This window comes from Manacus candei, unplaced genomic scaffold (genome assembly GCF_025592945.1).
Source record: "Manacus candei isolate 608988 ecotype Guabito, Panama unplaced genomic scaffold, ASM2559294v1 h1tg000028l, whole genome shotgun sequence".
Lineage (NCBI taxonomy): Eukaryota > Metazoa > Chordata > Aves > Passeriformes > Pipridae > Manacus > Manacus candei.
The window spans coordinates 9,880,439-9,945,253 of NW_026138076.1; the positions used below are offsets into that span (position 1 = coordinate 9,880,439).

Consider the following 64,815-nt stretch of genomic DNA (forward strand, 5'->3'; position numbering starts at 1 on the left):
CAAGGGATTGGGTTGCACTGGAACAATGTGCGACAAGATCTGCACTTTGAACTGCATCCAAGAGTGAATAGGTCATCAAGGTAGCTGCTGAGGAGTTGGTGAAAATGTTCCTACCAATTCAATTAGCTGAGGGGAGGCCAGATTCAGCTCAAGTTGAAGTTAGTTACAGGGATTTTGGTACACATTACCCAATTTCTACCATTTTCACCAAATTAAGAGTTGGAAAGCTATTACATTATCTAGTAAACTACCTTGAGGATGAAAAATGCTTCATAAATGACAGTGAGAATTATATGATTAATTACTAAATAAAATTTAATATTTTATTTGTGCTTCCAAACCTTGTTTTCAAAGAGCACAGATAATCACACTTGTTGTTCTTCTCCAGGGCTCACACATAACCATGTCTTACATCTCTGCACACCAGAATTTTTATGAGGATGCTGTAAGAACCTTTGTTCCAGATTCTGTTATTACTAATGCCACTGTAAAGCTGAAAACCTGCCTGGAGCTTCTTTACAGCTACACTGAAATGACTGATGGTAAAATTTGCTCCCTAAGCATTTGTGATGTCTAGTTTGCAACATTGGGTGATATCTGTATCTTCTGTATCTTTGCTGTTCTGGAACATGACTAGAATATTTTTTCTCATGTGTGTGTCAAATGAAATCCAAAGGATATTTCACTCTGTCTTATTCCAAATTTCATTCAGCACTGACCTCTTTATTTTACTCTTGCAGTGATTTGGCAAAAAGTGTCAATCAGTCTCTATTTCTTGAATTCTGCTTGATCCTGATTGGTCTCTCCATGCATCCTGGGACAAACTGCAAACTTCATGTTGTTGTCTCCTCTGCTGTTTCTCTATTCATAGTGAGATTAAATGCACTGTTAGCATTTAAGTAACATGAACTGCAGTTCAGATGAAACATTTGTGACTGGTTTAACTGAATTGATATTGTTCACTTTGATAATGACCAGTCTTCACAGTGGTGAATGCCACCAGCGGGCTCCTTCCCTTGCAAGCCCATCCATCACACCCAAACTCTAACCATAACTCAGTAATAGACACCTACTGTGACATAGAGGATTGAGAGTGCCTCCCACCCAACCATGTAAGAATATGGGGAAGGCAGCCATAGGGGAGAAAAAGGGAAGAGTTTTTAGTTATTGGATTAATTACTTAAAGGAATCTTCCTACGTTTACCACATGAAAAAATTGAAGCAGACTACATATGATTGTTTATCTTTTTTTCCTAGATCTGCTAATGTATCTTCCTATGTATGGCAAAGTTATTCTGTACTGGAAATGATACAAAACTCATACACCATGTGTTCTTGGAAAGATGAGCTTGGGGAAAATACATATTGAAGCTGCTATGGTGAGAAGTGAAGAGAGCTCTCACTGGCCTGGTATGCACTCAGAGATAGGATCCAGGAAGATCCAGATCTTCAGAGGGCTGCTGGTCCCACAGACTGTGCCACAAGCATCTCCCAGAGAGAACAAGGACACATAGCTACAATCTCATTAGACTGAGGAATGCTTGAAGCTCTTATGTCACAGTGGAGCAACCAAATGCGTCATGCAGTGAGGGTGAGTGAACTTAAGGTGATGGAGTAATCTTCTGTTTGTTAAAAAATCAATAGTAGGAACATTTTATCAGAACAGATAATTAAAATGTTGTTGTCATATATATATATATATATGTATTGAAAATGGTTGTCTTATTTGTCCTCTTTCAAAATTTTTACTTGATTTTTACATTACACACAAATATTCAAGGAAATTAACATCTCCAGCTACATGGTCTTCCATGTCACATGTTTAATCATGTCTAATAAATGTTGTTTGAAGTCTGATGAGTGTATTTAAATGCGGAATTTTACAATTTTCTCCTCTCATATCTGAATTTTCAATTGAGATTAAATTATATTTTTAGCATTTCTGTTTATCTGGCACACAGAACATAACCTGTAAATGTAAAATGACTAATCTAACTCATAAAAAAGATTAAAGAACAGACACATAGGTAAACATCATACATCTTCTCAGAAAATGCATTTCTGAAGTGAGAAAAATTCTAGTGGAGCCCATGTATAGTGACTGTGAACCCTGATCTTGGAAACCTTTTCTTAGTTTCTTTATATGTACACTATAAATTCTATTTCTTTAAAATGTTTTAAAAGAACAGTTTAGTGGTTTATTTATTTCAGTCATCTCCATGTTTTAAATTTCTGTCTCCATCCTGCAGTTAAAATCTAATGTTCTAATAACCCAGGAATAGATTTGAAGATGCTTTGAATGTTTTTAATTTGAGAGGAAATACAGACTATAACATGTGAAGTGTTTTTCAACCTAGTCCTCTGATAGTCTGATGTGCCATAAATCTTACATTATGTTAGCTACAAAAATGCAGTTTGACAGCCACGTTTGATTTTGGTTCCCTGAATGATTCTGAAGGAATAACAAAAATCCATTTAGACAGGAGCAAGAACATCCATTCTCACTTTTGAGAATGTAAATTGTGTTTGCTAATGAATAACTTCAGGAAAATCAGCAGACAATGGGATCCATTCAACTCTCTGACAGAAATTTAGATCTCACTAGCAAAATCCTTTCCCACTCCAGTAGTCATATGTAAAATCCCAGGGTAAAGAGTTCATTGTTTTCTGATGCAAAAGGTAGTTCAATTCTGACTGATTTTTATTCTGTTCAGTTTCAGCTGTTCTCAAAAACATTGACGAGGTCAGTGGTGTGCTTTAACTAGGTATAGCTCAGTCACACAATTGTATGTGTATTCCACCAAGACAACTCACCATCTGTATGCAAAATTTGTTCTCTTAAGACACTTCAGAAGCAGTCAGTCCAGGTGGTGAAACATTCTCTGAAGTCACTTAAAATGCAGTGACTCCATTAAATGAAATAAAAAGCAAGCATCAGCAGTCTTGTCATCTGTAAGAATACAGGTACCTGACATTCAGAAGCATGTTCTGTAACAACCAACATCAATGCTCAGCCTTAGTCTGGCTCCAGCTGAAGTCAAAGCAAGTTGAATGGAAGCAAGATCAGCTAGGGAGTTTTATTTTTTGTAAAATATAAACATATTAACAGGAGAAAATACTGTTTTCTTATGTTACAACCTTAATAACCAACATGAGTTTTTTCTCACAGTTCTGCAGGTAGCACAGGGTTTAATTACATGTACATCATGATTAAAAAGAGCAGATATTCAACTGTACACATACACTGTGTATTGTATGCTTTACTAGAAATTCAGTATTTTTATATGTCCCCAATTGTATGCCTAGTAATTTTACTATCTTATTTCATTTAAAAAACTAGCACAAAATATTTAAGTAGATTTATTATGACTGCATCATTTTGACAAGATAGAGAGGGACTATACATTTACAAACAGATACACACATTCAAAGCCTCTGACAAAACAGCCCTTTCCATATTTCTTCCTCTTCATATAGTATGTGGTGACTTTACTCCTAAAGCATCATGATAAGTTATGGAGCTAGTGTTAAGTCTTCTTTAACAAAAGCCACTGAAGCTAGAAAATTGTGTCCAGGAAATTCACTGGAACCTGTAACATGGCTACCCTGATATTGCTCTTGCTGTTAGAATGATAACTGAGAGAGGACCAGGAAACAATTAAGTACATGAACACAATCTGTCTTGGGACATTTGCAAACATGAACATGATTGCAAATACAAAGCTGATGTTTAAGCTCAGACTCTTTAAGGAATGTATATCTGTTAAAGAGGTTTTGAGGAGTGGGAACAGCAGGGTTGCAAATATTCATTAATTATCCGCTGCAGCAGGCAAGATGTTTTGGTGAACTGCAAGGTGTCTTCACAATGGTTTTGCTCCTGCCGCCTTTGAACCCCTGGGAGAAGGGTTAGGATTATCTAGAGAATGGAGCACCAACTTCAGCTGACTACAAGCTGAGAATTAGGAAGCTGCATGCTACTCTAGCTTCTCATACAGACCTACTGTGCTACAACAGAAAAGTCACTTACTCTTTCATATTCATACATCCAGTAAAGTTGCAATCTGCAACAGCCTTCATCAGAAGCATTAGGCTGTTAAATTGACTGCTGTGAATGGCACACGCAAGTTAATTTATTTTACATTGTACAGTAGTCCCAGTCTTGATAATCAAATGAAGCAGAAATTATTAAAGAACTATAGCAACTCTGAGATCATGAATAAAGGGAATTATTTGCAGTTTCATATTAAATCATTCAGGTAAAGCCAGCAAGCAAACCTCCAAGGGGGAGTAAAGAATCATTAGTATGTAAAATGGTGTGGGTTTAGCCCAGATGGTCCCGCCAGGTGGGCACATACTGGCTGATAGGTGTTATTTGACTCTGTATGCAAAAGGAGTGTGTTATTGAAATAAATCTTATAGAAAGGTTCAAGCAATCTCTTTGAAGTAATGCGTGTTAACTGAAAAGAAATTAAAAGGGTGTCTGTTGAGGCTTGCCAAAGGCTATTTACATAGTAAGTGCCATTGTAGATTGAGAAGAAACACCTCAGTATCAGAACTGATGCAACAGCAAAAAGCCCTGGTCTTTTCATTGAACAAAGCGAATACAAAGCCTAAAGCACTAGAAATTACCGTTGTATTAACAACACAGAAAATCAGTGACTTTCTCATATGGACACTACAGAAGTTTTCCTCTAAAAAACATTATTTTACCATAATGAGCACTTATCTTACTTCCATATCTCTTTGCTTTATATGGGCCCAAGTGAAGAGAAGAAAGACGCAGAAAGATTGCTCTCCTTGTCAGAACTCACACAAGGGCCAGGAATAAATGTGGCCTTTAAGATTATTCCTACTTGAGATTGTACAGACCATTGACAAAATGGCAGAGAGCAATACCTGTATCATCAGTGGACCGACAGCTAACTCTGTGTTTGGTAAATGACAATTCTCCTGTGAGAATTTGAGCTTTTCTAAATTCTAGTCATTGATAACTGCATCACAGATTAAAGTACTACAGTCATTATCAGATGGGTTAGCAGGTAGAATGCAAAAAAGGTTGTAAAAAGTGCACTGTGAGTGCAACTCATCAGGTACATACTGCTCTGTGTAGCACACACATAGTAAATACTGCATCCTTGTTAAGTATGAATAAATATATATGAAAATACTTAGGCTTCTCAAATTTACAATGCAACTCACACTACAAGCCTAAAAATGGAAATTGGGTTGTAACTAGAGAATTGGATTACAAACAAACAGCTGCAAAAACAATAACACGAAAGCAAAATATTAAGCTGATTGGAATTTCACAAGATTGACAGTGTTGCTTAAAGTGCTTGGGTTGATTACATTTTAAAAAACTAAAGTACATAAAAATTTAAACAGAACAGATAATATTAACCACAGAAGTTATTATACAAATACAATAACAGACCAAAAAAAAGAAAAATAAATTAAAACAAACACTGGTAAAAGGTACTAGCAAGGAATAGGTACACAGCCAAAACTTGTTAAAATTTCTAATATTCATTCAGCTGTAAGACACTGCTCAGACCTGTCAGCCACATGCAGCAAAAAAGAGACAAAACAAGAAGGGATCTGCTGCTAAGAGGCATCAAACTTTTCAAACCTGTCAGCTGCAAGTCGTCAGCTCAGATGCCAAGTACATGATGCTGTAATAGATGAGTGAATGAAATGTAATGTCTGAAGATAAAAGACAACTTGTGGTAGCAGTTTAGGACCCATCATATTATGTGAATTTCAGTTTCATTTTGTTAGGTCTTTAATAGCTTTATTAAATCTGATATGAAGGAAACTCCTACTGCTTTATTTTCTCTTCTCCAACTGCTAGAGGGACAAGAATTTCAATACATAATCTAGTACTCTGAGATAAGTAAATTATTAAAATAAATTAAGAGGAGTAATTTTGGGACTTAATTTCAAAAAGATGTTCTGTTTCATTGGTATATCTTTTCCATCACTACCTTCTTCTGCCTCCTTCTGCTATGTCCCCAAAGCAGAAATTACATAAAATCCTGGTAGCCTGTTCTGGGAAACATAAAAGTTGAGTTCTGAGCTCATCCTCTAAGATAACTGATCAGCACCGCAGTGGTTCACTGGGTTCAGTGGAAAAACTGCACAAGACAAAAATGTTCTTTTTTCTAAGTAAGAACATACTAATAAGATTTATAAATGGACAATGCATCTTAGCAACAGCATGTGAAACAAGTGGAAAACTTCAATTGTTGTTAGGCCTAAAATACTTAGAATCTGACACCATAAAATATAGTAATTTTAGGGAAGCACAGAGTACTATTAGACATCTGTGCTAGCATTTTGTTTCCTGGCTGCTAGCTGCTAGCTGAAAAGCTTTTATTGTCTTAGGTATTTTTCCATTCCTTCATAAGGGACTGGAAATCTATGCATAATCATAAGAGAAAAAGCGTTATAATTTATTTAATCAACTAAAGTACTTTACATCATATGATTATTCCTGTGGGGATCCCAATCCTGCAAAACTTGTGTGAATGTACTTAATTTGACAGAGAAGTGTTCCTCTGCCTAGACTGGCACTATTCATACAGCTGTGATGGACAGCTTTTGCTGGACTGAAATCAAAACATTCAGCACACTGTAGATTGGAACCAATTTAGAGAATTGTGACTGCAATTTTTTAAAAATCCAAGTAAAATGCTCCTTTGTTTAGCTAGTGTTAGCATAAAGCATGTATTCCATAATTTTTCAGAGCTAATGTCAGACTGATGTGATAGCATTGCTGCAATCTTCTGAAGAGCTAGCAGGAATTTAAAATGCTCATTCTAGTAATTTTACTCTCAATAATGTACTGCAATGATCTGTATGTTTTACAGTCTAAAGCTGTCTTGCAGCTGAAGAAACTCAAAGATTATTATTCTGTACTTTAGCATTTAAATATTAATTCATACTATTAACAGTTAAAAAATCAATTTTCACTTAAGTCAATTGAAATATGGAAAATGTTTCCTAAAATTGAACTGCTTTAAAAATTATTTTTAAGAAAAATTACTTTTCATATAAACATGAGCCCTGAAGATTCAAATGATACCCTAAGAATATCTGTTTTGTTGCTTGTTTTAAAACTAAAGAATGCCTTAAGAAAGTTCAGCAGTAAACTGCGAAGTACAGATCTTTGGACCAGCACTGGCTAGTGCTGATCTAGAAAGTGACTTCATTTACAGTGAGGAAACCTTACCCATTTTAAAAGGCAAGTGATAATTATATTTTTATATGGAAATTTGAAATGCTTATAAATAAATCCATGAAAGAGGGACTTGCAGGTTTAGTTTTTCAGTGGAAAAGCTCCTGGGCCTCAGTTGAAGTCTCCTGTAAGAGGTCTGTCTTCTGTGTTAGAGACAGAACATTTCATTCTAACATCAATAAAAGAACAAGAGCTGCATCCCAACTATGCTTGTCTTGAGCCTGCATGCAAGCCTTCATTCATGTGAGTGATCTCTGTAGACCACTACTGTTATTCACCAAAGTACTCCAAAGTTACGTTCTATGTCTGTTTTCTTACATCAATATAATAACATGATAAACCACAAATAATGTTAGCTGAAAAGTCCACTTCTCTTTCTCACTGTGTAAAGTGCTACATTGCCTTAGTTTACAAAATGTCCATTGGTAAATCCAACTGAACTTCCAATGATGTTACTGTAGAAACTATTACTTCATTTTCACCATTATTTAACAAAAGATATTTCACATTCACAGTAGAGTACAATGAAAGCAGTTATTCTCTTTCCTGCAGAACACTAAAATATGAGATGTAGCTGCACTTCAAAAGCCATTTCTTGAAATGGAGTGTCAGCCATAAAGTGGCAGGCAGGTTTCTTAAAGAAAAGGACCAAAAGCAAAATTGTCTAATAAATACATAATGACTGAATGAAATATAACAGGTAGAAATAAGTTTTGTGAGATGAGAATATTTTCCTATAAATATTAGAACCAACTGTCATTCCCCATGAAGACGAGTGTTTTTGCTGTTGACATCATTGGAATAGGACTTTGGCTACTGAAGTTCAAGAATTGTATAATGGAATGAAAGTGCCAGAGTGAGCAAGGTAGTTACCCAGTGTTACCACTGACTAAAGCCATTATTGATCCCTTCTCATACCCTACTGATACTTTCTTCTACATTCATTCTTTGCCAAATTCCAGTATACGAGTTCTGAAATTTTATTAGCCAGTGCATGACTAGTGCCAGCCAAATTCACCCAGTAAAATCACAAACCAAGCCTTTTGTACTAAGCCTTCTGATGTTTTTGAAATCAACACGCCAGAGCCCTATCTGTTTCTGTGGTGATAAAATGTTGTCAAACATGACCAAAATGTTAGAGATGATATATACATGATAGTATGTAAACTAGCAGCTGTTATGTATTATGTTTCTAAGAAATGGACTCTGTCTTGAGATATGAAAATGGGACCTACAGATGTTCAGAAAATTGCAGGATAAAGCTGTGTCTTATGTACAAACAAGTGCTTCTTTAAATGGACTGTGTGATTTCAATCCTGATGGATATTTTACAGCGTGAGCAGTGTTGCAATCTTTGCAAACTCAATTAAGTAAACAATCTATGGTATAATTTTAACAAAAAAGGTAAGCTCAATCTCTATAAATGTAATTTATCTCTGTATCATGTATGTCATCTCACTCCCTTTATTCCAATACTCTGTAAGTTCTGAATGTCACCTCTTCTGTACTATCTCACAATAAACAAAGTGACTGAACATAGAGAATTACTTAGTTCCAGTGTAATTTAAATCCCTCTACGTGAATTTTAGGCCTGAGGTTACACACTGAAAGTTTAAATAACCCAAAGTTTAAATGATTTTGGAAGAATAGCTTTTCTGCAGCAGAGTAACATGTAAAAAAATCCCCTTACAATTACAACTCCAATCATCGTGAAATAGATATTTTTCCTTACACTTAAAATGGATAAGTATATGTCAGGAAGTACTTCAAGGAATGTTTTGTAAATCAACACACCCCAAAACCATTTAGAAAGTTTTAAATAATTTTGCTCTAAATGTAATGAACACTTCCATATAAAATACTACTCTAGCTGGATTGGGTTTAACAGTTGACATCCAAATCTTATTATCTGTAAATGTTAGTCCATATAAATTCCACTAAAATCTGACTGCAATTAGCTCTTCAATCAGACTTAAAAACTACAAACAGCCCCCCCCTTTAAACAAAGTTCTGCATGTCAAAAATGGATGGTTATAGTCAATATCACATAGACCATTTAGTAGGAGACAGAGTGTATCATTGTTCAACCATTCCAGATGTGGTCTGTGTAAAAGTCAGTTCAGGGGAACCATCATCTTCTTTTGTGTGCAGCATCATTGTGCGCAATTATCACAGTTTGCCAAGTCACTCTCTTGACTGATAGAATAAAATATAGCCAGACTCCGAATTTTTTGATATATCAGATGTCAGACCATAGAATTCTTCAATAGCTTGAGCATCTATTTTCTGCAAAATAAATAACTTTTTTTATATGCTATTAGATAAAAGAAATACCAAACACAGATTAAATGACTGTATGAACAGAAAACACAAATTCAGTTACTTGTTTTGGGGTAGCAATTAGCAAATTCTGATTGCAATTTAAGTAGTGAAAGGTTAATGTTCAGAGTCTGAGCCCTGCCGATACCACTCATGGAAGTCCATGGGCTTGTTTGTCTCACTGCACCTAACTAAATTAGGCTTTTTCCAATAGCAGAGAGACTCCTTGGAAGGCCACAGCGAACACTGTTAAAACACGTAAATGTGACCATGTGATCCCATCTTTCTGAAACATAAAGAAAACCTCCTCAAGATATGCCCCATCCAATATCCCAGTGCTTACTTTCCTTACCTCCTGGGAAATCAGACTAAAGACCCTGGTTTTGCCAAGGTGCCACAACGACATGAAGGGTTTGAAGACTGAAATGCAGAATGCTTAGGCTAAATCTATAAAGCTGTGGGACAGATACTGCTCTAATTTACATTCAGGCAATCCTAGATCAACTACAGAGCTCAGACTTTCTTATAAACTCCCAATTGTTCAAAATTTAAAATTCTAGAGCAATGCTAGCTTTACTTAGCCCAATTTTGCTAAGTGATAGGTTTTTTTAATGACTTAAATTGATTTTATTAGATGTAGAAAACATTCCAAATTAAACCCTTGAAGTCTGATATTAGAAGCATTTGATGGTGCTCTGAAACAAAATGACCCCCTCCGACATTGACAGAGCACAAACTACGGGATTAATAATTTTGTTTACAATCTTGTTTCCTAACAGAGTTGAGCAAAATATCACATTATATAATCAAATTGTGGGTTTGCAGACTATTAATCTCTACCCAGACCTGGATCAGAATTTTAACCCCAGATAGAGAAGAAAACATAAGTACAAAAGTTGTGCTCATGACCTTCAGCATACTGACCTCTACAATGTCATCATCAAACAAGAGCCAAAATCCATGACTTTTCACAATAGTAATATAATGTCCCCGATTCGGTCCACTAGAAAGCAAAACAAGAACCCAAACCACAAAATATTAGAAAATACTATTGAGTCCATTTGGATAAGTCACATTTCTTTATGCAAGGAGAATTATAACTGTTACGAAAAACATAGTAAACCCACCCCTTGTGGTACAGTAGACACTTCATCTCTACAACTTTTTATTGGCTTGTTGCAATTTCATCAGCTGAAAGTTAAGGGTGTTGTTTTCATCTGTGCCAGGACCATTTGCAAAATAATCTATAGAACACTTAACAAGTTGCTCATGGCAGGCATCAACTATTGCAAATATTTTAAAAACATTATGAACCAAATATAAGTAGGAAAATTGTTTGGTGTCAACCGTGAATCTTGAGTTATATGTAATCTTTGAGAAGAGAAAGAAGGTCATATTTCTAGAGTCCCAAGGATTCTTCTGTTTGTTTCATATTTGACAATACCCCATATATGAGAAGTTTTATTAAAGCTATCATTTTCATTGCCTTGACAGGAGATCAAGGTAATCTGTTGTGGGGTCTACGTGCTAGCAGAGTCCTGGCTCACAAGTTATCTAAGTGCACTCATGAGGAAGGAGATAGTTTCGTTAATTTAAGCCAAACTTGTGACTTGTGGAGACCTGAGACATTATTTCTTAAACAAGTACAGATTTACTATGAGGGAAGGTGGCTGAAAGTTTCAGCCCGAGACACATGCAAGTCAGCGCAGCCGCTAGGTTTAAGGTCTCCCTTCCCCTCCCTCCACATTTTGTCAGGCTTGCCTCTGCCCTTGGCAAATGTCTGGCAATAGTTTGTGATAAACATGAAAGTCTATTACCTTCCACAGTGAACAACAACAGCTACCAAGTCGTACATCCGATCTAAGTTGACAGCATCGCCAGATGTGTTGAAGAGACGTAACTCCAGAGGAAATACTACACGATAAGACAGCTTAGTATACCTGTGCAATTGCTCCATATACTTGAATCTCTTGAGGTGTAAGGCAAGAATCATTGGCAGTTTTTTTACTCTCATCCTGTGAAAACATTGAAGTGCATATGATAAACACCTGACCAGTTCAAAGCCGTTCTCTCTTTCCTTAATAAGTTCTTAATAAGCAAATGCGTTATAAAACCACTCTGTAAGTAACAATAGTCAACTAGCAGTAGCTTCTAGACTAAGACACATGCCTTTAAGTCTGTCTGCAGGTTCTCTGGCCCACACAGAGAATACAGTTGGGATGTAAGGCTTTTAGGTATCTAAATAAAATAAATATCGAGGAGAAGGTTTGTCAGAACCCAGGAGGGGCATGGTGAAACAGCCACCTTTTTGCTTACCTCTTCTGTGCCTCTTGTTTACTGCAGCAAGTTTCACAGTAGTATTTCTGTTCACTACATAATGTCTCTGTGTTACTGAAGTCTCTGTAAATAAATACAATTATCAGTTCTTAAAGGACCTGAATACATTTGCCCCACTTGGGCTGATGAACTGGAACCCTAAAAAGACACACAGGATGAAATCTTCTCTCCACTGAGTTCAGTTTTCTAAAACATCTAATGCAACTGTACTGGAGTTTCCAAAGGGATTTAAGGTATCTGGCTGCTATGAAGGGGCTATTTTAGGAGCAGAGACCTTCCATATGATACAAGTGGAGGGTCAGGTATCTCAAAATGGGACTTATATCTGGTCTCTTACACATAAAGGGGCTACCTAGACTTGGGTGCAGTAACTCAACTCATCCAGTTCCTTTTTAAATTATTTGCAGAATGGAGAAGCTTCAAGTGCACTTCCATCATCCCCAAATAGCTCACATTTCATGGTGTTCTTCCATAAGATAAGTTTGAATCCTCATACACAGAAGATATACATTTAACTCAGTTTCCTGCATCCTCTAGCCTCTTGAACAGTCAGCCAGAAATTTTTATATTATACCTTATCATTTTCTAAAAAGGAAAGTAACAGTTAGTATAGAAAATTTTATAAATCCTGATCAAGTAAATACACTTGGAGACATTTTTGGATTGAGCTTTTGAAGCGACAGAGGCAGAGGAAGGTTGGTTTGATAGTATCTCTCAGTTCACAGAAAAGATTTATTGGAAGTCACAGTGCTGTTTTTCTTTGGAACAGAATTTTAGGTAGCTAAAAACACTCAACTGAAAAAAAAAAGTAATTTTTTTGTCACCTCTGGTATTATGTTGCAGCTAAGGTGTTACATTGCAGGTGTTTTGAGAACTGTAAATGCAGACATAAACACCTATCTTCCATTCTAAGCACATGGGTTTTCTTGTGACTTTGAGCCTTAAATAGATATATCAGTAGAAGTACAGAACTGTTCTACTGATTGCAACTACATTGTACCTAACAGACTTCTGAACTCCAGGCAATTTCAGACCCATTCAGACCCCAGTAAACTCCATTCTACCATTGCAGTTCACATGCATGGAGGCTGAAGCCACACTGTCCACAAGTTCAGTCTGCTTTTACAGTGGGCAGAACCAGAATCATCCTACAAAGGCAAAGGGAGGATTCTGGATGATTATTTCTTCCTGGCATCATCACTACAGGGGTAGGTGGAAGAGCTGAAGACTATACAGTTTGCCAGGGATAGATATCAGAAGTTATTTATGTAACTTCAAAAAGGTGGGGACTTTCCATTTTCAAGTTTTAAGTTATTTAAGGTTGACAGAGCATGACAAAGAGGCACTTAATATGACTGCATAATATTTTTAATAACTGAGAATACTTCTAGAAGTTTTTTTCTTTATATGGTCTTAGCACTTTGGTCAGAAAGTGCTGAAGTTTAGGACAAAATACATCTCTTGAAAGACAAGTTAAGCTAAAAAAGATAAGCTTTGATCATAAGTTTACTTTTTTATCTAAAAGAAAAATAAAACATTATCACTGGAAAATATTTGCTTCAGTGGTAAACCCTGATCTCGAATATGTGATTTCACATTCGAATTTAAAGACAAAATTAACTGAATTCAGTCAATTCCTCTGAAAAACATGGTAACCTTTCAGGGAATCATAAATAAAGAGCTGAAATTCTAGAAAATTAGAGGTGGGTTATTTGTGTAGGGAACATAAAGCTGCAAGATTCAGTAGAATGTGCTTGTGAAAGTTTCAGGTCTGCTGTTAGAGTATGATGTTTATTTCCAAAGCCTAAAGTTGCAATTTAAAAAAAAACCCAAGCCACCAAATTTGTGGAATTTATTAGTTTTCTTCCCACCTCAAAGTGAAACAATGGAAATAATGCTCTTCTAACATAAAGAAACATGAGGGGATGGTAGAAATTTGATAGTATTTTGATAGATATAAGCCTCCCATGAAAATTAATTAACTCAAAGTGTTTCTGAATTCCTTCTAAAATGTACTATTTGTTCTGATGCTATTATCTATTATTTTTAGAAGTAGTAGTAGTATTTATTAGTAGTATTACAATATCTATTATTAGTATCATTAGAAAAAAAATGTTTCATTGAATGAGTGGTTAGGCATGGAAGTAAGTTGCTTAGGGAGGTGGTGGAGTCGCCACCTCTGGAAATGTTCAAGATGTGTCTGGATGTGGCACTTGGGGATATGGTTTGGGGCAATTATACTAGATCAATAGTTGGACTAGATGACCTTGAAGGTCTTTTCTAACCTTGATGATTCTGAGCTAACATTTTAAATGGTAAATTGACTGCTATGGCAATTATGTCTGTGAAAGCTGGAAAAATATACAAATATTTGATAAGCCAAGGGACATTCTCCTATATGTACCACATTCATTTTGCTCTTTTGTTTCCTTGTCTTCTAATTTCACCTATGACCCTATTCTACCAAAGCAGGTGAGGCACAGTCATGGAATTTAAAGGCACTAATAACTCACTTATACAGCACGTATTAATTTATTTTTTTATACTAGGAACAGAACTGGTGGCATATTTATAAGCAGTAACTCTTTCCTTGGAGGAAGGGAGGTATGCAGGTGAGAATTAGATGCTTTTGTTGCCCACTGCAACTTCTTCGGTAGGTCTTTCATCAGTGGTGAATTTTCAGCATGTCACTTCTAACAGATGTTGAACGGTTAAAAACAACAGGTCATTGACTGGAGTTCATGCAAAGTGCATGTGCAAGAGCCACAGGTTTGCCAAACTCTTCTCTAGACCTGCACAGTTTCAAGGTATGTCTGACTTCCTCCTATTCCGTTAACAGTCCAATCTGCATTCTGTTTATATATTATTTTAACAAGAGAAGGAAATTTTTAAATACACCTGCTCAAGATATACTAACTTATTCATTGACCATGGGGTTAGGTTTAGGATTGACCTTATGCTTCCACAGTACATGGAAGCCTCGTTGTAGCCTTCCTCTACGGCCTCTATGCTGCAGCGTGAAACATGCTTTCTAATGTTTATATGCATAAATAATATGAATTTTCTGTTTAAAGAGATGAGAGAATTCTTGGTGTAATATAAATGCACAGTTAAAAGTCAGGATCAAATTGACTGGTAAACTTTGCAACTCCTAGTGAAAATAAAAATAATGGATGTGTGCTATATCTGTAATGGACTTCTGTTGCTTTAGGTCCAGCTGTCTACCCTGTGATTTAGACTACACCAGAGGCTTGTATTCTTCAGACATCTTGAGCACACAAGGGCCTTTCACATTTTGAAAAACTACAGAGATAAAAGAACATTCTGTAGTGGCAAAGAAATTCCTTCTACTTAACTGTTACCTTGCACAGTTTTTCTATATTTTATCTTTTCAATGCAGTAGCACTTAAAGCTGTTAAGACACAGCAAAGCAGTTGTTAAAACAAAACAGGAAGCAGCAGTTTCCAAAAAGTGTAATAACTTGGATGTTCCTATTGAAAGGAGTCACAAAAGCACTTATATTTTGTTTAATAATGCATAGTACCAGACAACAATGAGAGGAAATCCATATTCTAACTGAATATATGCTTTCTAAGCAGAGGTAGAAATGCTGCCAGTGTAAAACACAATCAGAATACATCATAGGTGATGACTCTCCTCCCGTTCAATCTGTAAATAGCAGCTTGTATCTCCCACCAGAAGAAAAGAAAAACCAAGATTTTGCTTTGCTTTATTTCCAAAGGGAACAATGGGTAAACTTCAAAATGCGTCATGCTGTTGGAGCAAAGGCAGATACTATACTGGGATGCATAAATAAACTTTTAGGGCATCCATTCTTCTCAGGATTGTGCAGATTTATGCTGGAATACTATGCCTAGTTTTAGGCAGCTGCACTTCAAGAAAGATGGAGCTCAAGAGAGAGGTTCAGCTAAAGAGAATGCCAAAGAGTAATGAACATGAGCAGAGATCTAGAGAAGATAGCCTGAGAAGGAAAAGTTAAACGACCTTAGATAGTTTAAATTTAAAAGAAAGTAATTGCATTCTTCCTGCATGTAAAAGGCTACTGCTAAGAGGAAGGGGGGCAAGTCCTGGTTTATTTCCAGATTACAGAGAACAAGTGAAAATAGAATTGAACTAAAACAGGGAAGATTCATTTTACACAGCAGAAAAAACTTCTTAGTAGTAAGGTCAGGAAGGACTCGGGTAGGCAATCACGTTACTACTGCTAAAAAGATCTTCTAGAACAGGTTGGCTAAGCATCCTGTCTGATATGGAGATAGGGGCTAACCTCTTGGGGTCACTTTCAACTCCACCCTTCACCTGTGGGTTGCAGTAGTGCAGATGCAGTTCTTCCTCATCTTAAGCTACAGCCACTGTCTGTTCAGTACTAGAAATGCTATTGGTACTTTACTGAAGTATTCTGCCTTTACATAAAATGGTCTATCCAAACAAAACATTTCCAAGAAGCTTAACAACCAAGAAATAAAATAAAAAACTGGAGAAAGCTGAAGGATAGATGATAACTTATGTACAGCAGCAGTTTCTAACAAGTTCAACAGACTCAACTGTAAGAAAAAGTCAGAGCTCAGTCTCCAGTAACTGTATAACATAGAACCAAATAACAACTCAGGATAGAAAGGACTTTAGAGGATGCACACTTCAGCCTCCTTGCATCAGTGTAATTTCAAATTGACTTGGAACACCATAGGGAAAGGTAAGTAATGCCGACAAGTTCAAAGCAGGGACTACAATGAGGAACCAAAGTGTTCAACCAAAAGCCGGTAGTACAATACTAATTCTACTGTTGGTGACTATGAACAGACAAAGAGACTACAGGAGGAAAAGAGAAAATAATGCACTGCTTTCCAAAGTCACTCTTCAGTTTTCTCACTTTTTACAATGCGGCTAGTTAGTGCAGTTTGCATTACTTGAGGGTTGTTGTCTTGAGGGCTACAGAGACCAAACGAGACAGAACAGAAACTGAGAATGCAAAAACTGACTGGACTTAGCATTTTAAAATGTAACAGAAGTTACTTACTACAGTTGTGATATCCACAGAGAAATCACTGCTCTCTGACTCAGCAAATGGTTAGTACCTCACGATTTCTCTTTCTGTAACTCTCAGCTTGGGATGAGATGCCCAGCAATCCTTCCTAGGCATTCCAGAATAACTGATAAATGCAATTTCAACCTTGGTTGCTACTTTGGAGTTTGAAAGAGGTAGATCAACTGATAATCATTAACTTAGAGCAGCAACATATTGTCTTAAATATAGGTGATGGTTTATTCTGTCAATGCCAAAATCCTGAATATTTTAAATCCCTCAGAATAATCATCCATGCATGTCTGAAAATTATTTTGATCTCTAAAGTACTTTTTAGTAGACTGTACTAGGAGCAGAACTGAAATTTTAGAATAAAATATTTCTTCACATAATTTTAGGATGAGACGCAGAATAATAAATTTATAATAGAAAACTAGAGTTTTGAAATATTTTGCCCTCTATGTACTCTAACACTCATTCTGCAAAGCACGCATTTAACTTTTAATATACACATAAATTCTAATCAACAAAGCACTTGAGTAGAACCTTAAAGATAAGCACACTTAAAACTCTTTCTAGACAATATTATTCTGCAGCAATTCTTCTAGATGACAAGGAAATCATCTATTTTTCCCAAGAGATGATTTTTTTTTTCTTTCAAACACACATATTGAAAGTGAGTAAAACAAAGTATATTAATGTATATTTTGTCATTAGAGGAAACATCCAGTTTAAAGTCTTTTTCTTCTGTTTAAGAAAAGTTTGAACCCAAATGTTATTCTAATTTTCTTTACCAATTACACTCGGAAATTTTAGCAGCTAGACAGAACTACTTGCCAAAAAGATCCATTCATTTACCTTAGACAGTGTGTAATCGATGTGTTCTGCTCCACATCAACAGAAAGGTCAAGAAAATCTTCATCTTTGCTACTAACCTGTTGCAAAAAATATACATGTAAAACAGAGATGCCATACATTTAAATGCTGTTTATATCTATGAAAATGCTAAAGGATAGAGAAATTTCTATGAAAATAAACTATGCAAAAATTATTAATTTCAATGCTTTTATTTTTTTTCCAGTTCCTTGTGACTATATTCATTAGTAATTCTACCAATCCTGTTTTCATATAATTTAACTTCTATCTGTTCCACTTATCCAATCCCACTAACCATGGACCAGTGATGACAGCCTATTGTTCACTAAATGATGGTTGATCATCATCCCCTGTGTTAGCTGTGATTGGTGCATTACATATGTTCCTTTGTTATGTAACACAGTCTACTTTCTTATTTTATTGGAATTTTGTTGACCCTTTGTATATTATATTACACTGTATAATCACAGTTTATTCCTATCTAATTTTTTCCACTATAAAGGATGTAGTGAAGATATTTTCCAAATATGCATCGGTCAAAAAATGTCATATTTAACTGAGTTATTTTTTCTCTCCAGTGAGCATTCAAAAGGCTGGGTTTATATTTCTGGTTGACACAGCTGCATTTCCCCATTGAACATTGTTTCTGGACAATACTTTTGACTAAAAATATTGAAGATCAAAGGTAAAAATGATGAAGTGATAATAATTTGCGAAATCATTTTGATATTGCCAATCTTTTTTTTTAGACGGAACAAGAGAAGAAAAAGTATAATGAATTTTTATTTAAAAAAATAGGCCCAAATATTTTCAGAATGACATACTGATTTTTGCTTTGAAAATTATTTTTTACTAAGAGTGTTTAATCTTGAAGGTGAAGTAACATTAACAAAAAAGTCATGCAAATGGATAATCCTTGTAATACTTATCTGAGTCAAAAGGCTGCAGTTACTTACTGCACATGAATTCACTCATATTCACAACAACCAATTTTGTTTATAAAATGTTGCATGAACACTCCATATTTTGCCTCCTATGGCTGCATTTCCTTAGAATAACTAAATCAGATGGTGTGACAGTGAAGTTCAAATCAAGAACTTCCGTGAGGGGTTGAATTCATCATTCTGGCAGAAGTCCCTCATGCTCAGATTTTTGCAATTCTATGGATGTCAAAGTTTTTGCAATTCTATGGATGTACTACTTTCAGTTCATATTTGTGTTATATCAGAGATCCTCTAAGCTTGGTGAATGCAGCCCATATCAGACCTGAATCCAGAGGAACACCTTTAGCAGGATGAATTTTGTTGTTATCAAACATGTATAGAGGCAGAACCCACACCCAATTGAAGTGAACAGCAAATCCTCCTTGAGACATGACTTGACCCACAGGGGACAGGAAGCCACAAAATTGGCAGCAATCAACTGCAGTATAAATATACAGCTAAAATTTTTAAAATTGAAATAGATTAAATAATTAATTTTCAATATATCTCTCATGTTTTTACTTGAACAGGCTTGTTCCAAACTTCTTTCAGCACCTTTTTTCACATTGACTATCACTGCCTCTCTTCTCCCCACTCCCCCCCTCTGACCCAAGCCCCTGGAAAAGTCAAATTTTTTGGAATACAGAGCTACCCTTTATGATTAGAAATATCAGGATATGTTCTTTTACACATCTGGTAGGACCTGGATAGAGTTTATCTCACCTAACTTCAGCTGTCTAAAGATATTTAACTTCAGCTTGCTGTCTGAAGATACCTTTTTTGAGCCCCCATCTTAACACAGCTAATCTAAAGCTGTGTTTTCTTTAGAGTACTTCCACAGAAGCAGTACTGATCTGAGTAAAACCACAGAGTTCTTAGGCCAGAACAGTTTGCTGGCCCAGTTCACAGCATTGTTGTACCAATATTTGGTACCAACAGCAGCTTGGTAACGCCATGGTGCCGGGATGACCTGTATGCAGCAAAAGCCTGATGCTGCTAAAAACTTCCTGTTTCATGAAACAGCCTAGACATAGATGGAGAGAATTTCCTGAAGAAGCTCCTTTATAACCTCCACCATCTACAGAAGGTGTTGAGAAAACTGGTTCATCCTTGATGCCTATCAACTTTGCTTTACCAGGCACAGGCTAGGTGAGGTTAATTCCAACCTTTTCAGAAGGTCAGTGTTGCTGTTCTCCCCAAACCAGATTTTTTTCCTGTCTGTGTTACTCTTTCATATAGCAACACCAAAGGGATAATTTTTAAAAAATATTTCTCTTCTCTTTCAGTAGGAGTATGTGATTGAAAACCACAGAAATCAATAACAGACTTGCAATCAGGTCCCCTAACTAAAACTAATTTTTAGTTATACTTCAAACATAAGAGATTCCAAACTGGCATCAACTTCTAGAAAATATTAGGGAGATAAAAGAAAACATATAGTTTGTTAATAATGAACTGTCTGTATACTAGTCGCATTTTAAGATTGAATTCACACAAATTCTTCTTGACGTTTCACTTATTCATTGAATATGATGTTAGTATCTTCCCTCAAAGTTACAGTAATAAGGAAGGGTATTGATTCACTAGCAAGAATTTTAACTGTAGAGATATGTATTACGACAGCAAAACCTGACATATGTTAGCCAAGTAATGCTTAGAAAAATAAATTTTTAGAAAAGAATATACTCACTTCAAGAAGTAAATTCTACAGGAATATCCACAACTCTCAGATGTCTGAAAAGATTCATATATTTATATGTATATAAAATGTATCTATCTATTAATGAACAACAACAACAACAAAAAAAATCTATCCCAATGCTTACGGTTTCACAGTTCAAACATCTAGTTTCGTTAGTCAGTGTTCCCTGAAAAATCTCATGCACCCAGGTGAGTTCTTGTTTATTGTTTTCTTCAGCTTCATTCATGTTGCCATTTTTCAGTTTCCCATTTTGTTTTTCCTGCTTCTTCTCCTCCTGCAAAATGTCTGCAATGGTGTTGAGCAGGTAGTTTAAAAACTCATGTGCATCCTGCTGCATGTAGTTGTCAAAGAGATCTGTGAAGAAGAGAGTCAAGATTTGTACAACATAATATATCTTTTTCTTCAAGAAAGAAAATTTGCTTCCTCCCATGGAGGGGCTGGGAATTGTCTGCTGAGGGGAGGTACAGAACAAATCTCCTTTGGCTTTGTTTTCCTTCCACATGCAATTTTTGCTTTGCTGCTTTTTTTTTTAATTAAACTGCCTTTATCTCAATTCACAGGTTTTTTTAATATTATTTTCTCCCCCTGCCCTGCTTCGTGGTGAGTGAGAGAGAGGCTTGGTGGGCACCTGGCAGTCAGTCAAGGTTAACGCACTTTAAGTAGTAATAATAATAACACCATCTAACAAAGCTCATTTTTTACACACAAGTCTGATGAGCAGAGACTTGTCCTCTTCAATAAATGCTCACAGGAGAAGAAGGAAATATCCCACTGGTGACTTAGTACAGACTCCTCCAGTGAAGGCTTAACTTGGCCACCATGTCGAAGAAAAAAAGAGTCTGTGTTCCCAGAAACGTGTATTTTTATTCCCCTGCTCCTGAAAAAGCTCACATGGATTTCCTCAGAAAATATTGTACAGGACCTTCAGCTTTGTAGTGTCTAGCCTGGACACATAAACAGGTTAATACACACTGAGTCTGGCCCTAATTTAAAAAAGCTGAAAACATAAGATCCAGTCTCTAAAAGTGATCCCGAAGGGTGTGGGGGCATTTATCACTAGATGACTGAGAGTTAACTTTGTCACAATTTCAAAAATCTGCTTTGAAATGAACAGTCTGCCCATTTATATGCTGTCACCAGGAAGCAATTTCTTCCAGGTGTTTGACTCGTACTTTGACTCTTCATTCAAAGCTCCTCTGTTTCTAAGCATACCACCCACATTGATATGAATCTAGGCCAAAATGGAGCTGTGTGGCAGGCTTCTCTGTCTTAAGATGCTCCTCATATCCCATAGAAAGAACTACTACAAGATTAGGCATATGCTGTTGCCAGCCTAATGCTCAAAAGGCGTCTGATGCTTCACAGAGTAAGACTGTGTCCACCACTCCTAAGAACAAGAGCAGCAGTTGATGTGCACTTGATGGAACACTCCCCACACATCCAGTTACTTATCCTCCAAAGTGTTCTGGAGTAGCGGTGCTTGTAGCACTCCTAGGCCACACAGTTTCTATACTGCCAACTGCCCTCAATGTTTCTATCTGCCACAAAAAGAAGAATTTAAAAATTAGAGCAGAGTGTCACCCTGTTCCCAATCCCGGCTCACTGTACAGTACAGTCTGTCCCGCCATGCTGTGAAAACATTATTAATTCATACACTTCTGGGAACATATGAAACCTGGTATGGTTATTTCAAGCATAATATTGTGTACACAGATACTAAAATATTAATATCGAAACCCCACAAAGTACTAAAAGCAATTTACAAATCTAACTTGCACATCTGATTACTATGATCCCATTGCCCAATATTTATTTATACATTTCTGATCAATGCCTGAATGTCTTAGAGGATTCCAGTTTTACACTTACCGTTCTCTTTTCGTAACCTTGATATGAACTTTTTTGGTGGAATAACTCCAACTTTTTTCTTCTGAGTAGCAATACTGTGGAAAAGATCTGCCAGACAAGTCAAGAGATTTTCTTTCTTTTTCTGTTGGGCCTTGTACGATAATACATTTTCCCGAAATGGCCGGCAAAAATACAATGCCTGCAGCACGGAGTTACAGTAGCAGGTGTTCCCAAACTGCCAAGTAAAATTAAAAACAAGCTTAATCCCTGTGTGTCACAATAAAATTATTTGCTTCATTTAACTTCTGTGTCCCTGTCACAAACCAGCCACTTTTCCATGCAGTTGCTGCAGAAATATATTTCCACACCCACCCCTGACACTTCACAGAAAAAACTAGGGTGTTCTAAATTAACTAGGATGCAAAGTAAAGGTTTCCACCTGCAAGAGATATATTTATTGTAGTGGATCTTGTTAAGTTTGTTTTAATATAATAACATACTCTTCCTAGGCTCTATCTTACTGCTCAGTAGTAGAATGACTAATGTTTCAATGGAAAGAATTACTATATCTATATTATTTATGTGGGAATAAACAAGTGATTAAACACCCTTCTCACTCATTCTCTCCTTGGTCACATAAAAAAGCTCCTCCTAAGAGTCCCCAATGCAGAACGCTGTACCTAAGCTTGTACATACTTCCATCACTTCCTCCCTGCCATTTCACAGCTAAAATAGACTTTTAACTGTATTGAAGTGTAAGTTCTAATCTCTGGAAACATTCACAGAACAGTAAATTGTTCTCTCCGGGAGCGTATGAATCTGTCTTCAAACATCTGATACAGTTCTGCAACCTAATTTGCCTGAAATTGGAACCTGGGCAGCTTTTTTTTTTTTTTTTTTTCAAAAAAAAGACAATCCTACCTTAGAATAAGATTGGTAAGAGTCAGGGAGAGAGGAAAACAAACCAAACCAAACCAAACAAAGCAAAGTTCAAGTAACATCAGAGCCATAGTTCTGTATATGGTTTACCTACTGAAAACAGTACTTACATTAACCAGTCCGAAGTAGTGTTCATTGATTGGAAACTGCTCTGGGCCAATGTCTTTTTCCAGAGCAGAGGCATTGGTGCCCTATACAAATAAAAATTAAAAAAAAAAAAAAAAAAGAAAAAAAAGAAAAGGAAATTATTTAGAATAATAAAATTCTAAAATAAAATTATTTTAGTATCAAGATAGAAAATCATTTTTTCTTTTAGCTATGATTAGCCAAGCTAACTCTGTCTTACCAATAGGCAAGCACAACAGCCTCATGAGACAATAAAAATATTTGCAAATCTAGGTAGCAGAGCTGGCCTGGCATGGACCCTCTAGTAATGGCTGATTAGAAGTGAACAGGTCACAACAACAGCTGTTCTTCCCATACCCAATTCCTTCTTAATTTTACTGTGTACATGAACATCTGGACCCCATTACTCACTTGCCTTATAAAGATACCTGTTGATCTTAAGCACAAGCCTAAAAGTTATCTTGGCTAACCAGTTCCTAGATGTAAGGCACGTTTTCTAAGCATTACTGAAACTCCTCTGAATCCCTTTTAATTCATCATCAGCCTGTAACAATATTTGGGCTTCATATTGGTACACAGTTACAGTAACAACATCACAAATGTTAAAAGCAAGTAATATACCTCTCATTTTTTCCTATCTAACATCAAAGGGCAATAAACTCAAGTACTGTTACATCTCCTAGCCTTGGTGTGGCAAGTTATATTCAGCTTATCTTCAATAGCAAAGTTGTTTAGGTAACTGCTGCTCTGTGAAGTACAACCATTAATTTTGTATGTTACCTGTAGTTTTGCTATATTAAAATGACCATTTTTAAACAAGTTGAAAGTACTAAGCAAGCAAAGTAGGTTGCTGCCAAATGTGTCATTACTCCTACCCACTCTGTAAGCCTGGCTCCATCCTTTTGAGATCTTCCCTTCAGATATTTCTAGACATTGATGAGTTCCCTTCTCAGTGGTCTCTTCTCCAGACTGAACAGGTCCAGCTCCCTCAGCCTTTCCTCATAAGAGAGATGTTGCAGTCCTCTTATCATCTTTGTTGCCCTCTGCTGGACCTGCTCCAGGAGCTCCATGTCCCTCTTGTCCTGAGGAACCCAGAACTGGACACAGCACTCTAGATGTGACCTCACCAGGGTCGAGTAGAAGGGCAGGACCTCTTTCGACCTGCTGGTAAGGCTCTTCCTAGTGCATCCCAGGATACCATTGGCCATCTTGGCCACCAAGGCCACTGCTGGCTCATGGACAGGTTGTTGTCCACCAGGACCCCCAGGTCCTTCTTCACAGAGCTGCTTTCCAGCAGGTCAGCCCCCAGCCTGTATTGGTGCATGGGGTTATTCTTCCTCAGGTGCAGGAATATGCATTTGCCTTTGTTGAATTTCAGACAGTTCTCTGCCCATTTCTCCTACCTGTCAAGGTCCTTCTGAAGGGCTGCACAGCCCTTTGGGGTATTGGCCACTTCTTCCAGCTTTGTGTCATCAGAAAATTTGCTGAGAGGGCATCTGCCCATTCATCCAAGTCATTGATGGAGAAGTTAAACAATACTGGGCCCAGTATTGAACCTTGGGGGACACCACTAGTGACAGGTCTGTAACTAGACCCTGTGTCACTGATAATAATTCTCTGGGATCTGCTGATCAGCCAGTTCTTAATCCACCTCACTGTCCACTCATCCAGTCCATCCTGAATTTGCCTATGAGGACATCGTGAGAGATTGTGTGAAAAACCTTGCTGACGTTATGGTAGGCATTTGCTCAGACTTCATCAGCTAAAATCTTCAAAGTAACTCGTAATCAGATTCAAAAATTTGATGACACTTACCCATCTTCTCCCCAAGGCCTGATTTGTGTTTTGTTACTCCATCTACCATCACCACTGCTTACTATACTAGATTATTATTTCACGGCAACTCATTAAAAGAAGATTATTTTAGTCAACAGAATCAGCAGTGTGAAACTCAGCACAGGTGCACTTTGAGAATTTACAAGGCTTTAAAGTAAAACATCTAAGTTGGCAGGTTCCAGAAAAGCTCCAAAGATTTTGTATTTCACATCCCTTTCTCAGATCTTTTTCCATTCTCCCCCTTTCTCCCACATACACAGAGCTCATGGCTCAGATCAAGCGCATGTTATTTCCCAGATAATGCCTTTGAGACTGAAGTGCTTTACAAGCACAAGGCTTCATGCAAAGCTTCATAAGGGGCACACTGTCTTTTCTCACCAGACTCTGCTAAGCCTCAGTGAGAAACTTGGAAAAAAGGAATGATCGATACAAAGCAATTATTGGCTACCTTTCAATAGAGATGACAATGGGATAATTATGTAAGTCCCATATGAAGATTAGTTTTATTGCTAGGAAAGTCAGCCTTGTTAAAGATGGACAGATTCAGCAAAGCATCCGACATCCCGAAAGGGAGGAACCTGATAAACATTTGCCTATCTGTTATTAGTAGTGAAGAAAACAGACACTGTTACCCTCAAAACCTTGTCTGATAAAAGAAAAACATGACTACAGAAGATTAATGCAACTTTTGAAGAAAACCATCTTCATATTACTACTCATTTTACAGCACTCAGATCAAAGCAAAGGTTTTCTTTGATTACACTTTTAGCATTACAATCAACTTCCCTAATGTAAGAATGAAGTAGGTCTTTTTCCAGTTTCGTAGGAAGTATTCTCCACACTGAAATAAATTCTCCCTCTACTGTTCATGGAAAATGCTATTTCTAAAAGGTAACCTCCAATTCTTTCATAAACTACAACTATATGTTGTTAGACAAGTAGAATGCAAGTGCTCTGCTAATTAGTTGCTCTTACATTACTCATTTGCTTCTCCTCCAAGACCAGGGTATCTTACTTCAGAGGATGCCAGATGGTTTGAGAAATCATTCCTAGCATCCAAATTTCCTCATAAATATTGTGAGAAAGAGCAAGAATCTGGATTTTTCAAAAAAATTATCACTGAAAACCAAAAAAATTCATGATGTGCACTAACTGATCTTCATATAAAAATTCTATATTGCATGAAAATTTCTGAAATACACACTGTTGAAACAACATATGCTTAGTAACAGCTCATCATGCAGCTTTACCTCTCCAAAACCAGGACTTGGCAGTTGCAAATATAAAACAAAGCACTACGTGCCAGTGACCCAATAAAACAGAGAGGCTAAATTCAATCTTTGGATGACTTAACTTCCTTGGACTTAATCAGGATTTGTGTCTTTTTATATCAAGGGCAATTTCAGTCTGGTTTATTTTAAGTTCTCCAAAAAGATGCTATTAAATTAATAGAAAAAGAAGTCTATGAAAACCAGTAAGAAGCATAGAGAACTAATACTTCAAAGAAGGATATATTTCTTAAAAGGAGAAAAAATTTAGGCATACTACTTAGTAAACTCAAACCATGTTCCATTCCATATATATTACATGTTTTGTGTATGAAGTGTCCTCAATAAGCAGTTGATATGATGGCAGAAGAAGGAAATTTTCCAATCAAAGTATACCAGAAACTGTATACCCAAATCAGGTTTAAAGTGGAAGAAATACGTTATTACAGACGGGTTAAAGATAATTCAGAATTCAGTTTAAACCTACCACATCAAAAATGGAAAACATATTAGTCTATTGAGGTTAATCAACAGCAAAAATCAACCACGACTATTTAACACGGTTTTAAGCATTCTTGTGCTTGTTTCCACTCCCAGCAAGTCATTTTGGTCACTTCTACAGTGAAAACCTGCTCAGACATTTTAATGCAATTCACTCTCTATGCTTTCATAAATGGTTTTGTGCTTCAGCTAGGAGAAATATCCTACCACAGCTGAATCTGCTGTAGTTCCATAAAAATCAGCAAGAGCGGCAGTGTGGCCACAGGGCCTCAAATGAGGAGAGGCTGCATAAGTCAATGAAGTGGTATTTGGAGTATATTAAATAAATTCATAATAAAGGAGACTGGCTCCTTCTTAAAAAAATACACTAATGAAGGAAATGCAATGAAGTGACTGTGGTAGCCAGACCTTTTGAGAATGAGAACTAGGTCAATGTGGAAACTCCTACTATGTATTCTGTGGTGCTGGTGAACCTTGATTTCTCAGAAGTTTTACCACTTAATTAGACAATAAGTATTCAGCCCTTATAAAATGGCAAAGACATACAGCTAGAGACATAGCCAAGCATGGGTCAATTCAGGCAAAACCAAGATTTCTACCATAGCACTGCTCCAAAAATATTCTCACCATACGACCTATATTTTTTCCTCTTGTTATTTTGCTCTAGGCCTTCTGAAGGATAAGACTGCCAGTTTTCTTTTCAGTTGAAATTTCTGATAATGTTGCTAAGAGTTTAATTTGTGTGCTGTATCACATGAAACAGATTAAGTAAAAAAACCAACAAACAAAAAAGCCAACCCTGCCATTCCTTTACACATAGCAGGTAAACAAAATAACAGTTCAGGGGAAAAAAGACACCAGATTAGATCATTAAATCACATGTAGCAAAGTAACCTAAATACAATTATTCTACGAAGTGAGAAATGGAATAGAGCTAATATGAAAGATACTGTCATCAGAAGACAGCAAATCAGGCTAGACATTGTACTGTGACAGAGCTATAAAAAATTGCACTAACTTTCTAGAAACATACACGTTTAATTTAAAATAAATGAATGCAGTAAAGAAATTAGGACTTCTTATAAGCCACCTATTAAATGGGTATCACTACATAAACAGAAACACAGTAAGAATAAACTTCAAAGAATAAAAGACAAAAGAAGAAATAAGAGGAAATATCTTGTTCACAAGAAAATCTAAAAAATATAAGGAAAAAAACATAAAAAGTTGAATCATGAAAACAGAAAAACAAATATATAAAGAACAAGAGACCAATAAGGAAAGATGGTTGGTCCATGACAAAGGGTTTTGGATCATATACAGCTATGAAGTACATTTTTTTTTCTTAGTATTCAGGGAAAGTGAGAGCAACATGCTAGAAATAGAGCTGTTTCCTGAAGGGAGAGACTTTAGACAAACTAACGGTGATGTTTAGGCTGGTAGAGGAGAAATTAAAGTAAAAATAGAAATGGCTTCAGGGTTAGGCAGCCTGAGTTTCAGGATTTTGGAAGGCACAGCATTATGGGAGGAAAGGGAAAAAGAAGATGTGAAAGGCCTCATGGCCAACAAATGGCAGCGATGGATAACTCAAAAGAGAGGAAGCAACTCTAAATAAAATCCAAAATTAGCTCCCAGAAGCAACACAAAGAAAGAAGAGTAAGGAAAGAGCAAGCAATATCACAGCATGCATATATGCAGCTGCTTTCAATAGACACAACTTGTCCCCAGTGCTGGACTTTGGTTATCCTCAGCTTTCAGAGGGATATGTGAGTCACAGAAATAGCTGAACCAGCCTTCTTACGAACTCACTGATATTAGATACCAAACCTGAAATTTTTCTGGTTTTTTTAAAGTGTACATCCTACAAGACAGTTGAATTTAACCAGATTAGCTCTCTTTTTGTTCTGTAAAGGAAAGTTTTATTGTTCCTCCAGTAAAGTTATTTTGGGTCTTTGTTGCCACAAGGGAGAAGAGGAAAGAGAGAAAACTTATAGGATTTCATAGCTGAAAAACCACTGTGCATTCATAATTTTGTAGGAAAAATGATTTAAGAAAATGTATCTAAATCAATAATTTTTGTGCATTTCTTCCAAAGAGTTTTATTATCATTAGGCAAATTATAAGAGCTTGAAAAGAGATGTCTAATCTACTCGTTTTTGTTGTTTGTTTTTTTTTTTCTGGATGCACTAAACTATCTCTAAACACAGACATAAGTGTCATATATACCACAAATAAATGCAGCTCTTAACTGTGTGGTTACTAAGAAACATATAAAACCTGACAGCCTTGAAATCCTGAACCACTTAAAATCTTGAACAAAGTGTTTAAGGTACTCAGTCTTACATAGCTTATAAAACAAGTAATTTTTTAAAAACATTGACCGTTAAAGTTTCCAGGATTATGCAACTTTTACCAAACTCAATATTCTCTCATGAGTCTGCCTGCATTCCCAGCTTAATTGGTTTTGGATTAGCAGCACTCAGGCTTTTGCTGGAACAAGTAGCAAAACCATTGGTTTTGGCCAATTTCCTTCTTCAGAACACATAACCTCAGGATGGCCTCACCAGTCAAAAAGGTTTGCTTACAGGCTATAATTTCTTCAATAACATTTTTTCTGGGCCACCTAGACTGTATATGTGGTGCCTCAGAGCATTCCAAAAGCAAAGCACCTTCTAGACTTAATCACAGCTGCACCAGCTGGAATACTTTTTGATAACCCTGAGACAGAAGTAAGAATATCTTAATTAAATCACCATATAACGTGATTTATGAGGGCTGCAGTTACGTTGCAGAACAGGTTTAGAATTCAAAATTATTTTTTGGCAATGTTTTTCTTTTAGAGAAATTGGCTAAAGAGCTGAGACAAATGCAAGATTCTGCACATGAAGAGAAGAATCACCTATACATGCACAGAATGGGAAACAGCTGACTAAGGTAGTAGTCAGCTGAAAAAAAAAAGTCTGTGTGTAGTATAAGATGAATAAGCCACAGCTATGCAGTGTTTTTTAAAAAAATCCCCCAAACCACCACAACAAATATTGACAACATAATGAAATTCTTAGATGGGAGTCTACAGAGGGAGTTCACAAAGTTTCTAAAGTAACTTTCCTGTTTAACTTGTCACTGGTAAGACTTCAGACAGAATCTAAATCCAGGCTTGGTTTAAAGGAAGACAAAAATAACTGGAAAGAATCCAAAAAAGGCAGTCAAAATTAAAAACTCAACTCTAGAGAAAAGTGACGTATAAAGAAGGGTTGAATAGGGTTTAGTTGCATATGACAGAAGAGGCTGAGGCAGGGCCTGACAAAGGTTTTCAGATCATATACAGCTATGAACTAGATTTACTAGATTAGTCTACAGTTTGTTACAGAAGGCAGCTAGTCTCTTCTTGATCTCCACGGTGGACAGGATGAGAAGTACTAAGCTCAAATTACTATAATGTAGATTCCAGTAAGACATTAGGAAACATGATGTAATCACCATCACTGGAATCTCCAAGTTTGACTGTTGTACATCAGAAGCAACACAGGTTTATCAAATGGAATTCCAATGGACAGCTGGAGACTTTATTGTCCTAGGAGAGTTTAGATGCACCTCTTACTAGGTCATCAATTGTGAAATCAAAAAATCAAATAAATGCAACACACAATATCCAGTAATGGCTGGTTTGAAACTCTCAGCACAACAGCCTTCTCTGCAAAGGCTGAGCAAATCCAAGAACATGCTTACAATGCAGGCCTGATGGTGGAGATACAAGCTCATTTCTTCCCCAGAAGCATTAATATGCTGTGGTGTTGAGTACATAATGTACATAAAATGTGTATAAGTGTATCTACCAAATAGCCAGCTAAGGACATTTTCTGAGGCTAAAGGAAGATCAGCAGAAGAAACTTTCCTGACTGCTTCTCTGATCGGCTGTGACTAACTATTCTGGGTTACACAAAAAGTCTTTTCTCTCCAAATAAGCTTCTTTGGCTTTTTGGTGGTTTGTCTTCTCTAAAGAGACTGAACTGCTAGTGATTAATAACTCAAACGTGACCACCTGCAGTGCCTGCCCAAGAGATTGGACTATTGGTGCTCATGGCTCAATCCACAGTGTGCTTTGCTAACAATGTGCAAGTTAGCCACCCAGGCCAGGGGCTGAAGGCATGCACATCCAACACCTCAGGGTATAAGCTGCATGTTGAAGAAGGTAAGGCAAGGAAAGAGGTAAATCCTGTGAGGTGGGGTACTTTTTCTTTTTCTTTACATGGATGACTCAGCTGTGGTAACTTCCTGGAAGATTCATCCTGAAGGTTTTCCTCTCTTGTTCATGAGCCATAATGGACTCAGCTGCACTGATGTTAGAGACAGGTGCAACATCTTAGAAGACTCACGAAGTATCCTGTTACTCCCAGTGTTACATCATCCAGTGTAAAACTCCCTGCCCCAGGGGAGGTATCAGAGGCATTCCCATGTTCCATGTTCCTGAGCATATATAACTCTGGGCTTCAGGGCTTCCCTCATCATCTGGGGCTTACGCCACCACCTCGACTGATCTGGACTGTGGCCACCGCTTTGACCAATGGACATTGAAATTGCAACAACCAAGTCTCATCACTGGATCCAGTGGGTGTCTTGTGGGTCCTTCCAATCCCCCGGGGGTCTGCAGTCCTGCTTCAACTGCCCGTACCAGCACCGCAGCCTCACTCCAGGGCCACACAAGCATCTGCCATTTCCTGCCAGCACTGACTCTCCAACCTTTCCTGCCAAATTTTCTGAGTGTGGGGGAGGAAAATCACTTGGAAGGGCAGCTATCTTTTCTCTGTCCTGTGGCCAGGTGTGTTTTCTCTGGGTGGGGAAGGCCGGCTGCCATTTTGATTTGGTCCAATGGGCAGAGCTTGGAAAGTTTCTCCTCACCGTTTGGTTTAACCCACTTTTATCAGTATAGTTATCAGCATTCTTCTTGGTAAAGAGTTATTTTTTTCACTTACATCTGGGCATATTTGGTCTCTCCATATATATTGGAGAAAACAGGGGTATTAAATTCAAGGGAGGAGACTTCTGTATGAGGTCTCTGCCCCTCCAAATTGTCTCAAACTGAGTCATACTCCAGACAGTGACTCTTCATATCCATCAGAACCTCACCTCCTGCATGGCATTTGCCCACCACACACAGTTAATCAGGGTTCAGAGTCTGCTTTTAATCTCATCTTTTCCACAATTCAGACTCATTCAGCCTTACTTGTCGCTGTTAAAGTCGGGATGGGCAGAGTGACATAGAATCTTCTTCCAAAGCAGGGACAGGATTACAAGAAGGCTGTAATCACTTTATTGTAACAGGTTGCAAACATTTATACTTTTCACATATCACACATGTCAACTTTCTATTGCTGCCTTCCATGTAAACATACATCAGGCTATACACATGTCATCCTGCTATTGGTACTTTCATGTATACACACACCAGGATTGGTTGCAAACTAGTAAACATAGCTTTTGTCGAGTCATCCTGACTTGCAGAAAGTACAGGAAGTCCATTTCTGTCTTCCATCTTCTTCCTGTCTGAAAGTTGCCCACATTCTTCTGCATGCTGTGTTGTCCTCCTTTCAGGGGTATACTGTAATCTGGTTTAGGTCCACTGCTTCGTCGATAAATGCCAGGCTGCTGACAGGCTTGCTGTCAACCTCGACACTTACTGAGCTGTAATTAAGAGGTTCCTTTATTCAGGTATTTAGCATAACCTCTGGTTGACTCTTCATTCAGCAACATGAAGCCAAAGACTACTACTTACCAGCCAAAGCTAGTAAGTGTGTAATAACCACTTTAATCATAACAAAGGTATTCATGGAAGACAAGCTCAGCCGTTATTCCAGGTTATCCATTGAAAATGATGTATTTGCATGTTTCTCATTTTGCACATCCGACTCTATCCAATGAAAAAACATCTTTTGTGGATATCTGTTTAACTTTTGATGGAACGCATATTTTCTGCTCGTCAGTCTAGTACCTGTTTGTCAGCCATACTCTCAAGTTTCTCATTACTTCAGAAAGGTATTACAATAATTAGACTTCATATTCTCTGTACTTTTCATATTTTTTCTATATTTTATATGTATGTCATACTGAAATTGTGCAGTCTTGAGACTATGCTTCTAAGATTACTTTGCCTGAACTCTTTGTAACTAATTTTTTTACAGATTTAGCAGATTGGTTTTCCTTTAGCAATCTAAATATGCCTTCAGATAGCTGTTTTACTGTCTTGGTATGTATTATTTTGCCTTTATCTCTGTTTATGAGAAGATGTAAAAAACATGAAGAAATACACACTGCAGATTGTTCAAATTAATAAATCCAGTTGAAAGTCAAAGTGATCAGTTCTATAACCCAATACCATTCTTATTATATGAAGCAGAATATTACTATTTTCACAGCATTAAAACTGTAAATTTTTTTATGTCAAGCATTTTCCAAATCCATGTTTGTAGACTTGAGTCTTCATTCTGCCAGTGCTCTATATTTAAACAAACTCTGCAATGAGTCTCTAAAATCGTGCTATTAAAACAAACAAACAAAAAAATCCAACATTTATTCTTATTTGTTTCCAGAATGCAGGGACTACAGGGCTTCTCAGATGATACCTTGAATCAAAAGCAATCTGAATGTGTTCAGAATAACCCATTTATTAAATTGACAGAACAGTTTGAAGTGCAGATTGGATTATTTGAAACACTCTTACAAAATTATGAAAGGAGGGGTTAATACCTGTTCTCAACTGAATTCTAAAAGAGAAAAATATGATTCACAGAGCTTGTTAGCCAGATCTGTAAAAATATATGTCAATACATTCTGAAATGATTAGATGTCCTTCACTGCATGTAACAATAAGATCCCTAGGCCACAGCTGCAGCATGAGCTTAACTCAGAACTCAAGGTTGTACCTAAAGCTCATCAACAGAAAAACATACTGCAGAGTATTTCAGTAAGAAACAGCCTTAAAATGCCAGCATGCCTATCCACCTTTGAACCAGTATTTTATAGTGGAGTTGTCTGGTTACATCACAGAAACAATAACCAAAGAGGATTACAGCACTGTAGGGGGTAAATCACATCCCTATTTGGTGTCTTCAAGCGTTACATGGCACTGGACGTTGGTGTTCCCTCAGATAAGGTTTCTCCAGTGTATCTTATGCTTCTTCACATCTGTTGTACCTATCCTACATAAAAGGTGACAACTGCCTATTGTATACATCCCTCTGGTGAACATGGTGTGCAGACAGAGTGAAGAAGCTTTTACAGTGTCTGAAAGGCAGGTAAAATTAACATCTTGGGAACTAGACCTCCCTTTTCAACGAGCATGGCCATCATGCCCACACAGAGTCCCACTGATTCCTTCAGGCATAGTTGCCTTCATCCCCTCCACCCCCAGAACAAGTTTTACCTCTTACATCTCATTAGGTAAATCAGTGCATAATAACTAGTACTATTGTTATTATTAAAATTCAGGGAATAAAATTGGTAAAAGCCAATAAAGGAATTTTGTTTAATTCTAGAAAGTTGTGCACTTAAATATTTACTACAAGTAAATGCGCTAAGTGGAAATTTGCCCCAAATATTTTTTCCTTCTTGGTTAGCTCCTACTGTGTCTGTCTCAGCATATGAGAGCTTATCCAGTGAATATATAGTACTAAATCTCTTTTGTAAGGAAGTCAAATACTGTCCTTGGCTTCCTTGCTCCACTACACCTGTTTTGATCCTTCCTAAAAAGACTAACCATCACTACCATCTTCAGGAGATCAAAATTGCAACCCAAGATACCAAACATTAGGCAGTCAATTAAATAGCAAATGTGTATCTTAAAATGTTGACTAGACAGGTTCTCTTGAGCTAAATTAGTAATTAATTAAGCCAAAATTCAGCTATTTTTTCCCTTAGGACACAAAAGCACTTGGACAAACACACAAGAAGCTCTGTCAAAAGGACTACCATTGAAAACATAATCTATGTTGCATTCAGAGAGGGACAAGTATTTCAGGACCAATTGCTCCCTCTGTCTCTCTTTCCATACTTTCCCCCACCCAATCAGAAAATCAACCAGGCATCATCTTTTTTTTTTTTTGCAAAAATTAAGAAAAAAATCTCTGTGAACACTCTGAAGTGGAATGGGAATGAGAAAAGATAAAGAAGACCTTGACACTTTTTTTCATTATTAAGTTCAACAAGGTTAAAAAACTTAAAAATATACTAACAAGCAGCATTATATACAAAAATATATAATATTATATATATTTTTTAATTTTATATATATATTTTATATATATATTATATTACCTAAGAATTATACAGCCATTTCTTAGTCCACAAACTGTAATAGCTCAGTTTTTCAAGTACTATATTATAGTGCAGCAACAAGGTCTGGGAATTAAAATCTTTGTATGGTAGATTTCCACAGATGCCCTAAATCAAACTAGCACTGCAAATATTCAGGTTTTATACAGGCAAAAGGTTTACTTTCATACCTCTAGCCTTCTGGAATGTGGTTGTAGCTCCTCCTACAAACCAAGCTCAAATCCACCACCTGACCTAAGTGGACACATTTTTGGACAAACCATAATGCAGTGTTGTCAATGCTTCCATGAATTTCTATTTCTCTTACAGCCCCAAATTTTTGTAGCTGTGTGAAAATCTCCACTTTTTGCCTAAAAGAACTTCCAATCCCTGTGGATTATCCAGAATAGACTAAATGTGACCAACACAACATAGCATCTTTAAAAGCTAAGTACACAGACCCAAAGGAACATGTAGCCTAAAAACATCATTATCATTAGAACAACTTCACCTTCTGTCACAGTACCACGAGCTAGAATTGCCTTGAAGTATGAGTTCTTGTATGCCTTTTCTGCCTGAGGCTCTCATTCTTCCCTTCAGTCTCTCCATTTCTCAGATGCTACTTTTGCAAGATATACTGGCAGTGACAGCTGAGCAGCACACCATTAGAACAACCTCATCAGTTTTGCTATGAATCTGTTCAGTCTTTGAGAGAAGCATACTGCATACAAGTGCATCTGTCTGAAGCACATGAAAAAACCATGGAGTTCCTAGTACTTCATGCCAGTGTTAATGTCTTACAACCACCTATGAGTCTCCAGCTCCCCTTCATGTGGTGCTCTTTTATACAGTTTGCAGGGCATCACACTGACCATTAATCAGCAGTAAAAACTGGAGCCTGCCTCAGAAGGAAGGTAAGTGTGCCCAGGTTTTCTCCTCAGTCCTGTACTGTTTCCTAAGCCTCTCTTTTCAGTGTCCTCGCCCATTGGACTGGTAATCATTAAGAACAATGAAAAGTTCAAAGAACTATTTACTGTTGGTGAAGAAAGATGAGAATCCAGATTATTTTACCCCAAATCTGGATGTTGTATTAATTTTTTTTTAACCCCAGAACCAACTCTTCCTGTCTGCATTTCAGAGTAGGCATTTCAAAGGGAGGACTGAGGCTTAAGTCAAAACTATGCATGGGATGTCCCAGGCATCTGGTTAGAAATGAAAGAGCAAGCCCATTTAAGTAGAAGTGTGGGCATTTGGGAGGGGGAGCAGGCTTGCAATCTGCACTCCCTCCCCCAGACCACTGCTGCTGACCCCACAGGAGCCAGGCCTCTGGGGCTGTGCCTGTTGCCTTACCCTAGAGGTAGGCTCCATTCTCCAGGGCAGATGAATGGTATGTGTGGCATCACCAGCACAAGGCATGCTGGGGCACCACATGGAGGGAAGCTGGCAACTGCGTGTAGCTGCTCTTGAAGAACCTGGAAATAAGGGGGAAAAATACAGACTAAAACAAAAAAATGTACAGAAACAGGCTTCTCTTCTGTTTGCATTGGGGTGCTTGCACACAACCGGTTCTTTCGTGAGTTTGCTACTGTTTTGCTGTATTAATAAACCTTTAACAAAGTTTGAGCTCCTCCTCTTCCCATCAAGAATTTTCAAAAACCTAAACCCAACCAGATGCTCAAAGTTTGTTAGGATTAAAATGAAACCCAAGCACAGTGCAGAAAGCAACCTTTCAGGGGATGGAAAGTACGAAAGTCTGAACATAACAAACAAAAATGTTAATGTTTCCTTATTCTTTCCTAATTGCCTAGTCTGGTTTAGAGAAAGCTAAGTGATTGAAGAGTACTTAACAAACAGCAGTCCTCTTTGAGTGGCATGCAGTGCAAGTTAAACCCTGTCAGCTCTTAAGCTAAGACTTTCTAGAACAGATCCAGAGCATTTGGATCCAAAGGGGTGTTATTCGTTTTTTGTGTAACCTGGGGAGCTCTTGGCCCCATGAGACCATAGGGTGCCTGCCTGAGAGGGTTAAACGGGGTCACTGATTTAATGTGGATTCCCAACCAAACTTGGGTCCTTTCGCAGGATTATTAAGGCAAGAGGAAAGGCAGGAGGAAGTGCAGGAGAAGAGAGGGTGGGCCATTGCTCCGTCTGCAACGCATCCCGCTCCGGGCGACCCCGCACCGGCTCTGCATCTCCGTCCCTCCCCGGCCCACGCCCGGTCTTGCGCCGGGAAAAGTCCTCTGGACATCGTCACTCTCCATCGGCCAACTCCACCCCAGGCACGTCCCGGCGCAGCCTGCCCGGCTCCCCCGCCACGGGGGCAAGGGACAGGGTCCCTCCGTTTGGCTGCGCTCCTGGGGCAGTCCCCCTCGGTCGGCCCCCTCGGGGCTGCCGTGCCGCCCGGCCCCCGCCAGCACTCACCATATTACAGATGGAGGCGATGTTTCTGACAGTCATTAGTCTAAAGGTTGCAGCGATCCCACACCGCCATCTTTATAAGGTGAAAACAGCCCCGCTCATGGTGGGAAGAGCGCAAGAAGGGATAGGGGGCGGCGGCGGCTCCTGCTCCGGGGCTGGGTAAAACCAAGAGGAGGGGACTGCACAGGCACCCTTTGTGCCCGCAGAGCAGTGAGAAGGACGGACCTTCGCGGCCTCCCTCCCCCGGGTGGGTCACCGGGAGCTTCAGCAACGCGGGGAGAGCGGCCGCATCTCCGCTCCTTCCGCCTCTGCCTCTCGCACGGTCCGCAGGGCCCCGGGCTCCCGCTGGAGCGCTCAGCCGCGTCTCTGCGCCAGCCGGCACCGCGCTAATCTCTCCCTTCCTCCTCCTCCTCCTCTTTCTCCCCTCCTGGCGGCCGCCGCTGCCGCTCGCCGCTCCATCGCAGCACCGCGCCCGCTGATCCGCTCTGACAGCGCCGGGGAAGGAAGGGAAGGGAAGGGAAGGTCAGAGGCAGTGCCCGGCGCGGGGCACCCCCGGCGGGGCGGCCGCCGCCGCAGCCAATGTGCTGCGGGGCCGAGGGGGCGCGGGGGGGGTGCGCCTGCCGCCCCTCCGCACGGGCGCTCCGAGGGGCTCCTGGTGCCTCAGTCGCCGGGCCTGGAATGGCCACGAGGCTGCAAAACTGGGGCCTCAATGCGTACAAAATAATACCTGCACGTAGTAGGGCGAAGGACAGGAAGGCAGAGTGCAGGCTGGAGGACATGAATGTGTGGCAGTGACGACAGCACTGTGCTTTGGGACATGCTCTCTCCACCTGATTAGAGTTACACAGGAGCCCAAGCACTTGCAAACCCCAGAACAGTAGGCTGGAATGTAATTTACTGCCCACAGTTGTTGCTTTGTATTGCCATTCATGCAGATAACATTTATCTTCGCAAATGCTGCTTTGGGACCGTGTCCACACCACATGTCCTAGTGCTCACTCACAAGTTCACAACATATGGCACCGTTAATGCAATAATCTCAGTTTCCCTTCAAACACAAGCAAGTCGAGGTCCATGTCTTTCTCCAGGGTAGAGCAGAATGAATGTATTAAGTTTATACACAGGATTATAGGCACAAGGTTGTTAAATAGCTAACTTGAGGTCACACAGTAAATCTCTGAGAGAAGCAAGAATGGAGTTCAGCTAGGGGAGTCCTCATCTTAGAATTCTCCTTTTCCTTAGCAATTATTGCTGTTTTCAGCAGAAGCTTAAGGCCTGTTTATTGTTCCTCTGCTATGCTGAGGTAATCACTCAAATGAAGAGAGAACTGCTAATGTTTCTACAGGCATCTCTACTCTTAACAACACCTGAAGTATGGCATGCTTATGCTTGGCTATACTTTTTACTACATGATGAATATAATAACTTCAGCTTATAAGAGCTTTGCATCACAGGTTTTATTTACAGGAAACCTGGAGTCAATAATTTTATTTTTATTTCAAGAGAAGGTCTTACTAATTAGAAGATTGCTAATAAAAATCTGGCATCAGCAGTAGCATCTAAAGATAAATTCCTGCCCTAGAATAACTTTAGGTAAGTGGCCCCAATCCAGCTCCTTGTAGACAAGTGCCTACTTTATAGAAATGGTATCAAATTTGGCATTAGTTGGTCTCCTGTTGACAGCTTCAGCAAAGAAACCCAAAATGCAGTCAGTTGTCATGGAGAGAGAACTTTCTTTCCTCAGTCAGTTGGATTAGTTACATTAAATCACTACAGACATTTGAAATACAGAATGGAGAAAGATTTTCAGACTTAATAGAGTGAAGTCATCAGGACCACTAAACTGCTACATAAATCCACAAATCACTACACAAAAGAGCCATCAAATAACATAACGCTGAGAAAAAAAGCCAATCTTTGGTATAATCTGTTAAATTCGTAATTTTACATTATATGTGTGTTTGATCCCAAGTGTTTAATTTGCTTAAAGTCAGAGGGTTGGATTACATGTAATATGACAGGTTTTCTCAGCATAGCTATGGGAAATGGGAGTTAAGCTGAAGTGTCACTTCAGGACTGGTCACCTTTGGCCTCAGTTCTGAAGCAGTCAAGGCTTGATCAGTCTCCAGTGCATTTCTAAATAGCCTGCAGAGATTGGACAGTACTGCACTGTACCTGGTTTTTAAACTGTGATTCCTTTTATTTCTGAAGCCTAATCATGTATTCTTCGCTGCAGCCAATTTATTCCAATTTACTGTTCGGAATCACACTTGCTCTCAGTGGAAAGTTATGGAGCAAATGAATGGGTTCGAAAGGTGATTAAAAATTTAAATGAAACAAAATGCAGTGCCTAATAAAGCCATTTGCATCACATATATTTAAAGGTCAAGGAAATTATTTCCATAATACGAACACGAGAGAAATCATACAAAGTAAGAAAAAAAAGTAAGGAAAAGGTGATATTCTTATAATTCTGCTTTCTGACTGATGCCAATTACTTGACTTCAGACTAAATTTTCAGGTCGTATCTGTTTGTTAAAGCTTTTTTTTTTTTTTAACATGAAATTAAACTGCTACTAGTTAAGCACTTATTGGTTGTTGAAGGAAATATTTGTAAACACAACACATCATTCTGTGAAGAATTCAGTATTGTTTTCCTTAATGCTAATATAAATACTTTAATTTAAAGGGGGACACAATTAATGTCTTATTTCTTAGGATTAATAATAAAAATAGGAAATAATATGTGAGTGTTTATGTGTCAGTTTGACAAGAGTTTGGGACTGTCTTTTTTGTTCTTCAGTCACATATCAAACCAGGAAAGAAGAAAGAAACATTCAGGATTGAAATGGTGTGTGTTTTTGTTTTCTTCTGCTGTTGTAATTTCCAAAACTAGAAACTTTATTTCCGTAGCTTTTTGAAGATAAAAAAAGTGCTAAGCAATGCAACAAATGGTACTTACAAACATTATAGGAACTGCATGAATAAAGAACAGTGCACAATTGTTTCCACTCTAAAGCATTGCACTGTATCTTCATAACAAACAACTAACCCTGTGTTTCTTCCGAGTATTAGACAAAGAGAAGGAAAACAAAGGACTATTTATAACCTAAGAGTGGTTATATAATTTCTGTTGAAAGGTAAAAAAAAATTCTCCTGCATTTAATTTTAGATCCATCTTGGTCTCATCTGGCTATATACTTCAACATTTTTATTTTGCTACATAGAATAAGAATCTACTGTAAATATCCTCTTTGGCTAGCAGAGGCATGGACTTCCATAACATTTTCCATCTGACTTTCTCAGAGTACTTTGCAAGCATTCACTCAAACTTGTTAAAATATTTGATGGCATGTTAATATTAGCTTCCTTTACAAAGCAAAAAAACAGGAAGCAAAAATTTAGTGACTTGTCCAAAGTTACACTGCAAAGTTGGTAACAAATCTGGGACTAGAATATCTGTTCACTCTGTACTACAAAGAGGATATTGCATTTCCTCTCCAAAAATCTTGAAAATTTCCACAGAAGGTTCACTGATGTTTTTCTTGTAATAAGCTCAGTTCCAGAAATGGGTAATCATCAGTTGTTTTGCTGAACAAGTGTTTGGAACAGAATCAAACTTAGGATATATTTCCAGCCAATTAAAAGACCATTTCAATTGAAAAGGCAGTTAAAACAACACTAAGGTTTTCTGGAAGATTGGAAAATATATAATAAGAATTAAAAGATAATTCAAATATCAGAAATACTTTCAGTGCTGACAATGTAGCTTTAGAATTTTACAGTTTTTTTAATATATATTTTGTATCTCATTTTAAATTATGTTCTACTAAAAATAGCAATATATCTTTAATAGGATGGCAAATATGTAGACACAAGCATGAGGGAGGATTTTCCATGAAGCTTGGCCCCCACTGCAGAACAGACTGGGAGCTTTAGTACAATGCCAAATGCTAACTTGCAGTCCATGGATTGAGTCTGTAGCGCATGACTTGTAGCAGGTCCATGGAAACTACTCCATTTGCACCTGAAATTCTAATGGTAAGAGGGAGCTGTAGTCCATGAAAAATTCATGGAAATCCACAGAAGATGTGGGGAGTCTGCAACCAAAAAAGCAACACAATTTTGGAATCACTATTCTTCTTTGAGACTGTTATCTTCAAAGCAACCTCTAACCAATATTTTCAAATTATCTGAGAAAATATTGCTCTAAATTGAAAATACTGTAAAGCTTCATATTTTGGTGACAGCATGACTTGTTGGGATTCTAAAGATAAAGCACAGCAAATAAAACTTTGCATTAAATTGATCTCTGAATCTTGCTTATCTTTTTTGCTAGTGAAAACATTATACTAGTTGACAAATCCACATCTGCCTCTTGCTAGGACAGTAATTTACTCTACAGAGAGGGTTTAGAAAAGGACAGACAGGTCAGATAACCTTCGCATTCCTCCTCTTGAAGTTGTGCCACTATCAGACACAAAAGTAAGCTTCATGGAACCAGAGAGAAGGCAAACAATGCAAAGTTTGTATGGGAAAGACAGAAGAAAGCTTGTACAGGGCAAGAAAAAGGTGTAGGATTACGTGAATGATTAAAATGCTCACCTGGCATGGATACCGATCACTGGTTTGCTGTGCTAACAGAAGTGTCAGTTTACATTCTGTACTGGAAAAGAAGAAACTAAACTTGACATAAATCCCACTGACACAAGTGGTAAAAATTTAAAGGTTGAATACCAATATTTGTTTTTGCTACATTATAAAAAATACTGATCTGATTCAGGTATCTGGTGGTACAAAATGGTCGTTGCAGAGAACCCCACTTGAAATAACCTGGAACTATGTGTCTCACAAATTCATCTCCAGAGACTGATTTACCTAGAGTCCTGAGACAACTTTTGAATCCTGACCTCCTGGCAATAAAGGGCACACGGACTACAACTGCAACAATGTTTCTAGTACCAAGAATTAGACAGAAGTAACTAGACGCGGTAAGAAACAATTTCTAGAACCATCCCTTGGTTGCAACTATGTGACTGTTTGTTTCAGGATGAATCATGTTGGTTTAGATCTGCTGAGGGTAGTTTAAATGCAGGGTCCGGATTAAAGACAGTGGGCCGTCTGTTACTTTCTTTCCACACACTTAGGGGAGCTGTGCTGATAGGAACTTGGCGTGAGCCAAGACATCTCGGTTTCTCACCAACACAGGAATCTATGAATTATCATCAATATATACACCTTTTTCAGCAATACATACACTTTTTTGTGAAGCAGGGACTTTCATTCAATTCGGTTTGGACAACACTCTCAGGCACACACCTTGGGGTGTCCTGCACAAGGTCAGGGGTTGGACTTGATGATCCTGATGAGTCCTTTCCAATTCAGTATATTCTATCATTCTATATGAAGTCTCTGTGTTACAAATTACTAATTCCCAGTTCATGCTCATCTGCTCATACTCACCCCAAGCCCTCTCAGCAGCATCCCCAGCCAGGCAGCCCATTTTAGCTGGGGCAGAGCAGCAGTCCTCTGCACTTGCAGGACAGGCCTGGTGCCTCCGTGTCACCCGTGACCTGCAGCCCCGGAGCGAGCTGCTTCTGCTCTGCCAGGGGCATTAGCGAGGCTCGAGGCTTTACCTCGCCATCCTCACAGAGAGCTCTTAAGCCTCCTAAGCAGGGCTTAGACGGGAGTTTAGACAGAGATCAGCCGTATTTATTGCCTCAAAACCGCTACACAGCTGCTACTTCTCACCGAACACGCTTTTGTTTTCCTGTGCTAGAGACCTCCGAGCACGCAGAGCTCGGCCCGGGCAGGGGCGGACGATCACGTCCCGACGAAAGCCCCGTTATGACCCGTTAGGGCTTCGCCCGACTGAGCGCCGTGGGGAGCGCGGCTGAGCGACCGGAGCGCTCCTGGCAGAGGCGGAAGCGGGCGGCCCCCTCACGGCGGCCCCCTCACCCCGCCCCGCGGGGCACTCTGCCCTCCGGGGCTCCGAGCTGCGGGCTTCACCGGCACCGCCCCGCCGCGCGCGGGGTCACGCGCGTCAGCCCCGCCAATAGACAGCGGAGGTGTGCGCCGCGCGGGGTCTCGCGGGAGCGCGGGGTGGTATTTAAAGCCACGTGGGGAGCGGCGCTCTCTCTCTCTCCCTGCAGGCCTCGGGAGCGGTAGGGTCGCAATGGCCGCTCACTCCACAAGGACGGGCTGGGGGAGGGCGGGAGGGGAGCAGGGGGGTGCGGGGCCTGCACCACCTTCCCTTCACATCTTGCCCTCTCGGAGCCTGGCAGTGCTCCGGCGAGTCAACACAGGGGGATAGAGCAGCTCTCCCTCACAAAAACCCAGTGCGGAGCCCTCCTCTCCGCCCTGCATCCTGTCGTGAGGCACAAGCGGCCCCTCTCGCCCTCTCCGCGGCCCCCTCATTGTCCCAGGCTGACGCTTCTCTCCCTCCGCAGTGTGTCCCGAGGTACCGGCGAGTCCTTACAATGTCCCCGGCGGGCAGGAGGCCGGGCGCGGCGGATCTGGGCCCGGGGAAGCGCTGGAGATGTGTGGCCACGCATTTGGACGCCCATGGGTGAGGGGCACACCGACCTCATTGCTCTCCTACAGCCTGGGGTTGGTTAGAAAAGGCTTCTGACCTCAACAGGCTTTAAATCCCGATGCTTTTTAAAGACAAACTTATTTATGGGGATGCTGCCCTGTATCTCTGAGACAAGAAAGTGTTTGTGTGCATTTGCACCCTTCTGTTCTTTGAATTGCAGGTATTGAGCTGCACAGACCCTGAATCTGAATTCACTGCAGTAGTTTTGTATTTTTATAGGGTGCATCAAGAATATTACACTTAGGCCCTGCAGTGTAAGAGTATGAAATGCTGTGGGCACTTGGACTCTAATGATAATAGCTTCAAACAAAGAAGTCCCTGATTGCTTGGGCTTTCTTTCCAGTCTTCTAGTACATCTGTAACAGTGTCTTTTGATACCTCTTGGTTGAACTCTGTGTGTAACTTGTTACAAGCTGTGTATATATATATATGTGTAAGTAGACACAGGGTAGCAATGAATTCGCTGGTGAAGACAGTCTGCTCTGGTCATTTATAGCCTCGGGGTAGCGTCAGCACAAAAAGGAATTTGGGCTTAATAAATTTTCCATTGTTTCTGATTAGTAGTATATTTTAAAAGATATTAAAAATACATTTTATGTATTTTAAACAGGCTAATGAAAACAACTTGACAGATTAAAAAACTGATTACTTTTGATTTGATAATAAGCTTCATGTAAACAACCTCTACAACTTTGTAGAAAATTACTGTAAAAATCTAACCCAACATAGTAGCAACTCCATATAATATGGCTTTGAGAAAGTCTAATTAAACACTAATAATTTTACTATAATCTTATTAATTTTTTTGTGTGTTGTTTAGAGGCCCGACTTAGCAACATCATGCAAGAAATATTCTAGACATGGATAATCAGACCTAAATGTGAAGCAATGCTCAGGGCTTCTTAGGAATAAATAATACCTTCTACTGGAAGGTAAGTGTGCTCTAGTTTAATGACAATTGCAGATAATTTTAAATCTTGCTCTTTGATAATTCACAAATTTCAAGCAAATTGTAATATCTCTTTTGAGTAAATGGTAAATTCAGATCATCTTAGTTAATAAGAAACCAATATAATATAGTGTAATCTACTCCCCTTTTATGCTTTGCCCTCTTAAGTCTGGCAGTGTCTTAAGTGGCCAACACAGAGGGGTATAACAGTTCTCCTGCAAACCCAGAGGTGAGGTTGAAACCCTTCTTTGGATCATGCTTGGGAGGAACACATTTATGAAACTACTAAACTTCATGAAGCTACTAAATCAACTTTATTAATAGCTTGTAGGAAGATTTTGAAATGTATTTGGTTATATTATCCGAGTCTTAATATCAATTTTGTGTAAATCTTTTTCAGGTTTCTCAAATCTGGTTCTTTGTGAACCTATGCAATGAATGTCTTGAATGAAGAGTTTCTTGTAAATTGTTTGGTCTCCAGGTATGTAATGTGAAAAGGATTGTCAGATGTTAGTGAATGCATTGCCTTCTATATCTAAAGGAGTTTTAATTTATTCCTCACTGGAAAACAAAACAAAATAGTTTAAACTAATGGAAAACCTGTGTGGTAACTGTTAAAACTTTGTATAGATTTAGCCAATCTAAATAGCAAAAAAATCTAAGGAAAGCTTTGGGTAGTTATTGGATGTATTTATTCTAATAAGGCTGGTCCTCTGGAATGGAATCCATACTAATGGTATGTGAAAAGAAAATCCCTTCCTGTACAAAGGAAGTAATTCGTATTGAAAAATGGCTCTGACTTAAAAGTTAGTGTCATGTGGAAGGTTCATATAGCTCAACTTTAGGGCAGTCATCTCTTTCCTGTGTGCATGATGCCAACTACAAATTAAATAGAACTTCTTTTACAGGGAGGAAACTAGAATGTGCCAGGGACTTGAACTGATATTAAACCTCAGCTTGTGATCTTCTGAGTGGCTGATTTCTGACTTCATATGAGATGACTCCACTTATCACCTTCAATGTGTCATCTTGGAAGTGGAATTGAGATAAGCAATGTCTAAAACTACATGTCTTCAATGATCATATTTAAACAGGAACTTTACCATTTGTCGAAAGAGGTTTCTTAACAAAAACTTTTGTAATTTATTACTGTCTTTGTGGAACAATTGAAATAAAATGTGAGTATGCTACCAGAATTTTGTGTGTTCTGAAGGTTTCTTGTTGAGGTACTTCCTGTGTAAAGGCTTTGTTTCATGGATGTAAGCACTTTTGTGCTGCCACACAGAAATATTCTCTTGCTGTGTGCAAACTTGATAAGATTAATCTTAAATTGACAAATCCATTGAAAGTGGCCCACAATATTTTATTCTTAATGTCTGGATTTTCTGAATTATTTTATAACACAAAAGCACTAAGATCAACCATCCAACTCCTGAGTTATTTCATTAGACTGGATGTGTTGCATGTTCTTTACATGCTTGAGGATTACCTCAAGCTGTAAAGAACAAGAATCCCATTACTTGCATATTTTAAATGAGCAAAAAGGAAAATGTTGCAGTATTCCATGTAAAGCACAATCAGTGGGAAAGTCCTTGAAGAGCAAGTTCAATATTGTTGACCAATTGGAAGCTTGTATGTGCTTTTCAGTTGCTTATGCCTCAGTAAACATTAAAAACATTTTCCTCAGTGGTAGGTCTTTACGTAAAATGATTAAATGCTTTGTATTACTAGCCAATTTTCCTTAGAATGCACAAGCAAGAATACAAAATACAGTCAGAAGTAGCTGTCAGGTGCTCCCCACTGCCTACACAGGAAAGTGAGTTAGTGTGGATTTAGGACCAAACATGTATATGTATACACACACACAGAGTCAGATTTATCCCCCATTGAGTTGTTATCTATATGTAAACATGCACTGAAGAGTGAGTAGTGATTTCCTCTGTTAGTGGCCTGCTAGGCTTACTTAAGTCTGCTTCTTTTTCTCTGGACTTGCATTTTACTAAAAGACAAAACTGAATTTGAAGGGTATACAGGAGTATTTTCTCTTCTTTATATTAAACCTGTCTGACAACTGTCTAGATTCTGCTATGAGAAACAATGAATCATTTTCCTGCAAGTCTTGTGAGTTGTTATATAGACCTGTGTCCCCTGCAGTCATGCTCAAGGACTAGGTTTTAGTCTATTTGGTCTTGCGTTATGTGACTGTGGTTTTATATCTGCCCTGTGCAGGACTTCTAAATATTGCTTCTCTCAGGTTCAATGTTAATTGGTAGTATTCAGGATAGACTAATTTTTAAATGTTCATTCTTGTTTTCCTTAACCAGTAAGTTTGTTTACATTTGATAGCTTGGCATGATGTTCTCAGTGAGCTGTCTACACTTCCAGAACTTTCTGAAGGAATCAGAAGCTATCTTAAAATTAGGGTTGGAAATCCTTTCCGGATTTATTTGGCATGCATTAAGTGGCATTAAATTCCATCTTCTGCTCTGTCCACAAGGATCTTGTCAGAATTGAAATCTTTTGGGATCTGCAGCCAGCGTTCTGCTTTTTTTTGATGCTAAAACCAAAAAAATATGCCCTTGAAGGACCTATCTGAAGCCTGAAAATAATGCTGCTTTGAGTCATGCTCTGTGCTTAGGTGCTGACTCCTTCAGGGGCTTGTCAAGATTTTTTTGAGACATTACTATTCTTCATGCTGTGCGGTTGGTGATAAAAAAGTACTATTAAATCCTAATGACTTGGTCCTTATTCACAATCTTTTTTCTAAAATGTTTCAAGCAGGTCCTTGTTCATTCATTCCTAGTCATTAAAAGCTTTTGGAAAGCTGTGTATCAGAAACAAATAATTAATTTGACTTTTGTGATGCCACCTTCAAATTCTCAAAGGCTCCTTTCATACTTGTTTTTTTCTCGGACTTGCAAATTCCTTTGCGGACTTCCTGTTTCTGATCAATTTGGAGAGATTTAATGTTCTTTTATCATTATGCTACTTAAGCATTTCTGCTGCTTCAATATCCTACAAATTTAAACTGGGTTATTACTTTTTGGTTTGATTTGGCATGACTTGCAGTGTCTGAAAGACAGCTGCACTGTGGAACACGTTCTTAATTTGGGAGTGTGAAATGCATGTTTTTGTGTGTTATATTTTGCCCATGAGACTGTCTTTAAGCAACATTTTATCTGTTTAGCTAAACTGCACCCTTTTTGGCTGATAGTAGCTGGTAGTTTTAAATAGTTTCATTGCTCACTACTTTCTTTCTCTTTTTTCCCCCCTTTCTTAAAAGGAGAAGTTTATTTTAAATTCCAAGAAGTTCAAGATAAAAATGTTTTAGGATCTACTTCTTTCCATCACTGACAGATGTTTTGTTTTGTGTCAGTCTGTCTGATACAGAAGATAAGCTTTTTCACATTAGTGGCTTACACAGTGTACTGGCAATATGGTGTACAAGTTTTCCAACAGAATTGCTGTGTCAGTGAAGACCTAATTTGCTGCAGCTTTTAATAAAATATCCACATGCCACTAAGTGATGATGTTGCACGTAAGGTCCAGTCTTTGCTGTTCTCTCCTTATGACATACCTCGTCAGAAAGGCTGATGGAGAGAGAGACAATCCATTCCAGACATGATCAACTATTTTGATTTCACACAGCACAAAAGGATTAAGTTTAGTGGTTTTAGTACATCTGGAGAGAGATCAAGACTGAAATAATGTATGTTTGGGACTCAATAGTGAGCACTTAATATTTCACTTATCTTGTTCTTCAGGTAACTAGGCAATCTTTAGGCATTATTCATTAAAAACTGAATTGGTTTAATGCAAAATCCAAGCAGAGATTGTATTTTCAATTAAAGAAGTATCAAATTATTTCATGTATTTATAGGTCTTATGATTTTTTACATTTGACTTTGTTATCACTCGGGGCCATTACTCTATGCTGAAGGCTCATTTTGAAGAAACACTGGTTGGAACAATAAATCACTTGAGAGTACTTTGTTCTAAAACTTCTCATGAGTAGTTATAAGAAATCTCACCTCAATTAACTTTGGCTTGTTCCTTTTCCATCTACGGGCTTTTTGAAATATGAATACATCAGTTCAGGCATCACTCACCTAATTAAATTTATGATATATCGTGTTAAAGTAGTGAAGCAAAACAAAGGGATTAGTATTAGTGCAGGTATTTTAAGTATGTCTAAAACTGATAACTGTTGGTGTAAATTCACCCTGACCACTGCCTTGGGGGACTGTATGCTTGGGGCTGCCCAGTTCACTAAGAAACCTGGTTTGTATCAATGCTATTCTCTAAATAGAGTTATAACATTGCAATTTTCCCTTTTGTTTCTCATTGGAAAAGTGAAGGCTAATAGAAGAAAAAAAGCCAGGTTTGCCTGAGAATAGTCAAGGGCTACCTGGTTGTCTTACAGCATCACAGATTTTTGTCATCTAGCCTTGTTACAGGCTAAATGACATGAACTCAGATCCTGCCATTTCATAAAGTTTTGTATGTATGGTTTGTACAACGGATTATATGAGAGTTTGAGGGGAAATAAAGATAGACAAGATCTATAATATAGCTTTCAATCTGTACATTTCTGTTTATTATGGTTATTGACAGCAAATTTAGGAATGCTGCTTTGGCTTTTCATTGACTAAATCTGCAAGAATGTTAAATATTAATCAAGACCAAAGACTGTCAGACAGAAGGGATATTTACATATCTATGGTTTTATTCCATGTTCTAGCAGACAGTTGAAAAGCATGATATCTCCTATTTCACTTTTTTTGGTAAGTAGTTACAGCTGATGAGACTCAGTGATCAAAGGAATGAAAATAAAAAAAAACTGAAAAATGAAATGTACTTAGGGAGTAATGTGCTTAGCCCTATACTGTTTTCGTTACACAGGGCTACATGCAACAACATTGTATTATATTCTGTGCAAGGGTCTGGCAAGACATAAAAATGCTTATTCTTCCCTTTTTTTTTTTTAATTGGGAACAGTTGTTGGGAGACCACCTTGAAAGTCTAGAATACCCTAAGAGTTTTAGTTCTGAGGAGGTTGACAATACCAGAACCTGTGTGATTTCTATTTAGTAATACAGATTTGTGATCTCTGGAGTTTGTATTGCAATGCTTTTAATAATCCAAAGTTTGGATGCAGATATTAATTTATATTAGAGTTTATGACTTTATGATTCTTTATGTCCTTGCATTAATAAGTCATACTTACTGATCTTCAGTAGGAAGGGGGGAGATAGTAATAATGGCTGCTTGTTGTCTGAGCTAATCTTTTGAGTTTATGGTTAGTTACCTGCATCTTCCTTATTTTTACTCATGCTTTCCCATAATGTTACAGCCATATCTGACATTCTAGAGCTCTTGGAAAGAGCAAAATAGGGTGAACGCACTCGTACCTAAGAAACAATGTGTGTGCATCTTGAGTATTTTGGTTTAGATCAATGCAGGCAGATGTTTCCTACCAAACTACAGTTTATGAGATGTAAAAATCCTATATTTATGGTTGTGATGTCTCAGCTCTAAATAAGCCACATTTTTTATAAACTTTCTACTTTCGGTTTCAAATACAACTCTCACTGGATTTTTCTACACATCGATACTTTTACTTACCTCGGTAAAGGTGAACTGACATTCATTGCTGCAAAGATGACCTTTTCTGTTCAGTGGATTTTGATGCAAGGCTCAGAGATTTCCTCCTATGCCCTGATAATTAAGTTCTATAGCTTTGACTCAATGCATAAATAATAAACACTACAGTACTGAAAATACTCATACTTTTTCAGATCAGGAAAGTATAGAAGCTGTCAACAATGACTTACCATCTTCAGATTGTACTGTATGTGTTTACTGTAAGACACAAAGTTATTTAACTGAGAACTCTAGTATATATATTTCAACTTAAATATACTTTATTAAAATCACGAGCAGGAGTAACTGGAAATAGGCAGAGGTCTAGGAAGAGCAGTGTGCATAAGACCAGGGGATGAAAAAGATGCTAGGACTTTCTGCTTTTAGCACTGCCTGGATTTGGAGACAATAGGTCATGCAGATCTCTAGTTTATTTAGTGTGGTAGCAAGTGAGGTCGTTTTATTTCCTTCTCAGTGGTATATTGCACACCAAAGCAGAGGTGGTATGTGGCCTATGATTCAGAGTGCTTTTCAGACTTTCTTCTGCTAAGTGAAGACTCATGCAATTTGGAAAGTGAAAGAAAATCAGTAGCAGTTCTGCAGGAAGAAAATCTCTGCAAGCTACTCAAAAAGGCTGCTAACTGTAATGTTCTCAGGATTTTAGTAATGGATCCTATTAGGCTCATCATTTCAGGGTTTTTTTCTTCTGAAGAGTAAACATAAAATATGCACAACATACATTACTGGTAAAGTAACCAGGACAAAATAAAGCCAAGTACACCACACAGATGGATGCAGTGTTTCCAGAAATAATGTATTCTCTTCCACATACCCAGACCAAAGGTACTGATTTCAGGTCCAATATAGCACAAGGTTTTTAGAGTTGCTGGTGTGCTGTGACATACCATGATTTTTTTTCCCACATATCCGTATGATTTCTCAAAAAACCTGCTGTAGACCTTGCTGTTTAAATTTGGAGATAGCTTATGGCCTCTCCGTCCTCTGTTGTGTGGCACAAAAGAAAAAAAAAGACAAAAAGAAATAAGCAGAAGATAATAATAAAAAACCTCTTTTGCTGCTGTACAAGAAATCTGGGATTTTCATCTAGTCATACTCCTGCTATCAAGAAAAACTGGAAAGAGAAAAAAGGTATAATAATAGAACTCATGTGTGTGCAATAAAGTTTTAACTCCGTCATGTGTTTTTATAATAATAGTAAGGTGAAAATTATTAAAGAGTATCCCCAGTAACTATAAGATGACATTAAGTCCCTCTCAGATTCAAGCTGCTTCTTACACTGCATAATGAGTACAATTATTAGAAGGCATATCAGCCACATTCCTTTCAGTTGTTCATAACTCCTTGTTCATGTATCATTGATGGCAGGGCTTAAATGATTCTTGGCCTTATGCAAAAAGTTGCCACCAGGTCAGTGTTTTCATATTATCTCATTGTAGGTAGAGCAACCCAGGTTTGGGTACCTTAACTGTAGGTCATCTTTTCTTTATAGTGTTGCAGGTGTAATAATGTGGTCTGATTCCCACCTGTGTCATATTAAGGCTGAGAAGTCTCACTGATCTGAGCTAGGTCCCATCTGCCCTCTTGGTCTGAGATGGAAAACGATGGTTCCAACTGCTGGGGCTCCTCTCCAGCACTGTTTTACCACATGTTAGCTAAAGGAAGCTAATTACACAAATAAGTAACAGGGTGACTTTTTTACCACTACTGGGATGCTGTTCCTCTGATTTTTCTCCCTAATTTATGTTTTATTGCTGTATCTGTTTTGATTCACAGTATTTCACCTGCTATCACCAAACTTGACATGAGACCTTTCAGTGTGTCAATTTACTGTGAGTCAAAGCAGAACGAACATCACAAGGTACTTCTATAGGTTGGTCCTACTAAGCTCTATGTCAGATTCCTCAGGTTGCCATGTTCTTTCCAGGCTCCTCAGGCTCCCTCTGCAGGAGCCACGATTTTCATTTCTTGTGGAGCTTCCTCCCTTCAACTAATTTGTGAACACTCAATAGATTTATTATACTATTCAAATTTTGCTGTTACTGTGTCTCAGAAATTCTGAACAAAAAACCCACCCTCTTAAATGGACAGAGTAGGGAGACTCAACTGCTTTTAATAAATGCTATGTGATATGTGTGTGTGATTTGAAAGAATTACAAAATTAGACAAGTTAAACAAAGCAAACACAAGTTAAAGATATGGAAAAATATTAGTTCTGCCTTGTAGCTATCTCTATAACAGATTAATACTTACAATTACAGAGTATTAAGCTGATATTTAAAAATCACAAAAATTTCTGTTTTTCTTTCTTGCATATCTACAGGCAGCATATTTTAGTGGTGAGCAGGAAGAGAAAAATTTCTGCCATTGTCATATCTCTGTAATACTTTGCCATATTTTAGAAGTGAGCAGGAATGAAAAATTACTGCCATTGTCATACTTCTGTAATTAAGTTAGCTTATCACTATATATTGTGTAGTCCACAACTTTTATAAACTCTTTTCTTTAACTTCTTGTTCACTTCTTTGGAAATTGCTAGGGAAAAGAAAGCATGCCAAGAATTCATCATAAAGCCTTGACAATCTGAGTATTTGTATTTATGCTATTAGAGAGGGACTGATGGTTTTCCTTTATGACTAGAATTATGACAACTGAATGCATTTTCGGTTATCAGATGAGACCTCTCTCTACATATTTGAATATAGGGTTTAGATATGAAATTAAAAGGTAAAGAAAAATAGTGAATGTATTACATACCCTCTTAAATATCCCATGTATCTGAAACTGCTTCACAACACTGTAAGTTACTGTGTTGCTGTTCACTTCAGGAACCGTAAGCAGAACCAGCATTTCTTACTTAGTTAGTAACAGATCCCGTGTAATCCTTGGACAGGACTTGATTTTATGAGGAAGAAAATATAGATAGGGTACTACCACTGTTTAATGTTGTGGGGTTTTTTAGAAAATTGTTGCATTTTTATATTAACTAAGTGAAGATGTCATTCCACGTAAACTGTAGAATGATGGAAGAGCTGCTCTCCTAGTTCTCTCTTGCTTAAGGCTATCAATTATAATTTGAAAAGGCTGCTCGAATCTAATTTTAAAACTTCCAAAAATAAGGTGTGCACACTTAGTTGGAGATCACTAGGACCTGTAAGAGTACTAACGCAAATGTGGAGTAGGTCTTCAGTCAATTGCACCAAAATTCAATTAAAACATGCTTGTTTACTTCAGCAGAGACTCAGGCCTCCCCTCCTCTCTATGAGCCTTAGTTATCTTTCTGAAGTTAACCTAATGTCTAAAATTATTTGAGGTACTGTCCTCACTCTTGCCTTTTTCCTATTTCAGTAGCTCACCTCACCATTCCTGCTCTGTGCTGTGCTACCAGGTGCCTAGGTCTAAAGTTACATAAAGTCAAGTTATTTATACCATTTTTCACTAATCCTCATGCTGTTAACCTGAACTCATCTTTGATCTTCTTCAGCAGGGTGTCACAAGTTTCCAGCTTGACTCATACAGTTTCTCATGTTCTAACTTTTTTTTGCTTTATGAGTTATAATCTTTATTCTTCCATGTAAGTGATCTGTCCTTCCATTCTGACTTCTACACTTTAATTGTGAATTATTTCCATTTCATCACTTTTTAGTTTTTTTCAGAGTAATTGTATTATTACTGCATCTACCTTAAGAAGTTTATTTAGCATCTTCCCAATATTTTGTCCATGTTTGTGTGAGCACAGAGAGAAAAAATGCCTTGCAATTTGTAATTAGAGTCTTTAAAGTAATTACAGGCTGTGACTTGTTTTTATTCAGTTGGATTTTTATACAGTTTATATATGTTTTTATTGCCTTGACATTTGAGTACAAGTTGGACTGCTTGTGAGGGTCTCACATAAAATTCACTAGTGCAAAATGCTGTTGCCATTTTCTTGTGGAAAGATAAATCAGAACTGAATGTTTCTTGTATTAAAATGGGGTGGAGAGGAATTGTTTTTCCTTCCAAGTAACTTATTTTCAGTTGTCAGATTTCAAAGCTCTAAGTAAGAATATCATATGGATCATTTCTTTGCTTATATTTCCAGCTGTCTTTCAGATACAGTCTGGCAGAGTTTCTTATGGTAGAGTCTATAAATTGCATGTTTTGCAATAATTAAAAATAAAGATTTTTAGGGTAGGGTTTTTCAGAAGTATTCGGAACTGGATTCTTTCCAGTCTTTCTGAAGAGTTTTACTGTTGATGTCAATAGAGCAAAATTTGGCCAGTGCTGAATAGTTTGAAAATCCCTCTGCTTGTACTAAAATAAAAATCTTTGGTATTCCTTAATCTCTTCAGGTGGCAGGGTGTGTTTTCTTTGGCCAGGTAATTTGGATTGGCCACACAGAAACCCTTGTAATGTGATTCTGTACTTATATCATGAAGTCAAGAGGAAAAACAATTTATTACCCTGTAGGCGCTGAAGGAAATATAGAATCCATAGACATAGTTGTAGACTGTCTTTCTAGAAGTCTTAGTTCGTGTCCTATGTATCATCAAATACATTAGAAAACATAAGTAGTCTCACAAATATGAACTGTTTTAAAAGGCAGAAGCTTGATTTGAGGAAATTTTGTTACTTGCAAGGCAGTTCTTTTAAGAACCTGAGCTAGTCCTGTGTAATAATTAACTGCTTGATTGAATACAACTCTAAAGGTAGAGTTATTAATGACAGTTCATACCCATAGTCTGTAACACACTATAGGGCCAACCTGTAAATCAAAACAATCACTTAGATAAAGATTTTTAGGAAAAAAGTAGTTTCATACAGAAAATGCTATGGAAGACTCAGACTAGAATACAAGGACAGTCTCAGATTTTCATGTGCATGCTTTAGTGTCATTGTGGTAGCGTTACTGGGGCAAAAGAAAATCCTATTTAAACAACATATAATGAATTGCAATCAGAAGCTAGATAGAGCATAGAGTTAAAATTATGAAACAAATCTACTTAGAAAATAATAGGTTGAGGAAGGACCATGAGATGAGTGACAAAGAGTTTATGGCCATCACATACAACAGTGTTGTAATTTGTATTCTAGTTTGAAACTGGAAAGCTTCTACAAATTTGATTTAAGTTTTTTGGCTTGGACTGAAGTCAGTGTAGATATGGTTGTGTGAATGGTTCCAAAAAAACAAAAGCAGAAAGGGAAGATGAAGTGGTTTGTGTTTCACACGTTGTTCAGAAACTTTGAGAGTTCAGTCTGGTTGCTCTGATTTGGATCAATTCAATAAATGCTATTAGGAGTAGTTCAATAAACTCTATTAAATGAATGTCTCTAGTATGGGAAATACATTTCATCAGTCCCTTAAAAAAACTAACTAAAGGGGGAAAAAAATCAAAACCTCCGCTAAAGAGATGTTAAATATTGTTTGTGACAACATAAGCTTAGTGGTCTTTCCACCAACAAAGTGTTGATGTGTAATGACTTACAAAATCTAAGTCAAAATAAGAATTAGTTGATGTTTAAAACTTATCTAGAGCTGATATAAATTTGGCAAGAACAGAACAAAACATAGAACAAAATATAGACATTTGTGAAATTGAGTACGTCTAGTCTGCATTGGAGCTAAATTAATTTTTCTTCTTGTTTGATAATTTTTATAGCAAAACCAGAAACATTTCACAAACCTCTCACATTTCTGGTCTATAACGTAGCAAGAGGTGGGATATTCAGTACAAGTCATTGGCTATCAGTGTCTTTAGATTGATAATTTACGAGTCTGAAATACACTTTTTTCACAATCATGATCTACTAAAGTGTCTAAAACACAAACTATATGATTAAGTATATTACATAACAACTCAGTAATGTTGCTCTAAAAGCTCACTTGACCTTTTTAATCCTGTATAATTTTTCCCCCCAAAACTGTTTGCAGGCAGCTTGTTCAGAAAATGAGTTATTCATTTAGGTAATTGTTGCTAATAGAGCTGAAAAAAACAAGGGTAATCACCTCTGCTTCCTAGAAAAGCAGTGTGCAAATTCAGCAAAATTATCTTTGAGTTTTCAAAAGCAATCTGTTGTATTGGCTGTGTTATTTCTGTGCTTACCTAACTAGAAACAGAGCTATTTGAAATCAAAGACTCTTGGCTCCTTGTTCAGCTATAGCTCTACTGAACCCAGTGCTTGGAGGAGGAGTTACCCCATTTGCTTTCTGCTTTTGATTCCAAGCTGTTTGGAGCAGGTTTGCTTATGTAAAGATGCATGTAGAAGGGATCTGCACTCAGTGTGGATGGCTACCCAAGAGTAACCCAAAACAAAGTAGAGGACTCAGTCAAGAATATGGGTCTCAGCAGGCCCAGCTTCTGTGGGGCATTATGTCTTCAGGAAAGAGTTAGGGAGTGAGGAGGGGAGGTAATGGAAATGGATGGGACCTCATTATAATCGCATACCTGTGAAAGTATGCTCTCAGACACTTATAGAACAAGAGAAAGGTACAGTTCCCTCACTCAGGAGTTCGGTTTTTGTTCTCTCCCTGTAGATGCAAATCTACAAGTGAGCCAAAAGGGATGTGATCTGTGCAGTGTAAAAAAAATCTACTGTAATTTATATAGAATCAGTCCTTGTTGTGGTAGCAGAGAGGAACATGTTAAATAAACCTATAAGGAACACCATAAAATTGCATTTCGACTTCTTGCAGTACACAAATTAATCTGCTTAGACCTAATTTTGTGGAGAAGTTTGTACCATGGAATCTGGATATATCCTAAAGGACCTGGTTCTCTACAGTGCTGGGCATTCAACAGAAGTGCAGGATGTATAGTATTAATTATTTTATCACAATGATAATTTTGATCTGCAACCTTTAAATAGCTGGAATTGTGTGTAAAGAAATAGGAGCAAATATGTCTCCCTATTATACTTCTATAAATAACTGATTTTACAGTATTGAGAAAATTAATTCCTTCTTGTGTTATTTATTATCTCATCATACCCTCTGTAGCACAGCCAGACACCTTGGCTACCTGACAACAGTGGCATTTTGTTTAAAGAAGTATGTGTGACCCATTTATTCAGGGCATCTTCACTGTAAGGTTCTCTGTACAGGGCAGCAGAGATGCTTTTTCCACAGCGATAGCTTATAGCAGGTTTCTCTTATCCACGGCAACATGAAAGAAGCTTTCTTAAGTCCCAGAAATTATAAAATTCTAGTGAAGTGTTACATACAGACTTCTGAAACTGAATGAATTGTAATAGAAAGGCTTTTTGTCTTGTGAAAGAAGTGTTGGTGTATTAAATCTAGGGTATTTTGTATAATGCAGAGACTTTGCCTTGTTCAATTTCAACACTTAAATCCTGAGTTGGCCTGAAAGAATGAAAACCAAAACAAAACTAGTGACAAAATGCTGAACCATACTATTGAAAAACAAAACCATTGCATTGTATTATCAACAAAGTGTGTGTGTGTGGGGGGGAAACCCCAAATCTCTCAGCATACTGGGAAAAAGCATACAGGTATGTTTTGTTCTCAGAATAATTTTTGAAGAGGTTTCAAAACCATCAGGGTATAATCTTTCACCATTGGTGTTCAGCACCCTACTAGCCTACCCTCTTATTCTTTTCTACATATATAAGATTTAGCAAGAAAATGGAAAGAACACCACTGACCTCTCCATCTTGTTCCAGCATGAGAGCAGGGAACTTACTGTCACCATACTGTAACACTTAAGATAATTTTCAGCTGATACTGAAACGCGGAGAGACAAAAATAACTGCATGTTAAGTGTCATAAAATCACACCTTCAAGACCTTTTGTTACTAGAAAATAGGCCTATTTGTGCTATTTTTAAGGATGTTTGTGACCTTTCTGGTAACTCTCTTGTTGGCTTGGTGATATTCAAATTATGATTCTATTTTAAAAACAACACCTGGGTGCATTTGCTGTTAGAATACCTAGATGGAGGACAAAAGTCTAAATGAACTCTTAACTGAGTGTAATACGGTTGATCCACATTTGTGTTCCTGGTGATCGATTGTTCTGGTTTAGCAGCTCCTACAGTTGCATAAAAACTCAGGGTACCAGAGGCCCTTTTTAAGAATCCTGCCAATTCAGTTAAGCTGCCTAAACTTCTTGTACCATTTCAGTGTTCTTAATTTAAATTGGCAGTGCTTGTGAATGGTATCAGGTTGTCAGCACTAGAATAAAAGAACTGTTCCTTTTGTTCCCAGAACTAGTACAGTGTGAGCTTTCTTGACTGATGTCACAGGATGACTGGGATGAAGAGGAGGGAAATATTCTGATTCTTCATCTGAAGCAATAGTCACAAAGGACAACTGCTTTTGTAACTCAGCACTAGACTTAACAGAGGAATTGCTGCTGAATTTTATGAATACCAGTTTACGCTGGTAAACTTTTTGTTTTGGTTTGGTTTGGTTTGGTTTGGGTTTGGTTGTTGTTGTTGTTGTTGTTGTTGTTGTTTTCGGGGTTTTTTTTGTTTTTTTTTGTTTTTTTATTTTGGGAGGACAGTGCAGAGTAACCAAATCCCTTCTACCACAGAGCAAAGGTCACCTTGCTTGCTTATATGTAGATAACTCTTGACCCTGTGCTCCCTAAGGAAGTAGGAACACCTCCTCTAGCGAGGACATGCTACCTCTAGGGAGTATCTTCCTGTACTCATGTGCCTTTTTTATGAACCAAGTGATCTATTTTATATATTTATTGAAAATACGTAATATATCCCACAGTAAATATACTTTATTCAACTGTTAACAAGCAATTAATTTATCATAGAATCATCTTCATATTAATACCATCATCAAGATCAGAGTGGCCAAACATATATGTTCTGAAGTTCTTGCTGTTAGAGCAATCAAATTCAAAAATCTATTATCAGGGCTCATTTGTCTTACTGTCATAGCTTAACCCCAGATGGCAACTAAGTATCACACAGCCCCTCATTCACCTCTCCTCACCTCCAGTAACCTTTGTGATTTAAGAACAGTTTGATCATTGTAAAAAAATATTGCAATAATAATAATAATACAAAAAGAAGAGAGAGAGATGGAGAGGGGAAGGACTAAAACTCAGAAGAAACAACCAATGCACAGTACAGTTGCTCACCACTCACTGACTGATGCCTATCCCATCCCTGAGCAGGAACTCTATTCCTTTCTATAATACATAGAAGTTTTATTTCAGCAGGGCCAGCCTTACTGGCTGATCCCCTAGTGTAGGGATAGATGCGCTTCCAGAAGAATTTGTAAGGGAAAGCTAGAACTTGTTTTTTGTTTAGGAAGCCTTTTTCTGCCTGCAAAGAGCCTCTCTCAAGAGGGTAGATGGTTTTTTCCCCTGTCCTTTCTGCATTTAGGAATATAGTTAGATCATGTAGAAAGAAAATTAGAGAGACAAAGGTAAAATTTGAACTCAATCTAGCCACTTCTGTTAGGGATAACAAGAAGTGCTTCTACAAATACATCAATAGCAAAAGAAGTGGCAAGGAAATCCTCCATTATTTGTTGGACATGGGGAGGAACAGAGTCACCAAAGATGAGGAAAAGGCTGAGGTACTTAATGCCTTCTTTGCCTCAGTTTTCAACAGTAAGACAGGTTGTCCTCAGGACAGCTGGCCTACAGAGCTGGTAGACAGAGACAGGAAGCTGAATAGCCCCCCTGTAATCCAGGAGGAAACAGCAACCTGCTGAGCCACCTGGATCCCCACAAGTCTATGGAACCAGACGAGATCCATCCTAGGGTGATGAGGGAGCTGGCGGAAGAGCTTGCCAAGCTGCTCTCTGTCATCTACCAACAGTCCTGGCTCACTGGGGAGGTCCCAGATGATTGGAAGTTGGCAAATGTCATGCTAATCCACAAAAAGGGCTGGAAGGAGGACCCAGGAAACTACAGGCCTGTCAACCTGACCTCAGTGCCTGACAAGGTTATGGAGCAGATCATCCTAAGTGCAATCACACAGCACCTACAGGATGGACAAGGGATCAGACCCAGCCAGCACAGGTTTAGGAAAGGCAAACCAGGTCTGACCAACCTGATCTCGTTTTATGACCAGGTGACCTTCCTGGTGGATGAGCAGAAGGCTGTGGATGTAGTCTATCTGGACATCAGCGAAGCCTTTGACACTGTTTCCCACGGCATTCTCCTGGAAAAGCTGGCAGCCCACGGCTTGGACAGGGGCACTCTGTGCTGGGTTAGGAACTGGCTGGAGAGCAGGGCCCAGAGAGTGCATCTCTTGATGGCCCAATCTGTCATGGACCCACTGAGCTAGAAACAATTTACTCTTATGCTCCACATGTTGGTTATTCTGATGTTCTTCAGCAGCCCAACTCTTGAGCATCTATCTGCATGACATACATTCACAGCCAGGTTCTCCATCCTGGCAGAAATATCTTGCCACAATGTAGTAGCCCAGATGGCTTTACCTGTGCACTGTCAGTTATTCTGTTTCCATTGCTGCAACCACCCTCAAAGGGCATTTGGCACTACCCATGAATCAGTATAGAGGTAAAGTGTTGGCCATTTTTCTTGTTCAGCAATGTCTGAAGCCAACTGAATGGGTTTCACCTCTGCAAACTGACTCACCTTCTCATTCACCAGTTTCCACAAATTGTCATAAGGGTCTTCCATCTCGGATATTTTCCAGTAGCAGGACCCATCATTAAACAACGCATATTTCTTCTCCCTTTCCAGTCTATATGCTGAGTATGACGTTCTTTGGTGTGGAATATCTCTTTGGCCCATTCGGGTCAACTGTCCTGGCCATGCTCCCTCCCAGCTTTGTGTGCACCTGCTCACTGACAGAGCATGGAAAACTGGAAACTCCTTGAATTAGAGTAAACAGTACTTAGAAACAAAGCATCAGTGTGTTATCAACATTATTCTCATCCTGAATTCAAAACACATCCCTGTACCAGCTACTGAGAAGAAAATGAACACTATCTCAGCTGAAACCAGGACACTTACCTAGAAGAGGGAGCTGTTTTGGCAACTGCTGCTGGTATAATTACTCTAATTCAGATCTAAACCATTGCTAGTCCCTGTAAGTAGACAGGTTTCCTGCACCTCCTCACATGAAACAGGTTCTTTGTATAGCTTCTCCTTAGCTGTGAAGTATCCTCCTGTGCACCTGCATCTCCCTTTCCAGAGCTGTCTCTCAGTTGACTCCTCCAGTCCTGGCCTTTTAACATGATTCTTCACCTCCATCAGCATCTTCTTCAGCAAGTCTCCAGCAGAGAAGGGAAGGTGAATGGCAGATTGGGTTAAATTCTTTTCCCTCTAAAATGTTAGTTTCGTGCCCCTGCCAGATCTTCTTCCTGCTACACACTTTCATCTCTCCACCTGGTGAGACAGGGAAATTTATAACCCTGCTGCTCAAGGTACAGAACACTTTGAAAATAAGCAGTGTAGTACAGACCCATACATATTTTTCAAAACATGTAGCTAGTGCACTAGTTACAAGCCAGTTGTAAATTGTTTCATTGTTTACTGATTCAATTGTGTATTTTTCACATAGGTTTGCTCAACAAAGGAATGTTCCTATTTGTCTTGGTGAGGTGAAGTCCTGTATTGCAAAATTGCTTCTGTTGACATTATAAAATTATTTTTACTATTATTCATGGACTTTAGATTAGAAATCCTCTGTTGTATGTGTTCCTCAATGACTGCTGTGTGATTAGACCCTGATGCTTCAGCAGAAGAATGCTCTCTAGCCTGCTGCCAGACCGACACGATCCCTGCTGCACCTGCACAAAGTTTCCTGATAAGGCTGCTCCAATCGGCACCTGAAGGAATGTAGTGTAGATCAGCAGCAAGTTGCCAGTACAGTGGCTCCACTGTATCCCCAGTTAAGCTGTAACTGATATATAAACAGGAAAAAAGCTGACTTTTTGTTTGTAACAAGCAGTGCATAGAGTTAGAGTGGATTAGGTTTGTATTTTGAAAAGAGTAAATTTCCGTGGCTTTCAAACACTTGGATTTGGTTCAGATTCTGCAATGGAAAAGGTTTTCAAACCTAAACCCAAGCAATCTTAACATTATTAGATTGTTTTTCCTCTATAACCTGCAATTCTTCTCATGCATAAGATCAAATTAATAGTTTTCCCCTTTTTTAAATGTGGGAAACAATTATAATCATTCTTTCCAAAGTCACATATTTTTTCTAGCACTTTGAGTATGGATTGAAATTATTTGTCATACATTAACACTTACATAATCAGCTATGATCCAAGTCACATTCTACTGAATTCTGCACACACTTCTGATGCTCAGGCTGTCTGCATTTTGCTAAGCTACTCACATAAAACATACTAATAGAAGGAGAGAAGTACTTTTCTTACCCAAATACAGGTCACTGCAGAATCGTAGAGACCAATAATTTGGCCAGTAGGGTTCAGAGAGACTGAATCACTATCTGTACTGATTGCTGCTCTTTACACTCCCTGTTGTACCATGGATCTTCATCACATGTCACAGGCGATAGACCAGAACCTAGAAGGGTAATTGGTATCTATGGCTCCCTTCATTTAGGCAATTAGATGATCAAGACAGATATTACTAGGAAGACTAGTTTATTCCTTGAGGTTATTTTTCTCAAATATCCCATATATTTCTAGTTAAATAGTTATCAAGAAATCAGAACAGAATTTGGGCCAGAATGGGCCAGGATGACTGATTTTACAGCTTTTGGATGGTGTGACCCTGTTAGCAGGTTGTGTGCCATGTAATGAACATTGCTTCTGTGCCCAGCAGTGCTAGAGAATATGCAGGACAGACTGAGACATTGTGTTGCCATGGCAAAAACCTATACGTAAGAGCCTTTATAAGATCACACCCTATATATTGCTTTTTTCCCATTCCGATATCTTAAAAACAGATAAGCTCTTAGTGAAAAGCTTTCAAATATTCTTCTGCTTCAGCTCTCCAGAGAGACAAACAACAGAGCACTGGGGCAGTGTCACTGCAAATAGACCGTATCACACAGTGACTTAAAGAGCTTTCCTGAGTAAAGATGTTGTCCTGACTCAAGTCCTGTGATAATGCAGCCCCTTTTGCAGTCACTGTTACTATGATATCTGAGTTGTTTTGGAGTCTTGAGTCTCCTCTGTGATAGAGTGACCCAGTTATGGCAGCAAGGGAATCAGACTACAATCTCAAAAGTCACAGATTATCAAAACATTCCTCATCTTGTTAATGTTTGCTAATGGCGTGGATGCCTTTTTTCCTTTTTTTTGGGGGGGGGGAGCAGGAGGGGGAGGAGGCAGGGGGGTTGTTTTCCTTAAGGTCTTAGGCATCCTTATCTATCCCACTTGCTCTGAGAATTAAAATCACAACCTGAGTTAAATCCCCATACATTTTAACTTGTTTCTTATTAGTACTGAAGTATCATTTGATGTGTTTTGCAATGATTTAATTTTACCCCTTTCACATAAGGTGAAGGAGGACAACAGAACATGCTGTTTTCAGAATGTTATTTCTGAGATTTTGCAAGAGCCCACCTCTGACCCAGGCTGTGTCTTCACCTTGGCAGGATGCACTCTTGCATGGGGGAACCTATAAAGGAATCCCACTGTGACATGATCTCAAGGTCACCACTGCTGCGGTCTCAAAACATCCAGCTCTGGATAAATTATAGCCTTACAAACCTTTCATCTGGCATGTACATCACTGCTGCAACAATGTGCTCACAGTGATACTAGCAGCTGAGGAGATGGCCGTAAATGTGATATGGCATGTATGCTACATGCCCTTAATGGTGGCACCAGTTCCCACCAGGGAGACTGGTGAGAGTCTTGGGGTTCTTTTAAAAAGGTTAATAAGGGAAGGGAGACACCAGCATTGCAATGGAATTTCAGAATAACCCCTATCAGATTACTCATAGTTCTCTTACT

General features: G+C 38.3%; 1 protein-coding gene, 1 long non-coding RNA gene and 1 other non-coding gene across 5 annotated transcripts; 2 read left to right on the forward strand and 1 right to left on the reverse strand.

Annotated features, from left to right (window-relative positions):
* Window positions 1-3,063: 3,063 nt before the first annotated feature.
* USP46 (ubiquitin specific peptidase 46) lies at window positions 3,064-43,685 on the reverse strand. Of its 3 annotated transcripts, XM_051790388.1 has the most exons (10): window positions 37,742-38,452; window positions 36,674-36,795; window positions 23,396-23,476; window positions 22,368-22,581; window positions 20,623-20,852; window positions 17,796-17,872; window positions 11,873-11,956; window positions 11,374-11,571; window positions 10,481-10,559; window positions 3,064-9,523 (listed from the first exon to the last, which is right to left on the reverse strand). In XM_051790388.1, the coding sequence occupies exons 2-10, from the start codon at window positions 36,752-36,754 to the stop codon at window positions 9,422-9,424; spliced, it is 1,146 nt and encodes a 381-aa protein (XP_051646348.1). In that variant the 5' UTR covers window positions 36,755-36,795; window positions 37,742-38,452; the 3' UTR covers window positions 3,064-9,421. The 3 variants fall into 3 exon arrangements, with proteins under 3 accessions (XP_051646348.1, XP_051646350.1, XP_051646349.1); XM_051790390.1 differs by lacking the exons at window positions 36,674-36,795; window positions 37,742-38,452 and adding an exon at window positions 43,202-43,685; XM_051790389.1 differs by lacking the exon at window positions 36,674-36,795.
* Window positions 43,686-43,892: 207 nt separating this feature from the next.
* Window positions 43,893-46,464, forward strand: LOC127472324 (uncharacterized). The gene is made up of 4 exons (XR_007904961.1): window positions 43,893-44,306; window positions 45,154-45,265; window positions 45,683-45,763; window positions 46,191-46,464. It is a non-coding gene; the product is annotated as an uncharacterized LOC127472324 (long non-coding RNA).
* Window positions 45,438-45,556, forward strand: LOC127472565 (small nucleolar RNA SNORA26). Its single transcript, XR_007905056.1, has one exon. It is a non-coding gene; the product is annotated as a small nucleolar RNA SNORA26 (small nucleolar RNA).
* Window positions 46,465-64,815: the final 18,351 nt, after the last annotated feature.

What these genes read in the sequence shown, in the direction of transcription:
- USP46 (XM_051790388.1), bottom strand. Translation starts at nt 36,754, where the DNA reads ATGTGGTGCCCCAGCATGCCTTGTGCTGGTGATGCCACACATACCATT. An exon ending in TCGATTACACACTGTCTAAG is followed by an intron (nt 11,957 to 17,795) that starts GTAAATGAATGG and finishes ATTTATTTACAG; the next exon opens with AGACTTCAGTAACACAGAGA. An exon ending in TTGATGATGACATTGTAGAG is followed by an intron (nt 9,524 to 10,480) that starts GTCAGTATGCTG and finishes TTTATTTTGCAG; the next exon opens with AAAATAGATGCTCAAGCTAT.